This window comes from Vipera berus (genome assembly GCF_964194415.1).
Source record: "Vipera berus genome assembly, chromosome: 7".
Taxonomy (NCBI): domain Eukaryota; kingdom Metazoa; phylum Chordata; class Lepidosauria; order Squamata; family Viperidae; genus Vipera; species Vipera berus.
The window spans coordinates 6,420,768-6,492,514 of NC_138209.1; the positions used below are offsets into that span (position 1 = coordinate 6,420,768).

Genomic DNA, 71,747 nt, shown 5'->3' on the forward strand with positions numbered 1-71,747 from the left:
CCCAGAGAGTTTGCCAAATATCAAAATCTATGCCATGTCCCAAATTTTTAGCCCAAATCAGCATTGGTTCTTTAACTTGTTCCTCAAACATTTTCTACCCCAATAGCAAATTATACAATTTCCTTATTTGTTTCTCATCTGGCCCCAATAAAATATTATCCAATGCAGTTTCTTGAATATTTATCCCCCACTCTTTCTTATCTTTCCCATATCGTGTTTGTATCTGTAGGTAATCCCACCATTCCAATTTTATCCCTTGTTGTTCTAGTTCCTGTCTAGATTTCAATTCTCCCATTTCATTCGTAATATCCTTGTATGTAGTACTGTTTTCCAAATTAAACAAATTTGGGTAGACTATCGCTTCAAGGGTGGACAACCAGACTGGTACTTCAATGTAATTTTGTTTACTAATTTTATTCCAAATTTTAAGTAGCACTTGTCTAATCCGATGGTTTTGAAAATGTTGATATAGCCCTTGCTTCTCATTCCATAGGAATGCATGCCAGCCTAATTGTAGATCATGGCCTTCTAGAGTTAAAAATCTTTTATTCTTTAAAATTATCGATTCTCTAATCCAGGTTAATGCCGCTGCATGATAATATGTTTCCAAGTCTTGAGAGCACACAACAGAATTTCATTTATAATCTGTGCCACGTGTGCTGTCGGCCCAATCATAGGCCTTTAGCTGGGTTTTATAAAACCTTTTCGCTTTAGGCCTCCGCCGCTGTGTGTAAAAAAAAAAAAGTTCAATCAATCAATTTCAACTTCTCGCAGGAAAAAAAAGATCTTGCAAAGATGGAATTGATTGATTGAACTTTTTAGTCCCACCCAGTCTGCCGTTACCGCCGCAGCCACGCCGACCCAATGGGCCACACCCACCCAATGGGCCACGCCCACCCAGCACCCAACGATACATAAGTGGGTTTTTGGGTTGCATTTTGGGCACTCGGTCTCTAAAAGGTTCGCCATCACTGGCCTGGACCATTTCAAACAAACAGGAGAGAAAAGATAAAGGCAGAGAGGGTGGCATTTCTGGCTGTGATGAAAAACGGAATCTAATGATATTTAAACAAAACCACTAAGCTTCCTCCACCGTTTTGTATTATTATTACTATTCTCCCAGCGAGCGTCTAAAATCAAAACTTTACGAACAAAGGAAAATTGGGACCTGAGTCACACATAAAATAAAACCTGCTGATCAAATCCACCCTCGGCTAATGCTTTAAAGGGCAATAGACAGGGATTAAAGCACATTATAACTGTAAAGAAAGACTCTGTCCTTAAGCTCTGGAAGTTAAAAAAGAGAGAGAGACTGTCTGAAGAGGCATTACAAACCATTTGTGCCCTTTCAAGGGAGGGTCACAAAGAACGTTTTTCCTATCATTATCCTGGTTAGATGTGTTGCCCTTTTGCAATAAAGAAATGAAGTTTCAAGAAGGCTTTAAAACTGGGGATGGGCAATGTTTTGAGGACTGGGTAGCACTCGTAACACTGTGGGGGTGTAGAGAACCGAAATAAGCTTTTATTAAGTTTTGATTATGCCTTCCTGTAATTTCTTTCTGCATACTTTTATGCCTACGTTCCCACGGATGCCTCAGATTAACAAAGTTTGGTCCAGTTGCCATGATTCAACCTTTAGACACGTTTACCTGGGAAATTTTAGCTTTCGCATCATCTCGTGCTATCAAATGGTTCGATGACTGAATTGCTTTCAGAATTTATGCCTTTGGCAAAACAGCAGATTCAAGGTTACCTGGGGTTAAGTCTCTCTTATCTCTGTCCACCGCCAAGTACAGAGTCAGCTTGTTAGAATAACAATTAGAGGCTTGACATTTCTCCGACATCAAAGCTTCCATCTTACCTTCAAAGAACGTACCCGAAGCCCCTCCATCCTTTGAAAAAAAAATGTCCCCTCCCCTTTTTTGTTAGCCTGCATCCTTGCCAGTTGTACAGTAATTCTTTGACATTTGGGGATTTCTGCTAATATTTCTGCAGGTTCGCATAAGGAGGGGAAAAAAACCAAATGCACAGGCACAGAGTAGGTAGTACCTGACTCAACAGGAACAACAACAACTGCAAGAGGGATCTCAGAGTCCTAGTGCAGAGATCCCCAACCTTTTAGGCAGCAGGGACCGGTGCCACAGAGAAAGGTTTTTTCCGCGGACCGGAGGGGATGTGGTTTTGAATACTGCCAGCATCCAGAGGATGGAGCTTTGCTTGTTTGTGTGGCCTGCTTGCTGGCATGCTGCGGACCGGTGCTGGTCCACGGACCCCTGTGCTAGTGGACCACCCCTTAAATGCAAGCCAGCCCTGTGCTGCAGCTGCCAAAAAAGCCAACGCAATCCTAGATGTTTATGGAGAATCTCAGTCATCCACGTCATGGTTATATGAGGATGATACCCAGCTGTTCATCTCCACCCCTAGCCAACCCAGTGATGCCCTTGACGTGATGTCCCGGTGCCTGGAGGCAGTGCGGGTTTGGATGGGAAGGAACAAGCTCAGGATCAACCCCTCCAAGACTGAGTGGCTGTGGATACCGGCATCTCGTATGGTTCAACAAGTTCCATCTCCTTTGATGGGGGGAGGCACTGCCCCCCTCAGAAAGGGCTCGCAACTTGGGTGTCCTCCTGGATTCACTGCTTAATTTGGAAGATCATCTAATGGCCGTGACCAGGAGGGCCTTCGCACAGGTTCGCCTAGTGTGCCAGTTGCACCCCTTTCTGGACCGAGATGCCCTATGCACGGTTACCCACGCCCTCGTCACTTCTCGCCTGGATTACTGCAATGCTCTTTACATGGGCCTCCCAGAATTCCTGAGCCAGCCATTCTGAGGGAAAAGGGAGAGGTTTCCAAGCTGAGCCACGCTGGCTCAGGAATTCTGAGAGTTGAAGTCAACGAGTCATAAAGCGGCCTAGGCCTAGGCCAGGGGTAGGCAACCTTGGCTTTTTTATGACTGGTGGACTTCAACTCCCAGAATTCCTGAGCCAGCATGGCTTAGTTGGAAACCTCTCTCTTTCCCCTCAGCATGGCTGGCTCAGGAATTCTGGGAGTTGAAGTCCACCAGTCATAAAAGAGCCAAGGTTGCCTACCCCTGCAATAGACCAAGCTGGCTCTACAATTTGAAATTGCAAAATGAAATTGTGGAGTCCCCCTCGGCTTTGATCGGTTGTTAATTACGGGGTTTGTAATTTGTTCTTCTTTCGATGCTTGTTGATCTCTCTGGAAACCTCTCAGGTGAATTAAATAAATCCTGTACACCGATTCATGTAAATTAAATGCCACATTGGCTACTTAAGCAGGCATGTTAAATTCACGATAACACCTCCCTTAAAACCTTCACGAAACTAATGCCACGGTGTACCTGCCTATAGTTATTATAAGAGAGAGACATTTAGGAACACCTGGGATATGGGGAGAGAACACAACTTCTGGTATTTAAATAAATGAGAAGACATCCAATTACTCCTTGCCTCCTCAGTGAAAAGCAAAACAAAGCATCTTGTGTTCATTCAGCTAAAAATATGCTGGATAAACATGGTTCTCTGATCCTGTGCTTAATTTTAGTGTCAAAATACAGCATTATCGCTCTAAGGGACAAACACGTCAATATCTACACCCACTCAGTTGGAAGAAACATTCAAATACATCTGCAAACTCTGAAATTACTGATTTGCAGATGCTAATTTTGAAGAGCCCAATTTGGTGTGGTTCACCAAACATCTTGTTTGATTAGTGTTTTATTTTAGATGATTGATATTTTTTTTTCTTTTTACAAATTTTAGGGAAGGTGGACAGCTGGTAAACTGAATAACGAAGGCACCAGACTTTCATTTATTTACAAGAACAGGCTTTGAGCTACCTAACAAAAGAGAACTTTTTCAGAAGTGTGCCTCCCTAATCTGTCCTTTTTTAAAAAAAAAAAAAAGAAAGAAAGAAAGAAAAAAGAAAAAGAAGAAGACAATACAGGTAGTCCTTGACTTACAACCACAATGGAGCCCGAATTTTATGTTGTTAAGCGAGAAAGCTGTTCGGTGAATTTTGTCCCATTTGACGACCTTTCGTGCCACGGTTGTTAAGTGAATCACTGCAGTTAGTAACACGGTTGTTAAGTGGATCTGGCTTCCCCATCGACTTTGCTCATCAGAAGGTTGCAAAAGGGGATCCCGTGACCCCGGGACACTGTGACCGTCATAAGTATGAACCACTTGCCAAACATCAGAATTTTGGTCATGTGACCGCGGGGAATGCTGCGATAGTTATAAGTGTGGAAAAACAGTTATAATAAGTCACTTTTTCCAGTGCTGTTGAAACTACCAACGGTCACTATACAAACAGTTATAAGTCAGGGACCACCTTTAATACTGTATATTGGCAAGTAGGGACATTGAATATCCAGAGGAGATACTGAATGGGGTGGCTGCAAGGGCAATTCTGAAATAAATCTCCTGAGCAGGGGGTTGGACTAGATGACCTCCAAGGTCCCTTCCAACATTATTATTATAAAAAACTTTTATTCATAAAACATGAAACTCAGTCAACTGAACACTCAAATTGACTGGCACTAATGGCTGACACGGGCTGCTGCCAGCATCCTAGGTATCAACCAGGTATCTCCTTAAAATGTAAGATGTTCCGAGCAGCACAGGTTTTTTTTTTGTAGCTTTGCTGGAGTTATTGCAGGAAGCTGCAATTTCTTGATGTATTTTGCAAAGTTTTTGGACATAGTTCCCAGCGCCCCGGTGACAATGGGTATCACTGTTACACGTTTCATCCATAATCGCGCGGTTTCGATGGCCAGGTCGCGGTATTTCGTAATTTTTCCCCAGTTCTTTTTCTTCGACTCTGGCATCTCCTGGTACAGCGATATCAATCAACTGTACGCTTCGGTTCTCTATGACTGCGATATCTGGCGTGTTGTATTCCAAATGGCGATCTGTCTATATTATTATTATTACTGTTGTTGTTGTTATTGTTGTAGTTGTAGTAGTAGTAATAGTAGTAATAGTAGTAGTAGTAGTAGTTGTTGTTGTTGTTGTTGTTGTTAGCTGCGAAGTCGTGTCCGACCCATCGCGACCCTATGGACAACATTCCTCCAGGCCTTCCTGTCCTCTACCATCTTCTGGAGTCCATTTAAACTCACGCCTACTGCTTCAGTGACTCCATCCAGCCACCTCATTCTCTGTCGTCCCCTTCTTCTCTTGCCCTCAATCTTTCCCAGCATTAGGCTCTTCTCCAGTGAGTCCTTCCTTCTCATTAGGTGGCCAAAGTATTTGAGTTTCAACTTCAGGATCTGGCCTTCTAAAGAGCAGTCAGGGTGGATCTCCTCTAGGACTGACCGGTTTGATCGCCTTGCAGTCCAAGGGACTCGCAGGAGTCTTCTCCAGCACCATAGTTCAAAGTAGTAGTAGTAGTAGTAGTTATTTAGGTGGCATTTTGTGATGGTCTATGTCTGTCACAAGAGTGATTTTCAGATTTGATGGATAAAGAACCTGAAAGAAAATTTGGAACTCTGTTATTATATTGGTTGTCAAAAAGTGAGAATTTTATTTGCACAAAGGTGGCAAGGTACAATGATTCCCACCACGGGAGAATAGATGGTGGAGGTGATGGAAGTTAATAGAGATGGTGAAACTAACTATTTTAATCAAAGGGAAGAATATATCCACTCTAGTTTCTGAATGGAAACCACTTCTGGACTTGGTGCTCTAAAGTGAAGTAAAATCAAACTTTGATTTTAGGCATTGATGATTAGAATGAATTTGTTCTATGCATGGCTTGAATTGTTGTGGAAGGTTAACCAAAAGATTGAGATTATATTATTTTATTTATTTATTTGCATTTTACTGCACTGGAAAAAGTTGGAAGTCACTACTTTTTCCCTCTCTCTTTTTTCACTTCTTTCTTTCTTTCTTTCTTTTTTCTTTCTTTCTTTCTTTCTTTTTCTTTCTTTCTTTCTTTTAGTTTTTTAAATTTTGTTTCGTTCTGTGTTTTTATCTTAGAATGAAACTTAATAAAATCTGTTAAAAAAAACACACAGCCATTTTGAAAAAAGGACAATTTCTAATCACAGCCAGCTGTTGGGATTGTACTGTCTGTCTGTCTGTCGTCTGTCTGTCTGTCTGTCTGTCTGTCTGTCTGTCTGTCTGTCTGTCTGTCTATCTATCTATCTATCTATCTATCTATCTATCTATCTATCTATCTATCTATCTATCTATCTATTTTTATTTATTTTTATGCCATATTTTCAAAACACCAAGTATTCTGGACTGTATAAAATCATGATGTCTCTGACATCGTGGTTATCTCTTCTAAAATGCATTCAACTGAAGAGAGAGAACAAAAAAAAATCAGGTTGAAAGGATGGGAAAGATTAAAAATATAGGACTTGTCTGAAACAGCATAGGGTCTCCTGCTTGAGCAGCGGTGGGGGGTTGGACTGGAGGACCTCTGAAGTCCCTTCCAGCTCTATTCTGACTGCAATGTATTGATTGCATAAATCATAGCAAGATGGATGGAAATCCCATTGATCTGTTTAGAGCCTTAGAGTCTGGTTTAGCAGGGGCGTTGAGTAATCGCCTCCGATCTATCACTCAGCTCAAGGATATCCTGTTGTGATTCAGGGTCAGCCTGTGGGTTCGGCAGTTGGGTCGGACGATTCAGAGGAGGAGGAGGAGGAGGAGGAGGAGGAGGGTTTTGGAGAGCCTGCAGAGGCCAGTTCTGAGGCTTCGCAGAGCTCTCAGCCAGGCCCCTCCCACTTGGTCACCACGGAGACCCAGCTGTGTGAGCCTGACAGCGTGGATGAAGATGACCCACAGCTGGCCCTGTTCAAGGACGCCCGACGCAGGAGGCAGTCAGTCAGGAGTAAACAGAGGAAGGCAATGGGGCACCTCGGAAGGAGGCAGAGAGAAGCCACGCCTTGAACTGTTTAAAAGGGGAATGTGTGGGAGGGCTGGTTTGCTGAATTGTTGTGGAAGGTTAACCAAAAGATTGAGATTATATTATTTTATAATAATATAATAGTTTGAATAGCTCCTGTTTTAGTGGTTCGTGTTTTGTTTTGCTCAGTTTGCTCTGTTTTGGATCTGTTTTGTGTAAATAAATTTGGTGGGCTTACTCCCAGCCTTTTGCCTTTTGTAAAGGGGTTGTCCCTGCCTTTTCTGCAGGGCCGGTAGTAGGCTGGAACAGAACACATCCATTAAGCAGCCTTGACAAACCCCTCATTTGCCTTTGCCTGAACACATTCAGACGTTTGGCACCATCACCTTCTCAGTAATGGTTCCTTATCCCGAGATAGTTCCATCTTAACATTCAACTGACATTCACTTATAAAGAACGGTGGCTGGAGTTGGGGATGTCTAGTTTAATGAAAAGAAGGACCAGGGGTGACAGGATAGCAGCCTTCCAATATCTCAGGGGCTGCCCCAAAGAAGAGGGAGTCAAGCTATTCTCCAAAGCACCTGAAGGCAGAACAATTTTTAATCAGTTCTAACTTTGGGTGGCTTGTTTCTACACAGCTGCATGAATTCCTGGCTAATGTGGCGTTTAAAACATCCCTGGAGATCTTTTCTTAGCCATGGGATTCCTTTCCTATAGAGGTGATCACGCTGGCTGTTGCTTTCTCTAGGATTTGAAGGGGATTTTCCCTGTTTGAAGGATTCCCCTAGTTTATATTCTTCATCCCTTTAAATTCTTAAGCTATAGTATCATCAAGCTAAAACATATGAAAGAACCATTGCAAGAATGGGGTATGTCTAGTTTACTGAAGAGAAGGACTAGGGGCAGTGGTGGGATTCAGCCAGTTCACACCAGTTCAGCAAAACCAGTAGCTAATTTTTTGTTGCCCAGGCCCAGGATGGACTTCTGGAAGTGGCATCCACACAGAAAACCGGTTGTTCACATATTTGAATCCTACCATTGACCAGGGGCGACAGGATAGCAGTCTTCTAATATCTCAGCGGTTGCCACAAAGAAGAGGGAGTCAAGCTATTCTCCAAAGCACCAGAAGCCAGGAGAAGAAACAACAGACTATTGGATCATTCTTATCTGGAAGGAAGGAAGGAAGGAAGGAAGGAAGGAAGGAAGGAAGGAAGGAAGGAAGGAAGGAAGGAAGGAAGGAAGGAAGGAAGGAAGGGATACACACACACACACACACACACACGTAAAGGTAAAGGTTTCCCCCGCACATGCATGCTAGTAATTTCCGACTCTAGGGGCTGGTGCTCATCTCTGTTTCAAAGCCAAAGAGCCAGCGCTTGTCCGAGGACGTCTCCTTGATCATGTGGCCGGCATGACTAGACGCCAAAGGCGCACGGAACGCTGTTACCTTCCCACCGTAGTGGTCCCTATTTTTCTACTTGCATTTTTTACGTGCTTTCGAACTGCTAGGTTGGCAGAAGCTGGGACGATTAACAGGCGCTCACTCTGGTACGCAGCACTCGGGATTCGACCCGCCAAACTGCCGATCTTTTGACCGACAAGCTCAGCATCCTAACCCACTGAGCCACCGCGTCCCTATAGATAGATAGATAGATAGATAGATAGATAGATAGATAGATAGATAGATAGATAGATAGAAGAAAAGAAGGAAAGGATATATACAGTATACATATACATATACATATAGAGAGAGAAAGGAAGGAAGGAAGGAAGGAAGGAAGGAAGGAAGGAAGGAAGGAAGGAAGGAAGGAAGGAAGGAAGGAAGGAAGGAAGGAAGGAAGGGATACACACACACACACACACACACACACACACACACACACAAGTAAAGGTAAAGGTTCCCCTGCACATGCGTGCTAGTTTCCAACTCTAGGGGCCGGTGCTCATCTCCGTTTCAAAGCTGAAGAGCCAGCGCTTGTCCGAGGACGTCTCCTTGGTCATGTGGCCGGCATGACTAGACGCCAAAGGCACACAGAATGCTGTTACCTTCCCACCGTAGTGGTCCCTATTTTTCTACTTGCATTTTTTACGTGCTTTCGAACTGCTAGGTTGGCAGAAGCTGGGACGAGTAACAGGCGCTCACTCTGGTACGCAGCACTCGGGATTCGACCCGCCAAACTGCCGATCTTTTGACCGACAAGCTCAGCATCCTAACCCACTGAGCCACCGTGTCCCTATAGATAGATAGATAGATAGATAGATAGATAGATAGATAGATAGATAGATAGATAGATAGATAGATAGATAGAAGAAAAGAAGGAAAGGATATATACAGTATACATATACATATACATATACATATAGAGAGAGAAAGGAAGGAAGGAAGGAAGGAAGGAAGGAAGGAAGGAAGGAAGGAAGGAAGGAAGGAAGGAAGGAAGGAAGGGATACACACACACACACACACACACACACACACACAAGTAAAGGTAAAGGTTCCCCTGCACATGCGTGCTAGTTTCCAACTCTAGGGGCCGGTGCTCATCTCCGTTTCAAAGCCGAAGAGCCAGCGCTTGTCCGAGGACGTCTCCGTGGTCATGTGGCCGGCATGACTAGACGCCAAAGGCGCATGGAACGCTGTTACCTTCCCACCGGAGTGGTCCCTATTTTTCTACTTGCATTTTTACGTGCTTTCGAACTGCTAGGTTGGCAGAAGCTGGGACGAGTAACAGGCGCTCACTCTGGTACGCAGCACTCGGGATTCGACCCGCCAAACTGCCGATCTTTTGACCGACAAGCTCAGCATCCTAACCCACTGAGCCACCGCTTCCCTATAGATAGATAGATAGATAGATAGATAGATGATAGATAGATAGATAGATAGATAGATAGATAGATAGATAGATAGATAGAAGAAAAGAAGGAAAGGATATATACAGTATACATATACATATACATATACATATAGAGAAAGGAAGGAAGGAAGGAAGGAAGGAAGGAAGGAAGGAAGGAAGGAAGGAAGGAAGGAAGGAAGGGATACACACACACACACACACACACACACACACACAAGTAAAGGTAAAGGTTCCCCTGCACATGCGTGCTAGTTTCCAACTCTAGGGGCCGGTGCTCATCTCTGTTTCAAAGCCGAAGAGCCAGCGCTTGTCCGAGGACGTCTCCTTGATCATGTGGCCGGCATGACTAGACGCCAAAGGCACACAGAATGCTGTTACCTTCCCACCGTAGGGGTCCCTATTTTTCTACTTGCATTTTTTACGTGCTTTCGAACTGCTAGGTTGGCAGAAGCTGGGACGAGTAACAGGCGCTCACTCTGGTACGCAGCACTCGGGATTCGACCCGCCAAACTGCCGATCTTTTGACCGACAAGCTCAGCATCCTAACCCACTGAGCCACCGCGTCCCTATAGATAGATAGATAGATAGATAGATAGATAGATAGATAGATAGATAGATAGATAGATAGATGAAAAGAAGGAAAGGATATATACAGTATACATATACATATAGAGAGAGAAAAGAAGGAAGGAAGGAAGGAAAGAAGGAAGGAAGGAAGGAAGGAAGGAAGGAAGGAAGGAAGGAAGGAAGGAAGGAAGGAAGGAAGGAAGGAAGGAAGGAAGGTTGGTTGAAAAAAATAATAAACAACCCCAGCCATTTGCATGTGTGCTACATTGTTGCATGCCGAAAAGCAGAAGGAATCAGTCTTCCCAAGAATAAATGACTCTGTGTGCATTTCTAACATCATTATCGTACGAGTTGGTACAAAAGACCACCCAGGAAAGGAATAGGAAGGTGTCCCAAAAGAAGCCTTAAAAGAAGATTTAATTGACTTCATCCATCTAAAGAAAGAGAAACGGGTCTCAGTCTTGGGACCACCCAGAAAAATTAAATTAAACGTCTTTCAGGGCTGAGATTAATTACTCACATGTCAACATCTCCCTGGCTGGATCAAGTAAGCTGGGCTATAAATCACCTTAATTGCAGGAGCCGGCTCTAAAAAGATTGCAACATCACTTTTTTTCTTTTTTTTCTTTTTTTGCTTTTTCCATCATCAGTGGATGGCTGGAACTACATGCCATGGCTCAAGAGCATCAAAGTGCTGTGATTAAAATGGATCAAAAGCCTCTAACATTTCCGGAGCCGTAAAGACGAGATCAAAACCACAAACCAATGGAGGAATTAGTTTCCCTCGCTCTTTTAAATACATGCACACCAGCTAAGTATTTGCAACGCCAAAGTTCAAAGTCTTTGAACAGAGCCAAAGACTCCTGGATCACTTTACGGCATGATTCCTCTCCCGTTCATTTTTACTCGTGTTTTTTTTTTAACTGAAAGTAAACGTGCAGGCAGACCATTTGCTTCGTACCTGACCGAACAAACACTACACCTGTCTGTATATCAAAAGGCTTCAGGGAAAAAAAAAACTAAGGCTCTACATTTAGACAAAAAATAACCTGAAATGCACAGGTACAGAAGAGAAAAAATCTTCAGGGTCCAGCCCAAGCCGGGAATAAAAAAAATGGAGACTGCTTTAGGAAAAAAAAGGTTTATTAAAAAGCAGAGCCAAACAGAAAGATGGCTCTGGGGAAAACTGACCACATGTAGTAGGGCAGGGGTGTCAAACTCAATTTCATTGAGGGCCGCATCAGCATTGCGGTTGCCCTCAGGGGGCCGGGTGGGTGTGGCCTGGGTGGGCGTGGGCTACTGGGTGGGCGTGGCTAGAGTGCGTATGGCCTACTAGGTGGGCATGGCCAGCTCTGCATCGTTCGCATCAAGGGTGCCTATGGGGGCCTGGGCAGGAGTGGGACAGATCTGAGGGTCTCTGTCAGAAGGAGGGTCTCTGGGCCAGGGCCAAGGCAGTGGGGGCCGTTCCCTCACTGTTTCCAGGATGGTTTTGTGGGCCACATGAAACCACTTCGCGGGCCGGATCTGGCCCCCGTGCCTTGTGTTTGACATGTCTGTAGTAGGGGGTGGGTTTTTATACCTCCTTGGGCTTTTGTTTGGAGTTGTTCCTGTGGCATGAACTTTGACCTGAGTCTGCCATTCTGGTATTCTGAGGTGGTGGGTTAATCCTATTACACCCCAAAGGTCATATCCTGCTTCCATGGGGCTGTGGCTGATGGTTGTTGGATTTTTTGGTGCGAGGGATTATTGATTCTAGGGATCTTTCTTCCTAATCCCAGTTTCCTGACTCCAATCTTTCTGACAAGATTATCACATCTGCATTTCTGCAGACCTGGTTTCTGTTTGGGGCAGAGAGACTGGGGCGGGGGGGTTGGTTTCTGCCTTTAAAATCCTTTGAGGAAATATAATATTCTGCCTTTTAATATTCCCAAAAATATTTCTTTCTTGGGGGGGGGAGCTGACTTCCCACAACAGCTTGGCTGGCAACTCAAACAAAGGAGGGGAGGAGGAGCAAGGCCGGCACAGATTCTGGCATGGGGGGGGGCTGGGGAAGGCTTGGCAGGGGAAAAGCAGGGCTGGCGGCTTGTGTGATAGTGCGGGGGGGGGCTGGGGGGGTGCGCAGTCGAATGGCAGCAATAGCACTTATAAGCCGCTTCCTGCTGCTTTACAATCCACAAAAAGCACTTTGGGAACAGCCATGACCTGGATGACTGAGAATCTTCATAGACCTTTTTGTTGTTTGTTGTTGTTTTTCAGCCTGGTGGGAGCTTGAGGTTGCTTCAAGCTGCCAATTTTTACTCCGTTAGGATCTTGCAAGGATCATTATTCAGCGTGACTTCTTTCCGGTAGGATGTGATTTGGCAAAACTACTCAAGGCCTCCAGGGATGTATTTGATGGAAATCCAAGGTCAGCTAAGGTAAGAAAAGCTGGAACCAGATCCGTATCTTAATGCAGAAAATTCTTCAAGGTAAATATAGGCATGAAATCAGAAGTTTTCCTTCTAGGTTTGACCGGCAAACCGATTGAAAGAAAATATGGGACTTGGGTGTCACGTGTGGCAAAAGCCACAAGGCTCTGATACGCAGAGATGTAAGGATTGCATTTCCTACAGGGGAGAAGAGATGGTGAAATGAATGGAACTGCTGAGAGAGTTGAACTGTCACTAAGTTGTGTCCAACACTTACTAACCCCATGGGCCACATCACCCCAAGTCCCCCTGTCCCCCACTGTCTCCCAGAGTTTGCCCAAATTCATGTTCATCACATCAATGACATCTCTGTGGTGGTGCAGCGGTGTTGTGATTCCACACCAGCCAGTAGATCCGGCAGCTGAGTCTGAGGAATCAGATGAGGAGGAGGAGGAGAGGGCTGGAGTGACATCAGAGTCAGAGGAAGGCTCTGAGGAGCTCCAAGACTTACAGTCAGATGAGGAGCCTGGCCCCTCTACTCGCGCTCAGGCTGAGACACAGCTGTGCTGGGAGCCTGAGTTGGACAGTGATGAAGAACAGTTGGGACAAATCCAGGATGCACGAAAGTGCCAGCAAGAGAAGCAAGTAAGACAGAGGGATGAAATGGGGTGGCTCCAAGGCAAAGGAGAAGGCATTAGGAAGCCACACCTTGGCTGAATTATAAAAGGGGAGGTGTGGGAGGTGCTGGCTGCCAAAGGCAACCGTTCGTGTTGAGGATCAAGTTTCTGTGGACTGTGTTTGTTTGCCTTGGACATTGACTCAGGTCTATGGATAATAAAAGGGGTTGTTTTTTTTCTTGCAGTTCCTGCCTTTTTCTTGGAAGAGGGGTTTCTCCTTGTGAGCATAACCAGGACTCACGTAGGCTGGGACAGAACAAGCAGTTAGAATGCAGTATTCAAGGAAAAACAAAGTCCAGTTGCCTTTTGGGAGAAAAAAGCACCTTTGGGAATACCTTACAACTCCACAAATGATTTCATACAGGTAGTCTTCGGCATACAACCTGTTCATTTAGTGAGGGTTCAATGTTACAGCAGCACAGAAAATGTGACTTATGACTTTTCCTCAGTCTAATGACTGTCACAGCATCCCCATGATCATGTGATCAAAATTCAGGTGCTTGGTATTTATAACAGAAAAGCAGACTTGGGAGGGACCTTGGAGGTCCAGCCCCTTGCTCAGGGAGGAGACTCTATACAATTTCAGACAGGTGGCTCAAGCAATGCTTCTGTGCTATGTCCTGGATGGTAGGAAGGGAACTGCCCATGATCTTTTCTGCTGTCCTCACCACTCTCTGCACCGCCTTCCTGTCTGAAGCAGGGATGCTTCCAAACCAGACTGTGATGCTGTATGACAGGATGCTCTCGATCGTCCCCTGGTAGAAAGTGGTCAGGACAGGGGAAGGAAGATGAGCTTTTCTCATGTGACACAGAAAATGCAGACCCTGCTGTGCCCACTTCACCAGTGTCTCACTGTTGAGCGACCAAGCCAGCCTACTCCTTAGCTGCACACTCAGGAATTTGATGCTGGTAACCATCTTCACAGGTTTTTACTTACTGTCATTTCTTCTGCTACAGTTTTATTATATATAAGTATTGGCCCCCAGGGACGCGGTGGCTCAGTGGGTTAGGACACTGGGCTTCTCGATCAGAAGGTCGGCAGTTTGGCGGGTCGAATCCCGAATGCCGCGTAACAGAGTGAGTGCCTGTTACTCATCCCAGCTTCTGCCAACCTAGCAGTTTGAAAGCATGTAAAAAATGCAAGTAGAAAAATAGGGACCACTAGGGTGGGAAGGTAACAGCGTTCCGTGCGCCTTTGGCGTCTAGTCATGCCGGCTACATGACCATGGAGACATCCTCGGACAAGCGCTGGCTCTTCGGCTTTGAAACGGAGATGAGCACCGGCCCCTAGAGTCGGAAACGACTAGCACGCATGTGTGGAGGAAACTTTACCTTTACCTATTGGCCCCCAATACTTATATATAATAAACAACCATGCTTTTTGGCATGGTCACAAGCCATTTGTTTGGCAACATCAAACCCAGGAAATAATGCCATCAAAACAAAAACAAAAAGAAGCCACAATATAATTATACAGTAACAGCTAAAAGCAGAATTCTAACCAGGCACAACAATGTCTCCTGGCCAGAGATGAAAGCTCAGCAGCAAATGCAGGAAAGGAAGAAAAAAAAAGAGAACACAAAAGGCTGATAGGACACAAGAACAAAAAAAAACTAATGTTAAGAGAAAGGAAGATATAGTTAGTTAGGCCAGAAGATTGGGGAAATGTGGATTTTATTATTATTTCAGCCTGCAATAATCTGGTTGGAGGTTCTGTGTTGTGCTATCCCTTCTCAAAATCTCAAAAACAGTTTGACACAAGATGGTTTAGCTCTCAGTCCAGAATCAGCCTGAATAATGTCTGCCTCAGTGGCTAAACCAGTGTTTCTCAACCTTGGCAACTTTAAGATTGGTGGACTTCAACTCCCAGAATTCTTGCTGGCTGGGGAATTCTGGGAGTTGAAGTCCACCCATCTTAATGTGGCTAAGGTTGAAAAACGCTGGGCTAGATACCTCAACCTATTCTGAGCTCTTATTTTAAAGCACATTTTCCTCCCATTTCTGATTTTAAAAATAAGAAATAGTTATGAAAAATCTGTTACATGTGTTGGTGCTGGTTGTTCCCCGCATGTATAATTTTGTTCCCCATTTTGCTGAAGCCCACACATGTGTCAAGTGCCTGTTTCATTTAAAGGTTCTTTGTGTAGGTTATTTTCAGAAATCCTTGCCTTTTCATAGCCGATGAAGGTCTTTTTCTTATGCATTTTTTTAAAGGTGGACCATTGCATCACAAACATTCATTGGAGTGGGATTTCATAGAAATTCTACCCCATTCCATACCGCATCAAGGGTACCCAGCCTCTCTCAGCTGGATTTCTGCCCAATTCTTGGGTTCCACCAGATGCTCTTATTGAAAAATAATAAACACTTGTTGAAAGCAAAATCGGGTCCAGTTCCAAGCCGGGAGTAAGATGCTGGAAATAAAATGGAGGCTGCTTAGGAAAGAAGGTTCTTGTTTATTAAAGAGCAGAACCAGCAACAGCATGTGGTTCTGGGACAGCTGAAAAAATGGCTGAGAGAGTGTATGTCTATGGAGATTCTCAGTCATCCAGGCCATAGTTATCCCAAAGATGCTTTTTCATGAGGCAACTGGACTTTCTTGTTTTTCTTTGAACACTTTTCGCTTCTCATCCAAGAAGCTTCTTCAGCTCTGACTGGATGGTGGGGAATGGAAGGATTTATACTCCTTGCAGATGGCTGGTCATTTGCCTTCTTTTAGAGAGTCGTTGAGGCCACTTGGAGGTTTACCTGTGTCTTCAGGGTCACCTGAGTAGTGCAAAGGGGTGTGGGGCCTTCTTGGAACTGCTGAAAGGACTGTGTTGTAGACTGGAGATAGATGATGTCAGATCAACAGAGGGGGAGGGATTTGACATCACCTATCTCCAGTCTACAACACAGTCCTTTCCACAGTTCTAAGAAGGCCCCATGCCCATTTGCACCACTCAGGCGACCCTGAGGACAGAGAAAAGCCTCCAAGTGGCCTCAACGACTCTCTAAAAGTATGCAAACGACCAGCTGCCTGCAAGGAGTATAAATCCTTCCATTCACCATCATCCGGTCAGAGCTGAGGAAGCTTCTTAGATGAGAAGTGAAATGTCTTCAAAAAAAAAACAAGAAAGTCCAGTTGCCTCATGAAAAAGCATCTTTTGGAGTGAGTGGATGGATCTTTATAGGGTTCTGAATGAGATACTCCAGGGATTTGTGCAACGTAGTGACCCTTGCATCAATGGCAGTGGGTTAATCCTATTATGTCCTGTCCTTAGAATTTGGGGGGGGGGTGATGTAAATTCTTAATCCCATCAGCTGTGGGGGCTGAAGGAGTTTTGTTTATGGATAGATTGGCCCAGTCTTTCTAAATATCCATTCAAAATCTCCCAATGACTGGCCTTTTTGCTTAAGGATTTTTTTTCCCTACAGCAGGGAGACTGGGGTTGCTTTCTGCCTTTTTTAAGATTTTTTTTTCCTCCATCTTTCCTTTAGGGGAAATATTCTAGCCTGCCTTTTTCAATATTCCCCAAAATATTTCATTCAGTGAAGGGGGCCGCAGTGCTAACCTCCTATACACTTTTTAAAACTTTGTGCACTGTGCAAATGCTGACCTTCACACAGAAGTCCTACACATCGCAACTCAGTGGCTGGTCTGACACTTTGCAGTTATTAGAAAGGCCCTCAAACTTTTGTGTACGCTCGAGTGGAATTCCATTGTGAAAATTTTTTTCGTATTTTCCTGCAGAGCTGAACCTTATTCTCAAGAATTCCTTCTGGGCAAAAGGGTTGAGAATGGCTGCCCTAGAGAGGTAATTATACAATTAAAACAACAAAACACACACACACAGGCCTGTGTCTCCTCGGCTGTGCACTGAATTCTTTGCATTGTATATATTACCTGCCAGCACGCGCACACACACACACACACACACACACACACAGAGTGTCTGAAGAAATCCATTGAACCCTTGCTTATTTGGTCCTCATATTCATCAGGATGTTACATTTGCCCCTTTCTGTCACAAAAGGTTGCACTTTCTTGATCCAGAATATTAGTGTTTTTATTGAAATATAAACCATTTTATGCAAGCGTCCCTCTGCTTTTTTTCCCCATAGTATATGCTGCCCTCTAGTGCTGGAAAAGGCTCATTGCAGCCTTTGTATCAAAAAGATCAGATTTTGAAATTCTGGATCACTAGCAGTGTGATCACCCTACCTGATCACCCCTCAGTGTGACTTCAGGGTCCAATATCAAACTGTAGATCCGACTGTAACCTGAGGGCATATACTGGTCCAATATCTGACATTTGTGGGGTCATGAAACGTCTGCCAGAAAACAACCCAGCTCAGAGAGCATCCTCCTCCTCCTCCTCCTCCTCCCTGCAAGCCCCATTCCCTTCCAGCACGTATGATATTAGCTAGTTTGGTAACGAAGTCTGCAAGAAAACCACCAAGCTCAGAGAGCACCAAGGACCCCACAGTCCTCCTCCTCCTCTTCCTCACAACCCCCCCCCCTTCTAGCACTGACTATGTTACTGAGGGAAGTCAGCCCCCAAGAGAAGGAAATATTAAAAGGGCAGGAAAATATATTTCCTCAAAGGATCTTAAAGAGGCAGAAAAGCATGCCGTTTTTTTCTTTTTTATATATATACAAGTTTTATTGATTTTTTAACATTTACATATACATGTATTTGTGAAACAATATGGTGGTTGGGTAGTTAAAATAAGAAACGACCAGTTGTAAATAGTTCAGGTTCCATCAACAGAGATGCCCTCTCTAATTCCCTTAGTTATTACATAGTCAAAGTAAGCAAGTTAGTACACTTCTAGTCGTAACCTAGTCAATTAATAAAATTCAAAATATATTTTCACTAATGCATATCAATATCCTGTTTTTAAATTTTATCTAATTGCAATAGGATATTCTAGAATATTTTTTTTTATTTTAATCCCATTTATATCCCGCCCTTCTCCGAAGACTCAAGGCGGCTTACATACAATTTAAAGCACAAATCAATGTGCTTAGCAATAGCCTTCATTCTATGTATATGCCCGCTTATTAGGGCTTTCGCCCCCCCCCAGCGGCATTATTACAAAGTCAGCTTATTGCCCCCAACAATCTGGGTCCTCATTTTACCTACCTCGGAAGGATGGAAGGCTGAGTCAACCTTGAGCCTGGTGGGATGCGAACCTGCACTAATTGCAGGCAGCTGGTATTACTTAAGGAGGCATTAGCCCACTGCTCCACCAAGGCTCAATAGCCTATAGTATACAGGAAAAAGCTTGTTCATTACAAAACATTCTTATGTTTTACCATTAAAGTCTAGTTTTCATCTTAACAAATCACCAGTTATTAGAATTATATTTTTGTCTTAACAGTTCAACAATTATTAAAATACTATCTTTTATATATAAAATTCTAGATTCTCTACTATAGTTCAAAAGTAACCACTGAATATTCTATAAGTCATTTTGACCGTACATCAATTATTACAATGCTATTCCAAGTTCTATAATATAGTTCAGTTATATTTTAAAAGCTTACTTTTGTTTTCCTTTACAGATCTAAAAGCTAAATGTAAAATCAGTTATATTTTTTAGAGATTCCCCTTCATACATAGAAAGATATTTTTATAGTCTATCTTTAGGAACCCCAAAAGAGAAAAAAGTTCAGTTTTTTTTAAATCTAACTCTTGCCTTCCTTTTGTGCCAATCATGTTTCCCTCTTGGGATCTTTAAATTCTCCAGTGTATCTTCCTTTCTTCCTATACCCCTTATTTGAATCCAGGGAGCGTATCCAAATGTCAGTTTTGCAAGGAAGATGTCCCCTTTCTAACCATTGTGTTTTTGCTTTGATAATTCAGTTTTTGATGGTTGATATAATATAGTTGTCATTAAGTCAGTCAAATTTTTTTGTTTTTCCAATTCTATCTGGGTTAGGTAGAAAGCAGTAGCTGGTATTATGGTTGTCATTTGATTAATTGAATTTTCAATATAGTGTATTTGAAGGCCTTTATTGTCTTCACTCTTGGTGTTGCTTTCTTCAGGTGCTTTTGCTTTTTGGGTTGCAAGTTTTGTAGTTGTCATTAAAGTTTGGACTTTAAGGTTTTCTGTAGGTTGCTTTTGTTGTTCTTTGAAATCTCCTATTTTTGTGTTAGTTTCCACTTCTTCTATTTGATTTTGGATTATCTTTTCCTCATTTAAAGTCAAAATTTGATTTGGTGGCTTTACATTGTCAGATTTTTCTTGCAGTTTGGCTTTAATTTGCTCTGTCATTGTCAAAATCGTGTCCAGTATCAGTTTATAATCAAGTGGTGGGATGTATTCATCCATTTTGTTGTTGTTTGCAGTTAAATCTTCCATGGAGGCTATTTTAATAATAGTCAAAGATTTTCCACCTCCTGAAGAGTTGTATTCCATGCCAGGTGTTCCCACACTTATATTTAAGCTTAGTGTCAAGGACAGCTCTGTTATTCAGTCAGCTCTCACAACAGAAAAAGGAAATTTACTTGCTGTACCACGTTTTACCACAAGATGTCATCAGTAACATATAACATGCAATGTAAGAATTTTCTTTTCTTTTTTGTTTTCCAAATTAATATAGAACTTTTGCAGGATTAGTCCATTTTTTCCCTTAATTCACAGCTTAGAGAGAAGATAGGATAGTGAATCCCCAGCAACAAATAGAAGCTTTTTAGTAAATACAGATGAAATTGCTTAATTTCTTTGCTGAATTAATTGAGTTTCTTTTGTAGCTTTGAAGCTTTAAGATTTGTTCCCAAAGTAGATATTCACCGTTTTCTCAAAAAGTGGGGAAGGAGATTTTCAGGAAAGTCCCACAGGAAAATGGTTGAGAGTATAGGAAAGGTAAAAGCTCACCAAGGTCCTCCAGATTGCTTCTTAGTGCTAGGTAGTGCTTTTGGTTTTTGGCAGGGAGCGGCTTAGTGATCGGCCATCTTTATGGCCGGTCTCTTCTTCTTCGAGCCAAAGGAGATGATCCCGGATTCCAGCAGAGGGCTGCCGCCCTTCCGTGATTGCAGGGAAGTCCTCCTCTCGGTGATTGCCCCTCCAGAGTGATTTTTGACCCTTTTCAGGGTCTTCCAAAAAAGAAAGAAATGGACAGCAGGAAGCAGACTGTTCCTGCACATCCAGAAGCGCCGCACACGCGAACTGGAAGCCCCCAGTTTTTTCTTAACAGCCCTAAGTCTCCCTCCCCCAAGCAGAAACCAGCTCTATAGAAATGCAGATGTAATAATCCATTCAGGAAGGTTGGAGCCCTCCAGCTAGAAGCTTAGGAAGACCATTAAAATCTACATACCCCAACCAAACTTTGAGACAGGACATAATAGGATTAACCCATGGATGCCAAAGGGTACACCCACACTCAGGTCAGAATACATGACACAGGAAATACAAAGCCTGAAACAGGAACAGGCAACAACTCCAAACAAAGGCCCCAGAGGGTATAAAAACCCACTCCCTACATGTGCTCTCTCTCTCTTTTCTTTCAGAGGCATTTTCTGTCTGGCTTTCCTCTTCAATAAACTGCAACCTTCTTTCTAAAGTAGTCACCATGTTGTTTATTCCCGGCTTGGACTGATCCATGATGAAGACGTTTCCTCCAACATTACCTACCATAGTGGAAATGTCTGCCAGAAACACACATATACAAATACAAATACAAATACAAATACAAATACAAATACAAATACAAATACAAATACAAATACAAATATAAATAATATAAATATAAATAATATAAATATCAATATAAGGGACGCGGTGGCTCAGTGGGTTAGGATGCTGAGCTTGTTGATCAGATGGTCGGCAGTTTGGCGGGTCGAATCCCGAGTGCCGCGTAACAGAGTGAGCGCCTGTTACTCGTCCCAGCTTCTGCCAACCTAGCAGTTCGAAAGCACGTAAAAATGCAAGTAGAAAAATAGGGACCACTATGGTGGGAAGGTAACAGCGTTCCGTGCGCCTTTGGCATCTAATCATGCCGGCCACATGACCACAGAGACGTCCTCAGACAAGCGCTGGCTATTCGGCTTTGAAACAGAGATGAGCACCGACCTACATATATATATGTAGACAACAGACTAAAATCTTGTGGTCTCTCATCCCAATGTTAATTAAGTCCCTTCTTGCTTAGTATCCAAGCCCACAGAAGGTTGGCAAAAATGTGATAGGTTTTTGTTGTTGTTGTTATCCTCTGCTATTCACCAAGTCACTTTGATCTGATGCAGATCTAAAACACTTTTAAATATAGCAATGGGTTACAACTATCCATAATTTCATTTTCTAAGAATATCATTCTATAAGGTATCCTGTAAGATATTGGTCTAGTGGTTAAGACACCAGACTAGAAAATGGGAGATCATGAGTTCAAGTCCTGCCTTAGCCTGGAAAGCCAGTTTTTTTTTGACTTTGGGCCAATCAGCAGGAGACAGCGAGTTCTAGTCCTGCCTTAGATAGGAAAGCCAGTTAGATGACTTTGGGCCAATCACAGTGCGTTCTAGTCCTGCTTTAGTCATGAAAGTTGGCTGCGTGAATCAATCACTAGGAGACAGTGAGTTCTAGTCCCACTTTAGGCATGAAAGCCAACTGAGCGACTTTGGGCCAGCCCCTCTCTCTTTCTCAGCCCAACCCACCTCTCAAGTTTGTTATTGTGGGGAAAATAGGAGGATGGTGTGATGGACACAAAGATGTTGATTAAAGTCAAGAAATCCACCACTCCTCACAGAGCTTAAACTGCTGGCCGAACATCAGAGCACTATACAAAAGTGGATGGAAGCATGGAGTAGCTATACCTCCCAAGATATTTCTGAGCATATTAATCCTAATAGTATACCTCCAGGATTTAATCTACCCCGACACATATGGGTGACATACAATAGAATTAGAACGACTCATGGGGTGTGTGCCGATTCTCTGTATAAATGGGGAAAGACACCTTCAGCACAATGTGATTGCAGGGCTCCCCGACAGACTATCTGTTGTGATTCAGGGTCAGCCTGTGGGTTCGGCAGTTGGGTCGGATGACTCGGATGACTCAGATGAGGGGGAGGAGGGGGGTGTTGAAGAAGAACTTGCTGATGATGGCTTGGAGGCTCCGCAGAGCCCTCAGCCAGGCCCCTCTTACTTGGTGGAAACCCAGCTGCGTGAGCTTGACAGTGTGGATGAAGATGACCCACAGCTGGCCCTGTTCAAGGACGCCCGACGCAGGAGGCAGTCAAGTAGGAGCAAGCAGAGAAAGGCTGTGGGACTTCTCGGAAGGAGGCAAAGAGAGGCCACGCCCTGAACTCTTATAAAGGGAGTGTTTGGGGGAGGGCTGGTTTGCTGAAAGCAACCGCTCCGATAGAGGATCAAAGCTCCGGTATCTTGTTTCATGTTTTGTTTGTTTGTGTAATAAATTTGGCAGACGTTTTCCAGCCTCTGCCGTTTGTACAGGGGTTGCCTTTCTGCAAGGCCGGTAGCAGGCTGGTACAGAACACTATCCAACATATAGTGAGGGAATGCACTAATAGAAGATACCCAGGAGATTTTAAGGACTTCCTCTGCGTAACAACGGCAGCTACTGACTGGATCTCCAAACTCGACATTAAACTCTGAAAGGTTATTTCTGTTTTCCTCTTAGGTTTTATAATTGCTCTTTTTTTAAAAAAATGTTTTAACTGTTCTAACTTGTAAATATGAAGTGCTTTTAATTCTGTGTGTGACCAGCCATACGCTAAATAAATAATGTGGTCACCTGACCATGGGGGGGTTGGGGGGGCACTGGAACTGTCAGATCTGGGTTGTAAGTCGGCTTTTAGGGTCTGGCCGTGGGCGCCTACATGAGTATCCAATTCTGTGACCTGAAATAGTTTCTCAAAAGTAAATTACAGTTCTGCACAATTGTGGAGCTGTGTATGCACAAAAGGATGGAGAAATCAATCAGAAAGGATTTTCCCAGCAACAGAGCATGGGACGTGTGTTCTTGAGAAGATTTTGCTTCGGCCAAAATTGTCGCAAGTCAAAAAGTCTCCGTGTCTGGAGTGCCACAACTAAGCACAGCTGAGTCAATACGCTGCTGGTTTTTTTTTTCCTCCCCGCTCTTTACCCCCCCCCCTCAAATTCAGCATTTGGAAGTAATGAACGTCACGCAACATTACCAGCGGGTTTCATTTTGTCGATTTTATTTCCAGGCCTAATGGAGACCAAAACCGAAAACTTCATCAAATTTCATTATTGCTCGTTAAGGATCGCAAGCACCGCATTTTATTTAAAAACAGCAAAACTTGATACTGGGGTCATTATCTACGGAAAGTATTTCCCAGACAAACCTCCTCTCTCTCTCTCTCCAGCTACATAACAGCCTCGTCCAAGCAGTATTTCAGCATTAGAGGAAGGACATAATTTCTCCGGAAACCACGGTTAGGATCCAGAGTCCTACATTGAAATGTGAATAAAGGCAGTCCTCACTTTTTGAACCAATCAGCTGGTTTCCTACCAAAGGCAGCTTTGTCAAAAGAATGTATCTTCCCTTCCTTTATAGGTAACCCCGTGACACCCCACCCACCCACATTAAAAATATCAACACAGGGAGTCCTCAACTTACAACTGGTGGGTTGGCGAGCATTGGAAGTTACGACAAACCAACCTTTGGGGAGGTATTTATTTATTTATCGGTCATGAAATTTACCTGCCAACGTCTCTGGGCAGCTTACAACATAAAAGCATTAAAAAAGGTTAAAATAACCTATTCTATGCAGGACATGGCATGTTAAAAGCGATGCTTGACCAGGATCCGTAGGATTGTCCGGGATGCTATACACATCCTCTTCACAACCTCTTTTCTTTGTTATCTTCTGGAAGGACGGGGGTGGGGGGGTGGGCTTCGTGGTATCCAAAAAAGAACATCCTGATCCAGTCAGTTTTGTTCTATACAGTAATAACCTTGTCAACTCTCAAGCTTCCTCTTTCTGCTATGTGTTCAAAACGGACAGGGATTAATGTGTATATGTGTATATGCAGTTTGGCGGGTCGAATCCCGAGTGCCGCATAACAGTGAGCGCCTGTTACTCGTCCCAGCTTCTGCCAACCTAGTTCGAAAGCACGTAAAAAATGCAAGTAGAAAAATAGGGACCACTACGGTGGGAAGGTAACAGTGTTCCGTGCACCTTTGGCATCTAGTCATGCCGGCCACATGACCACGGAGACGCCCTCGGACAAGCGCTGGCTCTTTGGTTTTGAAACGGAGATGAGCACCAGCCCCTAGAGTTGGAAACGACTAGCACGCATGTGCAGGGGAACCTTTACCTTATATGTGGGTGTAGGTATAGGGGTGTGTTTTGTATTTGTATACACACACATCTATACATACACACACACACATATACACATTAATCAGTGTGTGTGTGTGTGTGTGTGTAAGTTCGTTCTCTGAGCTTGTGGGTTGGTTTCTGAACGTCTCATGACCAGGCTAGGTAACATCTTCAGTGGCGTTTAGGGGATATTTGTGTCAATGCTCTTCTGTTTATAAGGGAATAATGATGTTACCTAGGCTGGTAACAAAACATTCAGAAACCAACCCATTACACACACACACACACACACACATCATGCGTATAAGTGTCTTCTGTATGTGCATGGGTAGATATACACTTACCTTTGAGAGCAGGCAACAGAATTTCATTTTTAATGTGTGCCAGTGTGCCCGCAGTAAAAAAAAATGACAATAAAGGTTACCTTACCTTATAAAATAACATAGCTGATAAAATCGTCAAACCCAAGATAGCAAAGGAAGGAAGTGGAACATCAGGAGAGGGGGATTAGTCAACCTCCTCCAGGGTGGGGCTCTCCCATGGGGTCCTCAAGACATTTGGCAGAGCCAGGACTTAAGGGTCTTATGAAAAGTCAGGAGGGTGGAACCAACCTCACCTTGGGAGGTGAGTGGGGGGCAAGATGTCCCAGGGGGTAGGAGCTACAAGAAGTCTCTTCTGGATTCCACCAGCTGAGATTCCTTGAGTAGTTATAGCAATAGCACTTAAGACAGGGGTCTTCAAACTTGGCCCTTTTAGGACTTGTGGACTTCAACTCCCAGAATTCCTCAGCCAGGTACGCTGGCTGAGGAATTCTGGGAGTTGAAGTCCACAAGTCCCAAAAGAGCCAAGTTTGAAGACCCCTGACTTAAGACTTATGTACCCCCGTCACAGCGCTTTACAGCCCTCTCTAAGTGGTTTACAGGACCCCCCAACTGTCTGGGTCCTCATTTTGCAATACTGCAATATTAACCAGTGTGCCACCACAGCTCTTATGATCTGTATTCAAAGTTCAGTCAGTCACACGACCAAGGCCACATTTTGAGCTGTTTGCGGTGTCCCGTGGTCTCATGGATACATTTCACGACAGCTTTGGTCGTAAACTGGTATTGCCTTCCCGTCTTTGGCAAAACCAGCTTACAGCAAACCACGAGTTGGCTTAACGACCGCAGTGTTTGCTTAACAATTTACAATTTACAAACCTTTTGAGGCTTTGACGATGGGCAAGACATACGATTGCAATATGAAGGCTCTGTGACGGTCGTAACTTAAGGACTCTACCTGTACAGCATTTGGTAAAGGCAGCGTTCAGTCATTTTTAACCCTGAACGTGATGTAAAATCGTTTTGCTTTTTTGGCCTGGCTATCGGCAAAGATTCTAATGTAGAAACAAAGCAGGAAGATGGAGTTCAAAGAACTGGATGGGAAAATGTTTTATTATGGAAGAAGATATGAGTAAAAGAATGATATACATACGTGGAGTTTGGTCTCCACGCTGAAATTAACACTGGGATTCTACATGCAAAATTTTAATAAACTGTTACATAATATTTAAGGACATGTAACACCCAACAGAAGCATGGCTGCCTTGGCTCAACTAAAGCATCACATTTCTTTTATTTAAACTCTTCAAGATACCTCGTCCACGGATATATATATATAAAATAGCCTTTTCTATTTCTTTTCCCCATTCGTTTAGGAAAATTTCACGAGTTAAGAACTTTACACCTACCTGCCTAAGAACCACCCAAATCAACTGTGCTGGTGTTAAAAATTTATTTTGAAAAAAAACTAAGCACTGCTGTTATCTGGATTAAAATAAAAAAGGTGCTTTTGCAAAATTTCGACCTTGAATATAACACAGCAGTACAAAATACGAATGGCACACGCAGGCGCCTGCAGTTTCACCTCGAGCACAACTAAGTCCTCAATCTTCACACTGTCCCAGAATTTTAATACCACCTTGAAAGAAAGAAAAAAAAATAGCTGAGGGAAAAAAAAGTATATTTAAAAAAAAATCTGTTTGGAGGACTTAATAGGTGAATCAAACCACAAGAAGCACAGCTTTCTGCGTTAGGCACATCCGCCAGCCAGATACAAGGCATAAAATCCCCAAACTCAAAGAGAAAAGCAATATTAAAGTATAAATTTTAGCCCGTCGGTAAAACTTCTCTAAACAGTTTCGATACCGTTTTGTTTTTTCCTAAAAAAAAAAAAGAAAATCCCGTTTACGTAATGCAAGCATTGCAAGGAAAAAGGTGCACCCATGCTTCAAAAAAGAATCAAATTTAGTAGTAATAGTAGTAGTAGATTGATTTATTGACTATCACGTACAATCATGTGTGAAATCAAGAACCCACCGAAATCAAAACCTGGTGGTGTTAAAATTTGACTTTGTAAGACGGGAGCGCTGCTGTATTCCGACAAACAAACAGGAGTACAGGGCGTGGAGGGAAGCGAAGAGTGTGTGATTTTTGAAGAGGCATCCCGACCGTTCTTAAGATTCTTTTCTCATAGCATTTTCCTCTTCTCAAACTCCTGGAGGATTAAGAAAAAGGGGGGAAAAAACAGAAAAAGGAGGTTTTTAACCAAAGCTGCATGGTGGCTCACGTGATTAGGTTGCTGAGTTGAGGTTAGCAAGCTTGCGTTTGAGACCCGGGCGTTGCCACTGGATGGGGTGAGCTCCTGTCATTTGCTGATGTCACCGGCTAATCCTTCCAACCCAGAAGTGCCTCAGTGCTTCTGACACGAGCATAACAACAAGCAAAGTGGCAAGAAATTCTTCCCAATCGTCTTCCTTTCCCATTTCTCTTCTCTGTCTCAGACTGCCTCTGCCTGGCCTGGCCTGCAAACAGCACCTTGTTAAAAATGCTCCGAACTCACAAGAAGGCAAGCGAGTGGAACTGCAGGGGACTGAGGCTGGCAAACGTGAATTCGTAGCTGATCCGGAAGGCTACAGCCATTATCGATAAGCTGCACAGCGTGTTTAATGTAACTCTGCATAATGACCCTTTATTTTCTGAGTGCTAAGGGCAGCTAAGAATAAAAGAACAGAAAAGGGTAACACGTTTGTCTGTCTATCCTACCTAATCCATCACCTACCCATTTACTATCTATCTATCTATCTATCTATCTATCTATCTATCTATCTATCTATCTATCTATCTATCTATCTATCTATCTATCTACCAACCTAATCTATCATCTACCTATTTATTATCTATATCTATCTACCAATCATCCATTTATCACCTGTCATTTACCTATTATCTACCTACCAACCTAATCTATCATCTACCTATTTATCACCTGTCATCTACCTATTTATTATCTATCTAATCTACCTACCTACCTAATCTATCATCTACCTATTTATTATGTCAACTACCTATTATCTATCTAATCTATCTACCTACCACTATCATCTATTATCTGTCATCTATTTATTATCCATCTACCTACCTACCACTATCTATTTACCACCTGTCATCTACCTATTGTCATCTATCTATCATCTATCTATCTATCTATCTATCTATCTATCTATCTATCTATCTATCTATCTATCTATCTATCTATCTCCCTACCTACCAACCTATCATCTACCTATTTATTATGTCATCTACCTATTTATTATCCATCTAATCTACCTACCTAGCACTACCTATTTATCACCTGTCATCTACCTATTTATTGTCATCTACCTATTTATTATCTATCTATCTATCTATCTATCTATCTATCTATCTATCTATCTATCATCTATCTATCTATCTATCTATCTATCTATCTATCTATCTATCTATCTATCTATCTATCATCATCATCATCTATCCATCCATCCACCTCAGCCTGGCAGGTAACAATGGCCTCATTTTAACCTCGCAAGAAACATGAAACGGGAGCTAGGCCAGGAAAGCCACAAGGCACGATCGCCTAAGGGCAGGCACACACATTTCCACATCTGTCCATTTTTTTACCCCACCTAAGAAAGAAACAAGAGCAGCCTTCACAACGGCCGAGATTTGGGTTCTGCCTGGACTCCTCAAGTAAGCAGCCTCGTGTGCCCAGGTTTTCAAGAACTGCTCGACTGACCTTGTAGATCGTGGATCCCAGCTGGGCTGGAGACATACTGACAATGACCCCGGCCTTCTGCAAGGCTGCAATCTTCTCTTTGGCTCCACCTTTTCCACCGGCAATGATGGCTCCTGCGTGACCCATTCTCCTGCCTGGAGGAGCAGTGACTCCAGCTATAAACGAGACCACGGGTTTGGAGTTCGGACCCTGGAGGAAAAAAAAACAGAGGTGCATTTCAGAAAGCAGAAGCAGAAATACAATTGGTCCAAGGAGCGTAATCAACGGCCCGGCCAGAGAGTCAAGGATGCTTCTAAGTTCTCAGAAAGGAATGCCAGAACAGCAGCTTGGAGATTCTCAGCACGATGGGGGGGGGGGGGCGGGGGGGCAGAAACTGGAGCAAAACTGCTTTGCTGAGCACAAGCAGGCCATGAAAACCCCATAAAGTTAAACTGCGGAGACAGAAAACAGCTTTTGCAGAGGATATTCCAGGGCAGAAACAGGCACCGGGTGGCCCCCTGAACGGTGCTGAGTTCCAACTGAGCCCAAGTGAGTGCTACTGATGGAACGGCGGCTTCCCAAATGTATGTGCACACCTGCAGAATTTTGAATTATTTTAGCTAGCTATTTCACACTTTTGTTTTGAAGGTAAAGCAGATGACAAGAAAGGTGGAGCAATGAAGGCCGTGAAAATTTGCAGGAGGCCATAGTTGGAAGGGAGGGACGCGGTGGCTCAGTGGGTTAGGGCGCCGAGCTTGTCGATCAGAAGGTCGGCAGTTTGGCGGATCAAATCCCGAGTGCCGCGTAACAGAGTGAGCGCCTGTTACTTGTCCCAGCTTCTGCCAACCTAGCAGTTCGAAAGCACGTAAAAATGCAAGTAGACAAATAGGGGCCACTACGGTGGGAAGGTAACAGCGTTCCGTGCGCCTTTGGCATCTAGTCATGCCGGCCACATGACCACGGAGACGTCCTCGGACAAGCGCTGGCTCTTCGGCTTTGAAATGGAGATGAGCACCGGCCCCTAGAGTTGGAAACGACTAGCACGCATGTGCGGGGGAACCGTTACCTTTACCTTTATAGTTGGAAGAACGTTCAAATAAGCTGGTCTCAGCTCGGGCACGGTTTGGGACCAGGTTATTTGAAGGACCGTCTTTTCCCAGTCATATCTGCCTGAGGAGGGAGACAAAGGATGTTAGCGGTCCCCTTTCTTAAGGAGGTCCGTCTGGGCCTTCTCGGTGGTGGCTCCCTTCTTATGGAACATCATCTCTGCAGATTGTCTATGGAGTTTCTCAGTCATCCAGGTCATGGTTGTCCCAAAGGTGCTTTTCCAGGAGGCCTTTTCAGGACTTTCTGGTTTTTCTTAGAAGACATTTAACTTCTCATCCAAGACTCTTCTTTTAGAGAGTCTTTGGAGGTTTCTCTATCGTCTACCTCCAGTCTACAACGCAGTCCTTTCAGCAGCTCCAAGAAGGCTCCACACCCATTTGCACCACTCAGGTGACCCTGAGGACACAGACGAACTTCCAGGTGGCCTCATCGGTTCTCTAAAAGGATGCAAATGACCAGCTGTCTGCAAAAAGTATAAATCTTTCCATTCCCCATCCCCCCATCCACTCAGAGCTGAAGAAGCTCCTTGGGTGAGAAGCGAAAGGTCTTCAAAAGAAAAAAACCAGAAAGTCAATTTGCCTCCTGAAAAAGCACCTTTGGGACAACTCTGCAGAGAACAGGCAGCCCCCCCAACTTGGACACTCTTTCACAACATCCTGAAGACGGGGTTTTGCCAAGGGGTCTAGGAATCCCAGAGTGACTCAGAGCGCCTCAAATGGTTGGTCTGATTGTTGTTGCCAAAAGAGCCGGGTGTGTGTGTTGTTGTTGTTGTTACTGGGGTTTTATCTTTGTAAGCTGCCCGGAATCACCATGAGTTGGGCAGCCCTATCGGTTTTCTTAATAAATAAACAAACAGCCAAGCTGTCAAAACGCAAACGGAAGAAATCAAAAAGGCCAGTTTGCTGGCTGACGGTGTGACCAACCCTAATCACAATCACAATACATTTAACTTTATATGCCACCTGATTCGCAGCAGCTCTGGGCAGCTTAACAACTTGTTAGGACTTTTAAAGACACGAAACAAAAGAGCAGAAGTAGCAGGGAAAACAAAGAAGCAGGGAGGGAGGGAGGGAGGGAGGGAGGGAGGGAAGGAAGGAAGGAAGGAAGGAAGGAAGGAAGGAAGGAAGGAAGGAAGGAAGGAAAGGAAAGGGGAATCAACCTCACCAAGGACGGAGAAAAGACGGTTCTTTTATTCTCCAGAAAATTGTGTGCAAGAAAGGATGGAAGGAAGAAGGGAGGGAGGGAGGGAGGGAGGAAGGAAGAAAGGAAGGAAGGAAGGAAAGAAGGAAGGAAGGAAGGAAGGAAGGAAGGAAGGAAGGGAGGGAGGAAGGAAGGAAGGAAGGAAGGAAGGGAGGGAGGGAGGGAGGGAGGGAGGGAGGGAAGGAAGGAAGGAAGGAAGGAAGGAAGGAAGGAAGGAAGGAAAGGAAAGGGGAATCAACCTCACCAAGGACGGAGAAAAGACGGTTCTTTTATTCTCCAGAAAATTGTGTGCAAGAAAGGATGGAAGGAAGAAGGGAGGGAGGGAGGGAGGAAGGAAGAAAGGAAGGAAGGAAGGAAAGAAGGAAGGAAGGAAGGAAGGGAGGAAAGGAAAGGGGAATCAACCTCACCAAGGACGGAGAAAAGACGGTTCTTTTATTCTCCAGAAAATTGTGTGCAAGAAAGGATGGAAGGAAGAAGGGAGGGAGGGAGGGAGGGAGGGAGGAAGGAAGAAAGGAAGGAAGGAAGGAAGGAAAGAAGGAAGGAAGGAAGGGAGGGAGGGAGGGAGGGAGGGAGGGAGGGAGGGAGGAAGAGGGGAATCAACCTCACCAAGGACGGAGAAAAGACGGTTCTTTTATTCTCCAGAAAATTGTGTGCAAGAAAGGATGGAAGGAAGAAGGGAGGGAGGGAGGGAGGGAGGAAGGAAGGAAGGAAGGAAGGAAGGAAGGGAGGGAGGGAGGGAGGGAGGGAGGGAGGGAGGGAGGGAGGGAGGGAGGGAGGGAGAGGGGAATCAACCTCACCAAGGACGGAGAAAAGACGGTTCTTTTATTCTCCAGAAAATTGTGTGCAAGAAAGGATGGAAGGAAGAAGGGAGGGAGGGAGGGAGGGAGGGAGGAAGGAAGAAAGGAAGGAAGGAAGGAAGGAAAGAAGGAAGGAAGGAAGGGAGGGAGGGAGGGAGGGAGGGAGGGAGGAAGAGGGGAATCAACCTCACCAAGGACGGAGAAAAGACGGTTCTTTTATTCTCCAGAAAATTGTGTGCAAGAAAGGATGGAAGGAAGAAGGGAGGGAGGGAGGGAGGGAGGGAGGGAGGGAGGAAGGAAGGAAGGAAGGAAGGAAGGAAGGAAGGAAGGAAGGAAGGAAGGGAGGGAGGGAGGGAGGGAGGGAGGGAGGGAGGGAGGGAGGGAGGGAGGGAGGGAGGAAGGAAGGAAGGAAAGAAGGAAGGAAGGAAGGAAGGAAGGAAGGAAGGAAGGAAGGAAGGAAGGGAGGGAGGGAGGGAGGGAGGGAGAGGGGAATCAACCTCACCAAGGACGGAGAAAAGACGGTCCTTTTATTCTCCAGAAAACTGTGTGCAAGAACGCATATTTTCAGACTGAATTACACTTTTTCCAGGCATCCTTCTATACAGGGGTATAAAAATACTCCCCGAATGGAAAAACGTATTTGGATGCAATTCCAATGGCTTTTAAACGAGCAACTTTCTTCCACCTCCTTTTCGAAACCAGAACATTTCCACCTCGGGGTCAGAACATTATTATTTTTTTTTACAACATTCCAGCTTACAGAATTATTTTGGCTCAGGAAGTCCGCAGCATCTTCTTCGGCATTCCCGCCAATTTCCCCTATCAATATTATCCCGCTAGTGTGGGGATCCTTCAGGAAGACATCCAGGCAGTCAATAAAATTTGTCCCATTAAACGGGTCTCCTCCAATCCCTAAAAAAAAAAGAAGAAAAATTCCATTAAAAAGCCAGGAAGAGGCAAGCTTGTGCATTCAGAAGCCACTGAAGAGTTGGCTTTCTCTGAAAGATCAACTCTTGTAAAGGCGCCAACAGTCATTTAGCATTAAATGACCAGTGTGATTTTTTTCAACTGCTTTTTTGCAAAAAAAAAATTACCGATCCTTCACGTTTTGGCAAAATATAAGCACAGCTGGTCCTCGCCTTACAACAGTTTGTTTAGGGACCATTTGAAGTCACAAACGGCATTGGGGGAAAGAAAAGCGACTTCTGACTGTTTTCACGCTTACGACCGTCGCCATGTCCCGGTGGGTCTTGTGATCAAAATTGGGCTGTTTGGCAACTGGCTTGCATTTATGACGGTCGCAGTGTCCCGCGGTCCTGTGATCCCCTTTTGCGACCTTCTGACAAGCAAAGTCAATCGGGGGGGAGGGCAGATTCAGTGAACAACTGAGTGACTAACTTAACAACTGCAGCAATTCACTGTGGCAAGGAAGGTCGTAAAATGGGGCACAACTCAGTTAACAAATGCCTCGCTTAGCCACATAAATATTAAGATTCCATTGTGGTCGTAAGTCAAGGACTACATGTATGCAATACACACATTCCCAATCACACAGATGGGAAAACTTCCAAGCCCTTTTCCCTTGCTGTTCCCCAGCTGTTTTATACATATATACATATATACATATACATATACATATACACATATACATACACACACACACACACACACACACACACACACACAGGGGATGCGGTGGCTCAGTGGGTTAGGACACTGAGCTTGTCGATCAGAAGGTCGGCAGTTTGGCGGGTCGAATCCCGAGTGCCGCGTAACAGAGTGAGCGCCTGTTACTCGTCCCAGCTCCTGCCAACCTAGCAGTTCGAAAGCACGTAAAAATGCAAGTAGAAAAATAGGGACCACTACGGTGGGAAGGTAACAGCGTTCCGTGCACCTTTGGCGTCCAGTCATGCCGGCCACATGACCACGGAGACGTCCTCGGACAAGCACTGGCTCTTCGGCTTTGAAACGGAGATGAGCACCGGCCCCTAGAGTCGGAAACGACTAGCACGCATGTGCGGGGGAACCTTTACCTTATATATATATATATATATATATATATATATATATATATATATATATATATATATATATATATATATATATATATATATATATAAATATTATAATAACAAGTGCTTGATATTTTGTCAGCAACATATTGTCTGGATTTCAATACCTAGCTTGCTAATACATATTAAGTTCCTTTTCTCTCTACCTTATTTTTCTAGCTAATAATAAAAGGTATCCCATGTTCTAAAATAGTGTTTTTTCTCTTTCATTTTCAATGTCAATCTATCCATTTCTGCACACTCTAATAAGATTTTCTTAATTAACACTTCCTCCGTTGGTAGATCTTGATTTTTCCGATATTGAGTTAATACGATTCTTGCCGCAGTTAATGTATGCAAAATTAAATATATACACTCTTTCTCATAATTTCCTACAATTGTGCCTAGCAAAAATAACACTGGCTTAAAACTCTGCATGTTTTTTTCGTCATTTTCTCTAACCATGTATGTATTCTTAACCAAAATATTTTGGCTTCAGAGCATGTCCACCGAAGATGGTATTAAGTGCCTGGTTTGTTGGAAATGTTCCCCAGCAGTTTTTAGCAAGTAGAAACGTATATTTTATTTGTAAAAGTTAAAGGTTCCCCCGCACATGCGTGCTAGTCGTTTCCAACTCTAGGGGCCGGTGCTCATCTCCGTTTCAAAGCCGAAGAGCCAGCGCTTGTCCGAGGACGTCTCCGGGGTCATGTGGCCGGCATGACTAGACGCCAAAGGCGCACGGAACGCTGTTACCTTCCCACCGTAGTGGTCCCTATTTTTCTACTTGCATTTTTACGTGCTTTCGAACTGCTAGGTTGGCAGAAGCTGGGACGAGTAACAGGCGCTCACTCTGTTACGCGGCACTCGGGATTCGACCCGCCAAACTGCCGACCTTCTGATCGACAAGCTCAGCGTCCTAACCCACTGAGCCACCGCGTCCCTGTACAACGAGGTTAATTTGGAAATATAGGGGGAAATGCCCAGGCAATTTAAAATCCAGCCAGAACACAAACAGAATGGAACTCAAAAGGAAAGCAGGAGAATTACAGAATAAAACAGAAATCATTGTTTTCACAGCCAGAATATTTCACTCTGACCTGCAAAAATGAACTACACAAGGGGTTCTCTGGCTGAACTGACAATTTATTCAGAGAACTTAATCACACATAGATTACGTTCACCTCGACAGAGGGGTGCCGGAAGCCTATGACCAGGAATTGCAAAATTCATTATAATATAAATTGACCCTTTGCTAAACTATTATATTATTCACTCAAGACCATTTTGCCTGGACTATTCGAGAGTCTGTCCTCGGTCTTATCACCACGCTGAGCAATGCAGGGAGCTGGTTTAATCATGGTAAAGGCCTGCCTTTCCTGCTCCTATAAATAGCAGTCAGTTATGTCATTTGATTCCCCCATGAGCAATTTTGCACGGTAGTAGGTTACATGCAGGAGAATTGCAAAGCAGTTCCAGAAGCCCAAAGTTTAGTGCTTCAGTTTCAGGACAAGAAGCAACGGGTGCAAACTAATCAAGGAGAGAAGCAAACTAGAACTAAAGAGGAATTTCCTGAGAGTGGGAATAATTAACCAGTGGAACAACTTGCCTCCAGAAGTTGTGAAGGCTCCAACACTGGAAGTTTTTAAGAAGAGACTGGGCAGCCATTTGTCTGAAAGGGTGTAGGCTTTTCTGACTGAGCAGACTAGAAGACCTCCGAGGTCCCTTCCAACCCTGAAGGTCTACAGACCTTCGCATACTTGAGGATTGTAATCAGAAACCTCTATTCAGAAACATAGGGACCAGGAGCAAACTCTATGTTGTTGTTGTTAGCTGCAAAGTTGTGTCCGACCCATCGCGACCCCATGGACAACGTTCCTCCAGGCCTTCCTGTCCTCTACCATCTTCTGGAGTCCATTTAGGCTCAAGCCTCCTGCTTCAGTCACTCCATCCAGCCACCTCATTCTCTGTCGTCCCCTTCTTCTCTTGCCCTCAATCTTTCCCAGCATGAGGCTCTTCTCCACTGAGTCCTTCCTTCTCACTAGGTGGCCAAAGGATTTGAGTTTTAGCTTCAGGATCTGGCCTTCGAAAGAGCAGTCAGGGTTGATCTCCTCTAGGACTGACCGGTTGGATCGCCTTGCAGTCCAAGGGACTCGCAGGAGTCTTCTCCAGCACCATAGCTCAATGAAACCCTACAATTTTAACATGGCTCTTCCTCAGAACTGGCTTCAAACACCACTTCATCACGAAGTCAAATCAGAAAGATACCCGTTCTTCCACTGTCACTATATAGAAATATAGTCAGAATATTTTGTGAATGCATCTATGGGCATCCCAAAAGGTGCTTTTCCAAAAGGCAACTGGACTTTTTTTAAAAAAAAAAAATCCCCTGAAAACGTTGCACTTCTCATTCAAGAAGCTTCTTCAGTTCGGTTCCTTAGAAGGTCCAGTTGCCTCCTGGAAAAGCACCTTTGGGACAACCGTGACCTGGATGACTAAGAATCTCCAAAGGCCGCTCTAGGGCAGGGGTAGGCCACCTTGGCTGTTTTATGACTCGTGGACTTTAACTCCCAGAATTCCTGAGCCAGCCATGCTGAGGGGAAAGGGAGAGGTTTCCAAGCTGAGTCATGCTGGCTCAGGAATTCTGGGAGTTGAAGTCCACAAATCATAAAAGACCCAAGGTTGCCTAACCCCTGGCCTAGGCCGCTTTATGACTCGTGGACTTCAATACCCAGAATTCCTGAGCCAGCCACGCTGAGGGGAAAGGAAAAGGTTTCCAAGCTGAGCCATGCTGGCTCAGGAATTCTGGGAGTTGAAGTCCACAAGTCATAAAAGAGCCAAGGTTGCCTACCCCTGGACTAGACCTATCCAGTTCCTTCTTTTCATTAGACTAGACCAGGGGTAGGCAACCTTGGCTCTTTTATGACTCGTGGACAATTCCCAGAATTCCTGAGCCAGCCATGCTGAGGGAAAACAGAGAGGTTTCCAAGCTGAGTCATGCTGGCTCAGGAATTCTGGGAGTTGAAGTCCACAAATCATAAAAGACCCAAGGTTGCCTAACCCCTGGCCTAGGCCGCTTTATGACTCGTGGACTTCAATACCCAGAATTCCTGAGCCAGCCATGCTGAGGGGAAAGGGAGAGGTTTCTAAGCTGAGCCATGGTGGCTCAGGAATTCTGGGAGCTGAAGTCCACGAGTCATAAAAGAGCCACGGTTGCCTACCCCTGCCCTAGGGACATTGCAGAGTTCACCCTCAATGACCAGAATTCTTCCCTGAGATTGCTATTTATTTATTTATTTTTGTCTTCATTCTCTTTGCAAAATACACTTTTAAGATGGAAGGGAAGAGGGGACGTGTCTCTATGTAGTTTCTACAATCATATTTGTGGTCTTACACATGAAGTGAGCCTCTTTCAAACCCACCAACACAGAAGGATTGTCCCAATCCGACTTGAGTTGTTTGATGAACAGCTTCATAGGTCAAAGTGCCAGATCTGGATACAATACCTGGAAAAAATAAATGAAATGGGGGGGAATGAAATATCGGGCTGATAGTTGGTTTATAGAGTTCCTACAACGCAACAGACGAATCAGCCTCTTTCAAAATTATTCTTACGGATTTTCATTGTGCCAGACTTTGAAATTTGACTTTCTGGTGGCAGAGAAGACTGCAAATGATGATCAGGTTGCCAGGCGCCTGAAATGCAATCATCTGACTGTGTGTTTGTATGTGTGTGTGTGTGACGGGGTGGTCGTAACTTTGAAGACAGGGTAGGTTATTTTTCCCGTGTCTATCGGAAGAAGTTCAGTAATCAGTTGTAAGTTGAGGACTTCCTGTACACGCAGCATAAGAATGCTGTACAGGTGGTCCTCAACTTACAACAATTCATTTAGTGACCACTCAAAGTTACGACATCACCGAAAAGAGTGGCTTATGACCATTTTTCACACTTATGACTATCGTAGCATCTCCATGGTCATGTGATTTACATTCGGACAATTCATACTTATGACGGTCGCAGTGTCCTGGGGTAACGTGACCGTCCTTTGCGACTTTCTGACGTGAAAAGCCAAGGGGGAAGCCAGATTCACTTAACAACGGTGTGGCTGACTTAACAACTGCAGCGATTCACTTAACAAATGTCGTAAAATGGAACAAAACTCACTTAGCAAACGTCTCATTTAGCAACATAAACCCTGGGCGCAATTGTGGTCGTACGTCGAGGACTACCTGGATTTAAGATTTGCAATGAATCTACAATAGCCCAGCAAACCCCATTGTGACAAACAGGCATGAGCGAAGATCTCCAGGTCAGTTGGGACTGGAAGCACCGTTTTTAAAAATAAATTGCCTATCGGTCTAAAAAAGAAAAAAAACACAGTCTAATTGCCTTTTGGAGATTAAAAAAAGGAGCACCTTTGAGACAGCTGTCCTGGATGACTGAGAATCTCCACAGACATATATATCAGTGGCAGGTTGTTGTTTTTTTAACTCAAATTCAACATACGCCTGGCAGATTCTTGAACAAATGGAGCTTTGCAAAAATGGTAAAAAAGCTCTGGAGGAAAGAAAAAAAAAACCTTAGCGAGACCCACACCTGGAATACTGCTAACCAATTTTGGTCACCATGTCACAAAAAAAGATGTTGAGAGTTTGGGAAAAATTCAGAGAAGAGCAACTAAGATGATCCAAGGCCTGGAGACTAAAACATATGAAGAACGACTACGGGACTTGGGTCTGGCTAGTCTAAAGAAAAGAAGAAACAGGGATAACATAATAGCAGTGTTCCAGTATTTTGAGGGGCTGCCAAAAAGAAGAGGAGGACGACTTAATTTCCAAGGCACCAGAGGTCCGGACAAGAAACAATGGTTGGAAACTGACCAAAGAGAGAAGCAACCTGGAATTAAGGAGAAACTTCCTAATAGTGATGTCAAATTAACCAGTGGAACAGCTTGCCTCCAGAAATCGTGGGCACTCCTTCACTGGAGGTTTTTAAGAAGAGACTAGACAGACACCTGTCTGAAATGGTATAGGTTCTCCTGCTTGAGCAGGGGGCTGGACTAGAAGACCTCCAAGGTCCCTTCCAGATTGTATTCTGTTCTATTCTATTCTATTCTATTCTATTCTATTCTATTCTATTCTATTCTATTCTATTCCTATTATTTCTATTCTATTAATTCTATTCTATTCCATTCTATTCTATTCTGCATTCTATTTCTATTGTATTTCTATTGTATTTCTATTGTATTTCTATTCTATTCTATTAATTCTATTCTATTCTATTCTATTCTATTCTATTCTATTCTATTAATTCTATTCTATTCTATTCTATTCTATTCTATTCTATTCTATTCTATTCTTTCTATTCTATTCTATTCTATTCTATTCTATTCTATTCTATTCTATTCTATTCTATTCTATTCTATTCTATTCTATTCTATTCTATTCTATTCTATTCTATTCTACTCTACTCTACTCTACTCTATTCTACTCTATAATTTAGTAAAATCTCTTGCATCCTCATTCTGCCCACTAAGAGGCAGCATAATTCACCCTACTGTATTTAATACAGAAAGTCCCCGACTTAGAACCAGGGGTAGGCCACCTTGGCTCTTTTATGACTCATGGACTTCAACTCCCAGAATTCCTGAGCCAGCCATGCTGAGGGAAAAGGGAGAGGTTTCCAAGCTGAGCCACGCTGGCTCAGGAATTCTGGGAGTTGAAGTCCACGAGTCATAAAAGAGCCAAGGTGGCCTACCCCTGACTTAGTGACCATTCAAAGTTACAACGGCACTGAAACAGGTGACTTATGACCGTTTTCCACCCTTACGATCGTTGCAGCATCCCCGTGGTCAAAATCCGGATGCTTGGCCACTGACTCATATTTACGACGGTTGCAGTGTTCCGGGGTCACGTGATCAACTTTTGCGACCTTCTGACAAGCAAAGTCGATGGGGAAGCCGGGTTCACTTTACGACCGTGTGACTTACTTAACAACTGCAGTTGATTCCCTTACAAATGTGGCAAGGAAGGTCGTAAAATGGGGGCCAAACTCACTGAACTACTGTCTCGCTTAGCAACGGAAATTTTGGGCTTAACGGTGGCCATTAAGTCAAGGACTACCCGTACTCAGTTCTAACCTTTTTACTTGTCCCTGTCTTAGGCTAGGTCAAGGGTAGGCAACCTCGGCTCTTTTATGACTCGTGGACTTCAACTCCCAGAATTCCTGAGCCAGCATGGCTCAGCTTGGAAACCTCTCCCTTTCCCTTCAGCGTGGCTGGCTCAGGAATTCTGGGAGTTGAAGTCCACCAGTCATGAAGGGGCCATAGTTCCCCTATGCTGGCTCAGGAATTCTGGGAGTTGAAGTCCATGAGTCATAAAAGAGCCGAGGTTGCCTACCCCTGGGCTAGGTAAATCAACTTAATCAACTGATGTCCAGTTTCATTTATGTATGTAGAATTTATCCCCCTGCATTTTTAAGATACGGGTGTTAATTCCAATGTACAACCCATGCAGCTTGTTATCTTTTTTTTCCAGAACTTACCGATTCTTCCTTTCTTGTGAATGTGGCCAGGCATGATACCAATTTTACATGCTCCAGGCTAAAAAAACAAAACAGAATAGAACCCGAAAACTTGATCAGATTTGATTTAGGTCTTTTTTTAAAAAAAACAAAAAAAGTCGCACAAGTTATCCAAAACGCACCGTGGTGTGCTTTCTAGAAATACAAAGCATCTCTTTGTTAAGACTTCAGGATTTCCCAGGCATTTGCTACAGAATCTCTGGCGTTTTGATTTTTTTTTCACTGACTGTCCACCCCTGTGTAAGTGGTGCTAATCAAGCTTTTTCCCCAAGAACATTTTATTATAATTAACGAACTGGCTTATGCAATGCAAAAAGTTCCAGAAAGCACAGCTTGGGAAATGCTGGTTTATAAAACACTCTCCATCTTCCGCGGTCTGAACAGTGCTGTCAACGTAGCCTGGGCGAACAAATGACACTCTGGTAGCTAATTGGACTTTTGAATTTCAGTTTCCCCAGGCCAAGCTGGGAAACGAGATTATAAGCTGAAGGTGAAAAGGACCGGAATCGAATCACAGCCACCCAGGAATCACAGCCACCCAGCCTGCAAAGGGCAGGCTGGCACAGTCATGATTTAAAAGATTCATATTATACTTTTTTCTTCATTTCAAGCCGCCCTTCACCTTATCCTCATAACAGAAGCCTTGAAGGGCTGAGAGAGTGATCTGAGCCAGCAAGATAGGGGAGCATGGAGGGAGGAGATGGGGGGGGGAGGGAAGGGGAGAAAAGAAGCCTGCGATGGAGGACACAGGGGCGGACTTATCTGAGCCACGGGGAGACACTGGATTGCAGCCAGGTGGGGGAGCATGGAGGGGAGGGGAGGGGAAAAGAGAGGAGGGAAAAGGAGAAGGGAGGGAGAGAAAAGAGGATAGGAGGGGAGGGGAGAGGGAAGGGGAGATGGAGGGGCAAGGGGAGTGGAAGAGGGATGAGAGGGAAAGGGAGAGGGGAAAGGGAGAGGGAAAAGGAAGAGGGAGGGAGGGGAGAAGGGAGAGAGAAGGGGAAGGGAAAGGGAGAGGGGAGGAGAGGGACAAGGAAGAGGGAGGGAGGGGAGAAGGGAGAGAGAAGGGGAAGGGAAAGGGAGAGGGGAGGAGAGGGACAAGGAAGAGGGAGGGAGGGGAGGAGAAGGGGAGGGGAAAGAGATGAAGGAGGAGAGGGACAAGGGACAAGGGAGAAGGAAGAGGGAGGGGGAAGGGAGAGAGAAGGGGAGGGGAAAGGGAGAGGGGAGGAGAGGGAGAAGTGACAAGGAAGATGGAGGGAAGGAGGGGAAAAAGGGAGGGGAAAGAGGGGAGGAGGAGAGGGAGAAGGGACAAGGAAGAGGGAGGGGGGAGAGAAGGGGAGGGGAAAGGGGAAGAGAAGAGGGACAAGGGAGGGAGGGGAGAAGGGGAGGGGAAAGAGAGAGGGGAGGAGGAGAGGGAGAAGGGACAAGGGACAAGGAAGAGGGAGGGAGGGGGAAGGGAGAAAGAAGGGGAGGGGAAAGGGACAAGGAAGAGGAGGGAGGGAGGGGAGGAGAGAAGGGGAGGGGAAAGAGAGAGGGGAGGAGGAGAGGGACAAGGGAGGAGGGAGGGAGGGAGAAGGGAGAAGGACAGGGAAAGGGGGAGGGGAGAGGGAGATGAAAGGGGAGGGGAGGGGAGAAGGAAGAGGGAAGGGGGAAAGGGAGGAGAAAAGGGACAAGGAACGGGGAGAGGGGAGAAGAGAGAGGGACAGGAAGAAGAAAGGAGAGCGGGGAGAGGGAGAAGCGGGAGGGAGGGAGAGAGAGGACGTCAACCTTCATGATTCCACGGCTGAGGGTGGGCCCTGAGTTCTACTCCGATGCCTTTACTACCTCACTTAAGCTGGCATCAGGCGACCAATCTCACGGCAGAAGCACCCGCCAGCTGCTACTGTATCCCAAGCACCCTTATTTAAGCTTCCTTGCCTCCCCCCCCCTTACATTGATGACTCCCGGGCAATTGGGGCCGACCAGCCGAGTCTTGTCCTGGCGAAGCAACCGGTGCTTGACGCGCACCATGTCTTGCTGGGGAATACCTTCTGTAATGCACACAACAAGGGAGATTTCCGCGTCAATGGCTTCGTGGATGGCGGCGGCAGCGAAGGGCGGCGGCACGTATATGGCTGAGGCGGTAGCACCCGTTTTTACTTTAGCCTACGATCCAAACACACTGTTTTAAAAAAAAAATCACTTGTTCCGGTCAGGCAGTCGGCATGCTGCAAGAACACATCTGGCATTAGACATTCACATTCTGGTTTAACACCTCCTTGAGATAATGCCGCACCAGGCCTGCCCCCCCGCCCTTCCCCTCCCACCGGCTTAAGTCCATTTGGCACGTTTGGGCCACCAACCCACTGGCAAAGAGCTGGTCAGTAAAGGACGTGGCCCACGTGCATTTTACGGCGTGTTTAAAACCCGAAAGCAATTCTCCAGCGTAGATTAAGTGCTCTAAGGCAGGGGTCCCCAACCCCCGGTTTGCGGACCGGTACCGGGCTGCGGCATGCCAGCAACCGGTCCGCACAAACAAGCAAAGCCCCATCTGCAGGATGCAGGCAGGACACAAAACCACGCACTCTCCGGTCCGCGGAAAAACCTCTCTCCACGGAACCGGTCCCTGGTGCCCCAAAGGGTTGGGGACCGCTGCTCTAAGGCAGGGGTCCACAACCGCCGAGCTGCGGTCCTGTACCAAGCCACGGACCGTCAGAACCGGGCTGCGGAAGCATCCTCTCTCCCCTCCCTTCCCCCCCCCCAGCTTGCAAAGCTGGAAAGGTCGGGGACCACTGTTTTAAGGGACAATGGAGTCTTTTTTTTTAAAAAAAGGGACTTAAGAGAAGAAAGGATTCTGAAATACTTCCAAACTTAAAAAGAAAATGGAAGTGCTGGAATATCAGAAGTATTTCAGTCCCTTAGTGATTGGCCCGAGGCCAGCTAGCCAGCTTTCGTGGCTAAGTCAGGACTACAACTCACCATCTCCTGATGACTGGCCCAAAGTCATTCAGCTGGTTTTCATGTATAAGGGAGGACTAGAACTCACCGTCTGCTGGTGATTGGCCCAAAGTCACCCACAGCCAGCTTTCGTGGCTAAGTCGGGACTAGAACTCGCCGTCTCCTGGTGATTGGCCCAAAGTCACCTAGCCAGTTTCCGTGCCTAAGGTGGCCAGCACCTTAACCACTCCACCAAGCTGGCCCTCACTTTATATCTATCAAACCTCTATACTGCCCATCACACTTGCATGACTCTTTTAAGATCAACAATTGTCTTTATCTGCTGTGGGATGCCAATGAGAGCATTTATTAGTTTACTGCCTGTGTCGAGGGCCTTTAAAACTGCTGAAATGTCCAACGCTGGAAACTTGAAGACTTCTGGACTTCCAACTATCAAATTTTCCTAGCCAGCCATTTTTCCTGGGCAATTCTGGGAGTTGAGGTCCACAAGTGTTAAAAGCTAGAAGGTTGGACACGCAACCTTCCTCTAAAGATATCAGTGTTTTTAATTTTCAGATAGTTTAGCTACGTGGCCATGCTCAAAACATGCTTGCAAGATGCCGTGGGGAAGGAAGCTGACCCAGATAGTGGCGGGCATAAAACAGGTGGGTACATTATGGAAGGCAACCTTACTTTCAAAACTTGTCTATCCCAGAGTAGGAAAGAATAGGGACAAAAACATACAAGTGGAAGATCTTCTTGTAATGATATAGATGAGATGATCGCTTGTCTTGTTTAGAGATCCCAATGACTAGATCAGGGGTAGGCAACCTTGGCTCTTTTATGACTCGTGGACTTCAACTCCCAGAATTCCTGAGCCAGCCATGCTGAGGGGAAAGGGAGAGATTTCCAAGCTGAGCCATGCTGGCTCAGGAATTCTGGGAGTTTTTTTATTTTATTTTATTTTTATTTTAATTCCATTTATATCCCGCCCTTCTCCGAAGACTCAGGGCGGCTTACAAGCTTAGCAGTAGCCTTCATTCTATGTATATGCCTGCTTGTTAGGGTTTTCACACACACCCCAAGCGGCATTATTACAAAGTCAGCTTAATTGCCCCCAACAATCTGAGTTGACGTCCATCAGTAATAAAGGGGCCATAGTTCCAAAATGCTGGCTCAAGAATTCTGGGAATTGAAGTCCACCAGTCATAAAAGAGCCAAGGTTGCCTACCTCTGGCCTAGGCCTAGGCCACTTTATGACTCGTGGACTTCAACTTCCAGAATTCCTGAGGCAGCCATGCTGAGGGGAAAGGGAGAGGTTTCCAAGCTGAGCCATGCTGACTCAGGAATTCTGGGAGTTGAAGTCCACAAGTCATAAAGGAGCCAAGGTGGCCTACCCCTGGCCTAGATTCACCAGCTGGCATATGGCGTGACATGATTGATCCAGGTCAGTCTTTTGGTTATAGCAATAGCAATTAAACCTATACAGTATACAGCCCCATAGTGCTTTACAGCCCTCTCTGGGTGGTTTACGTCAGCATATTGTCTCCAAAAATCTGGGTCCTCGTTTTTATTGACCTCGGAAGGATGGAAGTTTGAGCCTGTCAGATCGAACTGCAGACTATGGACAGAGTTAGCCTGCAGTACTGCAATCTAACCACTGCACCACCAGGTAGTGGCCAAAACTGTGGAAACGTTTTGGGGAAAGTGTGTTTTGGAGGTGTGATGGCTAATAACACCACCCTTGTTTTTGGAGTAGTGCCGTAAAATTATTTATCAATGAAAAGATAACTTAATCAAGAACGTAATGCAACAAAGTTTGTTCGATTACCTGTGCTGTATTCTAGGAAAAGTTATAGCCAACTAACCAGAAAAAGGAAGCACAACTTGCTTAGGTTGATATCGGGTAGCTTTCCTTCCTCTGATTCTAGCCAATGAGCACGAGTGTTGAGAGAGCCAATCGGGTGTCATCTTGTTCTGGCAATGAGCCAATCAGATCACAGCAGGATGCGGTTATCGATGTGATGTATTGAAGCCGAGAGGAGGACATTTGTCAGTGTGTGATGTGATCACTATCAAGTTGGTTGGGGGTTTTTTTGCATTCTTTCATTTAGTGAGCTTATAAAACGTAATAAAATTAAAGTAATGGTGCAAAGAGTTGACTGGTCGCCCAGAAAGCAACGTAAAATAGTATTATTGAGTGAACAAGGCTACAGTTATGAAGAAATTAGAAGAAAAATTGGTGGAAACTTAACCAAAGGTGACATTTCTACTGTACAATTTTCCCAAAAGGTTTCCACAATTTTGGCCACTACTGTATATTAACTGCCCTTGTTCCATCGTGTTAGGAAATGACAAATCTCCCAAGGTTCAGATCAAGAAGCACTGCGCGAATACTTCTTGATCTGAAACGCAGCGTTGGTGATCGTGCTATCTTTTGCCTCTAAATCCTGTGCAATAGGTACCCTCTTGCATATACAGCATACGCCACCCTCAGAAAGCATCACAGACATCACGGAATTAGGAGTGTTAAAAGCAACAGAGAACATTATATTGGGGGGAAAAAATTGATCTACCAACTTTTTTAGGACCAAACAGAACGTAATGTGAAGGCTTCCTGCAAATCTAGGGGTCTGGAAAGTGTTTGAAGGAAACGGCTCGTAATGTCTTGCAAGCAAAATACCTCTTTTTTGTATCATTAAAGTAGCTGCATCTTTGAAATTCACATAGCTGCTTTAAAAGCCATCTCTGGCTCTCAGCATCCACCTCTGCACGCAAGGGACAAGTGGCTGTGTTGGCGCACACATGGGCAAAGAAAGCTGCAGGGGTGGGGTCAAACCAGCCCAAGAGCTTTGCAAAAGATGTGGCTGCTTGAACAATTTGATTCATGTTAACCTTATCTTGCAAAGCACTCTTCTGAATGTTTCACACGGCCCTGTTAAAATCTGAGCCACTAATTCCAAGTTAGGAGGGTGTAATTATAGAATTAGACGCTCTGCCCACTTTTTATTCTTGGGACTGGTTCTGCAACAACCCGAGGAACTAAGAACTTCCGAGTGAACAACACACTCCTCACTCTGTTGGGAAATGTTCTTGGTACACACCTTGACAACCTTACATTTCAGTTTAATCGCCTCCCACCCCCTCTTCCCCATTTTATTCCTACCCTGATGGTTAAAAAAGAAAAACCAAGTAAAATGCAGGTTATTGTTGTTAACAGGCGTATGAAACAAGCAACTGTCTTTTAAAAAAGGTCCACGAACCAATTAACAAAGGAATCGGCTGTAATGAAAGCAAGACAAAGAAGAATGGATATTTTTGTTTATGAAATCTGCTCGAAGATTACAAATGACAGGGAAATCTAAAGATGATAAGTCATGCTGAAAAGGTGCTACTGTCCTTCTTTCTGAGGCTTTGTGGGGGGGCCAGAGAAAGGAGAGAGAGAGAGAGAAGAAAGAGGGAGAAAGAGAGAGGAGAGAGAGAAGAGAGAGGGAGAAAGAGAGAAGAGAGACAGGAGAGAGAGAGAGAGAGAGAGAGAGAGAAAGGGAGGGAGGGAGAGGGACAGAGAGCGTGCACAAAAACTCAGAAATTTAAGTTAGGGACTAGGCAGGTGAAAACTATCTTTCCAAGCATCTGATTTCAAAAAATTCAGGACCTTAAAGGTAAAAACAGCATGTTAACTTCAGCCAGCAAATGCACAGGCATTTGCATTAAGGCGTTTTCTTGCAGACGTTTCATTACCAATCTTAGGTAACCTCCATCAGTGACGGAAGGCTGTCTTTATACACTAGTGGCCTGCCCTGTCAGTTTGGGTGAGAAGCTTCTGGGTGCTTCCTTGATTAGGCTGTTGTTTACTACTAGCTTGCTCGCCTGAGTTGGTAGTTCCTTGATTGGGGTCTTGTTTACTCTTTTATTGTTGGTCTAGTATTAATCTTAAGTGTTGATCTCTGCTTATCCGGCTGCTGATGGCTGACGAGGAGGTCTTTTCGCTTTATAACCGGCTCTTTTGAATGGCATGTAGACGTTGTTTATCTCGATGTGCCTGCTGATGGCTGATCAACTCAGACAAACAAGATAACCACCCCTTCTAGCACTGATGATGTTACCTAGGTAGATAATGAGGGATCTGCAAGAAAACCACCAAGCTCAGAGAACACCAAGGACCCCACAGTCCTCTTCCTCCTCTCCTCTTCTCCATTCCGCAAACCCCCACCCTCTTCTAGCACAGATGATGTTACCCAATTTGGTAATAAAATGTCTGCATGCAAGAAAAGCACCAGGTTTCCAGAGAGCACCCAGGACCCCCACAGTTCAGCCCTGAGCTACAAATATTCTCTTCCATCGCAACCAATCGTAGCTGAACAGAGTTTGCATGATGGGGTTCAAACACCTGATAATTCTGTCTTGACAAAGTTTGCCACTGCTTTTAAAAGCTGCCTCGTAGAGACACCGCGGCAAGGACAGGAAAGGCGAGACAGTGCTTGGCGTAAGGTTCAGCGATCTTACCTCCTCGACGGAATTAAAAACCGGAAGTCCCAAGTGAGTTTTGCCCCCTTTGCCCGGCGAAATCCCTCCTACTAAATTGGTGCCGTACTCCAAGGCCTGTTGACTGTGGAAAGTGCCCTGCGAGGGAGGTACAAACATAAAAGCACAGTCGATTTCAACGGAGGGAGGGAGGAGGTGGGGAGAATGAGTTAGGCAAGTAGTAAGAACATTGGTCCTGCACAGCCAGTTTTCATTCCTAATTCAGGACTAGAACTCCCAGTCTCCTGGTGACTGGCCGAAAATCACCCAGCTGTCTTTCATGCCTAAGACGGGACTAGAACTTACCGTCTCCTGGTGATTGGCCCAAAGTCACCCAGCTGGCTTTCATGCCTAAGGCGGGACTAGAACTCACCATCTCCTGGTGATTGGCCCAAAATCACCCAGCTGTCTTTCATGCCTAAGGCGGGACTAGAACTCATCGTCTCCTGGTGATTGGCCCAGTCACCCAGCTATCTTTCATGCCTAAGGCGGGACTAGAACTTACCATCTCCTGGTGATTGGCCCAAAATCACCCAGCTGTCTTTCATGCCTAAGGCGGGACTAGAACTCATTGTCTCCTGGTGATTGGTCGAAAGTCACCCAGCTGGCTTTCATGCCTAAGGCGGGACTAGAACTCACCGTCTCCTGTTGACTGGTTCCCAAGCCACCCAGCCAGTTTTCATTCCTAATTCAGGACTAGAACTCCCAGTCTCCTAGTGATTGGCCAGGAGCCCTGACAAAGCCAGGCTGTTCTAAGTGAAGGGGGGGGAGAACCCTGCTGTAATTGCACAATGAAAGCCAAGATATGAACCCACATACAGGTAGTCTGAGATTTACGACCATAATGGAGCTTTCCCATTATGGCTGTAAGTCATAATGGTCGCAAAATGGGTCACCCATGTGATTTGATCCAATTTTATGATCTTTTACTTTTTAGCAGGGGTCCTAAAGCGAAGGGCATGACTGTAAAACAAACTTGTGGTTTTTTTATGGGCCAGTTTTGCTGAAAACTGGATGCCAGTGCTGATTTTCGGCAAAACCCTCATAAAAAAACAGTCAAGGAAATGCAGCCATTTGCAGCAGCCTGCCCACTATGACTGTAAATGGCAACGGTCGCAAAATGAGTCCCTTGGGGAACTGACCCAACTGTACAATTTGGCGAAGGTTGTGGTGTGAATCCCTGAAGTCGTTAAGCAAATACTGCAGTCATTAAGCAAACAGTTGTAAAACAGTTGTGAAATGTAGCCAGGTGACTGTGGGGGACACTGCAAAGAACTGTAAATGCAGTTCTGTTGCTGAGTCCCTGAAGTGCAGTCTTGTGATTGTGTGTGTGAGAGAGAAAAAGAAAGAGAAAAAGAGAGAAAGAGAAGAGAGACAGAAAGAGAAAGTGAGAAAGAGAGAGAGAGAGAGAGAAAGAGAGAGAGAGAAAGAGAGAGAGAGAGAGACCATCAGTACTTCAGATTTGGGTCATAAATCCCTTTTGGGGTTCTTTGTAAACTTCAAACAGTCGCTAAGCAACCGATAGTAAGGACTTCTGATCTCTGCAACAAGGAAGTCCTGATAAGGAATTCTAAGCTTCTCACAAACGTAGGGCAAAAGCTACTGATACACAACATGAGCAAAGGTACAAGAAATTGCCCATTTGAGCACTTACCTGTTTGCCGGTGAAACCTTGACAAATAACCTTCGTATCTTTAGTGATGTACATATTTTTCCTTGTGGCTGAATACGAACATTGCCGTACTCCATTCTTCTGCACTAAAAATTTTTAAAAGGGGGGGGAGGGGAGGAATGAAGAATTACAATAAATTATTCACTTCCAGAATATCTGCAAAATTTCGAGCAGCTTAAGCTGCATCATATTTCCTCCTTGAAAATTATAGGAAAAGTGCCGTGCTTTTTTTCCCCTTCTTTTTAAGTGTGTTGGAATAAATGAGTAGAAAAAGTTGGAAGCTGACTTGACCGGAGTTAATAGGGGGAACTTCATATTAGAAAATGCAGTGAAGGGAGTCTCCAAGCTACATCCGTGCTCTAAAACTCATATTAAAAAAAAAAAAAAAAGAAATAGAAACAGAAAATCAAAACTGAATTTTCTGAAATTTTAATGTGTTAAAGGGGTAGGCAACCTTGGCTCTTTTGTGACTTGTGGACTTCAACTCCCAGAATTCCTGCCATGCTGAGGGAAAAAGGAGTTTCCAAGCTGAGCCATGCCGGCTCTGGAATTCTGGGAGTTGAAGTCCACGAGTCATAAAAGAGCCAAGGTTGCCTAACCCTGGCCTAGGCCTAGGCCGCTTTATGACTCGTGGACTTCCAACTCCCAGAATTCCTGAGCCAGCCATGCTGAGGGGAAAAGGTGTGATTTCCAAGCTGAGCCATGCTGGCTCAGGAATTCTGGGAGTTGAAGTCCACGAGTCATGAAGGGGCTATAATTCCCCATGCCGGCTCAGGAATTCTGGGAGTTGAAGTCCACGAGTCATAAAAGAGCCAAGGTTGCCTAACCCTGGCCTAACCCTAGGCCGCTTTATGACTCGTGGACTTCAACTCCCAGAATTCCTGAGCCAGCCATGCTGAGGGGAAAAGGAGAGATTTCCAAGCTGAGCCGTGCTAGCTCAGGAATTCTGGGAGTTGAAGTCCACGAGTCATCAAAGAGCCAAGGTTGCCTACCCCTGTGTTAAACAGTAGTCCATAGTTTCACCAGTCTGGGCAGGAGGTCTAAAACTCAATAATTCTGAAGTGCTTGGAGGACCTGAAATACTTCTGATCAAACTCTTAACCTTAAGCATGGAGTTATGGAAGAAGGCACGCACGTTTATGCATTTGTCTAGCAACTTGGGAATTTTTATGGTCTTTGAGACCACCACCACCCCGCCACTCTAGATGTTCTGAAAACTTCTAGAGTTGAATGTGCCTCTTCTGGTGACTGTATCCCCTTAAGTAGGTCTGTCAGCCCCTAAATCCTTCTCTTCCAGCCTCTCTTTCTCTTCTTTCCCATTCCAGCCTATCATTCCTTTTTCCCCCCTCCCTCCAAAGCCACTCTTCCTTCTCTTTTTTTTGATGAATCTCAAGTCTTTTCTCTTGATGCTGCCGTATTAATTTTGTGATGATGCTACCCCAAACATCTGGGCCTAAGCCCCGTTTTTGGCTAATTTAACTTTTTCCTTTGGCTTTACCACAGGTCTAGGGGTGGGCACCTGTCTCCACCAAGGTAGTAAGACTCTTCTAAGAGAGAATCTGTCCCTTTTGCTTTTTCCACGCCGGTGTGTTTTGCGTAGTCTGGTAAGAGGGCCTGAAGTCAGGATGCTGGCTAATCCTGCAAAGTCTGAACAACGTGAGGCACACAAACACCTTTCCTTCCGCAGCCCCATGTTTTAGCAGTAGCTTATTTCCTTCTAGCAATAGCAATAGCACTTAGACTTATTTTTTTTTAATAAATCTTTATTTACATTTCGTGTTAAAAACACACCATACATTAACAAAGACAAAATAAAACATTTACAATATACAGAAAACGAAGAAATCAAAAAATTGAAAACCATTTCAAAAATTTCAAATTATATCTACTTCTCAACTATTATATTCCACTCATTAAGTCTCTTATAACCATCCAACTCCAAAGCTTATTCATTAACAAAGACTATATCACTTCATTTTTGACCAACCTCCAAGCCACCCTCATTTCTTTAATCTTTTATCCATCCAAATATACCATTTATTCCATGATACAAATGCTGGTGTCTCTTCTTTACCCTTCAACTTCTTGGTCAATGTGTCTGCTTCTGCACAATCAAGTATTCTCCTAATTATAACTTCATCCGGCGGGGTATGATTTGCCTTCCAAGATTGAGCATACCCCATCCTCGCCGCCGTTAAGATATGTAAAACCCAATACCATATTTCCTTCTTAATAGCACTTAGACTTATATGCCAGGGCTTTACAGCCCTCTTAAGAGGTTTACGGAGTCAGCATATTGACCCCCCCAACAATCTGGGTCCTCATTTTACCGACCTCAGAAGGATGGAAGGCTGAGTCAGCCTTGAGCCGGTCAGGATCGAACTGCTGGCACCGGGCAGAATGAGCCTGCAAAACTGCATTCTAAGCATTGTGCCCACCACAGCTCCTTTTCACGGATTGTGTTCTGAGTTGTTTAAGCTTAAGCCTGTGGTGGCGAATCTATGGCACACGTGCCACAGGTGGCACGCAGAGCCCTCTCTGTGGGCACGTGCGCCGTCGCCCCAGTCCTAGGCCTTCAGCTGGGTTTTATAAAACCTTTTCGTTTTAGGCCTCCGCTGCTGTGTGCAAAAAAAAAAAGGTTCAATCAATCAATCAATTTCAACTTCTCGTGGGGGAAAAAAAGGTTCTCGCAAAGTTAGAATTGATTGAACTTTTTAGTCCCATCCAGTCTGCTGTTACCACCACAGCCATGCCCACCCGGCACCCGACGATACATAAGTGGGTTTGGGGTTGCAGCTTGGTCACTCGGTCTCTAAAAGGTTCGCCATCACTGGCTTAAGCCATCTCCACTTGTGCGGCTGCCCCCTTGTGATGCGTAACCCACCTAACCTCATTGAAGTACACAACTGCAATGCCTTCCTCCAAGTTCCTTATCGTTCTGATCGCCCCAGCACGCTGCAATATAAAAACCTATTTTAATTTCGACCCATTAAAAAAAGAGCCGACGCTTGCAATTGCAACCTGATTTTAAGAACGACCTACAAATCGTGTAGATGGGGAAAGGAGCCAGGCTCTCCAATGTCGGGCAACAGTATAAGATCAGGAACTCGATTCCACCGTGTTTCACCGTACAAAGTTTGCCATCTTGTATTCATAAGCAGAGGTGGGAGGGAGAAGAGTAGACTGGAGAATGCAGCCCCGGGTCAGTTGCTGGACACAAGGTGGACACTTGTGTCTGCACAATTAATGGCATTTCTTAAAACTCCAGAAAAAAAGGGGGGGAAAGCAACATTTTGAAGATCTGGCTCTGTACATATAGGAGAGTAAAAGGTAAAGGCAAAGGTTCCCCCGCACATGCGTGCTAGTCGTTTCCGACTCTAGGGGCCGGTGCTCATCTCCGTTTCAAAGCCGAAGAGCCAGCGCTTGTCCGAGGACGTCTCCGTGGTCTTGTGGCCGGCATGACTAGACGCCAAAGGCGCACGGAACGCTGTTACCTTCCCACCGTAGTGGTCCCTATTTTTCTACTTGCATTTTTACCTGCTTTCGAACTGCTAGGTTGGCAGAAGCTGGGACGAGTAACAGGCGCTCACTCTGTTATATAGGAGAACTCAGGTTTAAAAAAGGCTGGTCAAAAGTCTTCACTAATTCTCCAGCCAAATGTGAATTACATCAAAGAGACTGAAACAGGCTAAGAATGTTAAGGTGTGAAGCTCTGCTAGCTGTGGAATTCTGGGAGTTGAAGTCCATGAGTCTTAGAAATTGCCAAGGCTGGAGACCTCTGCTCTCACCCAACGCTTACTTATTATTCTTCCAGTGTCAGTAGCATGTTAATAAATGATAGAACAATTAAGACTCGTACCTTTGCCCCACATACTACTTAGCCAGGAACTGAACTTTCATACTGCCAATTCATTTTTATTTTGTTGTTTAAGAAAGAGAGGGAATGCAGGTCAACAGCTTTAAGAGTTAAATAAGCAAATGTGATTTGGAGATTCTCAGACACAGACTGACAATTGTATTTGCATTTTATAAGTACAAATAAGCCCAATAGGAGTTGAATGTTTTGGGAAGAAGAACTAGTTTGCACGCATATACCCAGGCTAAACTTTCCAACCAGAATTGCCATACAACAGCTTGTTACTTTTACCAAGCGTCCAGCCCCATCTGCAAGCAAAATAATCTCTTTTTTTAATGGTATCCCACACACTGTTTGCCTAGTTGACCACAGTGGGGGTACCAACTTAGCACAATTCTAGAAATGAATGTAACCAGTTCCAGTTCTCTGCAGATACTCTGGATGCAGTAGTTCTGTCGGGATTCAAACGAAAATCCTATTATTATTTTTTGCTTTTCTTTCAAACAAACCATAACTTTGTGGACTTTCTAAGGATGCACGATACAGAAGCCAAAAGATCACTTCAGAACACTGTGAAGGGTTTAGGTCAGGGGTAGGCAACCTTGGCTCTTTTATGACTCGTGGACTTCAACTCCCAGAATTCCTGAGCCTGCATGGCTCAGCTTGGAAACCTCTGCCTTTCCCCTCAGCACGGCTGGCTCAGGAATTCTGGGAGTTGAAGTCCACGAGTCATAAAAGAGCCAAGGTTGCCTACCCCTGGTTTAGGTTAAAGACACCAAATGCACCCTAAGCCTAGAAGAAGAAAAAACACAGCGGCTCTAGGAACATGCGTAAGAATCAATCCCAAGTAAGAGAAGCAATAATTAAAAGAATGACAATTCTACTTTCCAGCAATGTAGTTCAGGCCACTCTTTTGCAACCAGGGGGTGACTTTTAATTATTAAATAGGTCCCAACCACTCCGCCCTCCAAGTCAACCACAACAAACCATATATTTATCCCCACCCTACTCGAGAGTTCTTTTAAGGATCTCAGTGGAGGAGGACACATGTGGTCTGCAGTCCGAGACTACATCACCTCTGCAGTAATTACAGGCTTGCTTGTTGATTACCGTATTTTCCAGCGTATAAGACAACTGGGCGTATAAGACGACCCCCTACATTTCCTGTTAAATTATAGGGTTTGGGCTATACTCGCCGTATAAGACTACCCCTCTTCCAACGCACACCAAATAAAAATTACCGTATATACTTGAGTATAAGCCGACTCGAGTATAAGCCGAGACCCCCAATTTCACCCCCAAAAACTGGAAAAAGTTATTGACTCGAGTATAAGCCGATCCGCCGTTCTGCAAGCCTCTGCCGCCAGCAGAAGCTCGATCCGCCATTTTGCAAGCCTGAATACACAGGAATACCCTGTGTGGCCGCAGCTCTCGGGGAAGCCCTGGCTGTCCGCTTCCTCGCTCCACGCTGCCATTCGGGGCCCGCGCGTTCCCCGGGCAAATCGCGGCGCCCAGCAGGCGAGGAAACACGCCCGCTCCAGTCGCCCCCCCTTCCCTCAGGAGACGCGAAGCAAGTGACCGCCCGGAGCTTACCGAGGACTTGCGCGCGGCCGAGGCTTCGGTGCTTCCAGGATCGCGCGCACCTCTCCCAAGCCGCCGCCGTCCGGAGACCTGCCGAAGTTTGGGGAGGTGCGCGCGCACCTCCCCAAACCTCCCCAAACGTCGGCAGGTCTCCGTTCCTCCGCGCCCTGCCTGCCTGCTTCTTTCCGCTGCGGAAAGAAGCAGGCAGGCAAGGCGCGGAGGTCCGGAGACCTGCCGACGTTTGGGGAGGTTTGGGGAGGTGCGCGCGCACCTCCCCAAACCTCCCCAAACTTCGGCAGGTCTCCGGATGGCGGTGGCTTGGGAGAGGTGCGCGCGATCCCGGAAGCACCAAAGCCTCGGCCGCGCACAAGTCCTCGGTAAGTTTTTTTGTTGACTGGAGTATAAGCCGAAGTGGAATTTTTCAGCCCAAAAAGTGGGCTGAAAAATTCGGCTTATACTCAAGTATATACGGTAAAAAAACATCAGATTTGATTTTAATATGGTAATTTTAATTCAAATGCTTATGACATGCAGGTACTTAGTAGGAAAACTGTCACTTATAAACATAAGGCTGTTTGTCATCAAACATGTAAATATAAAACAGTGCAAGTGGATTAAACTTTTCCTAATTCACTCTAAAGCTTTCCCTGCGCAGACCAAATGGGAGATCCGCTCCAGCTTTTCCAGCCAGCCCGCCCAGTTCCTGAGTCAAATGTGTCCTTAGAGCTAAGCAGCTGCTGTGGCTGCTGCATTCCCCACCTGCCTTTCAAGTTGAGATAGACTGCAGCTGCTCTTCAACTTTAGAAGGAAAGATGCCCAGACCCCAGCCTGTAAAAAATCACAGACTGCAGCTTCTTCTCCAATTGGTCCCGCTTTCCCTGCGCAGACCAAATGGGAGATCTGCTCCAGGTTTTCCAGCCAGCCCTGTCCCTAAAGTTTCAGCACCCGGTGTATAAGACAACCCCTGACTTTTGAGAAGATTTTCATGGGTTAAAAAGTCATCTTATACGCCAGAAAATACAGTAGATTTTATCCTGATTTTTAATTACTTGTAAGTAATTCAAGTCTGCAAGCATACCTAATATGCCTTCCTCCTCCTATTTACCTCACAGCAGCAATTCTATATGGTGAATTGAGCTAGAGAGTGAATGGCCCAAAGTCACCCAGCCGGCTTTCATGCCTAAGGCGGGACTAGAACTCACTTTCTCCTGCTGATTGGCCCAAAGTTACCCAGTCGGCGTTTGTATCTAAGGCGGGACTAGAACTCACCATCTCCTGGTGATTGGCCGAAACTCACCCAGTCAAGTTTTCATAGCCAAGGCAGGACTAGAACTCACCATCACTTGTTTTTTAACTGGGTGCTTTAACCACTTAACAAAACTGGCTCTCTGAATAGATTCCATCTACAGGTAAGTCCTTGACTTACAACACTTCGTTTAGTGACCATTCAAAGTTACAGCACTGAAAAAAGGGACTTATGACCATTGTTCACACTTATTGACCATTAAAGCATCCCCATGGTCACATGATCAAAATCCGGCCGCTTGGCAACTGATTATGACGGTCGCGGTGCCCCAAGGTCAAGTGATCCCGTTTTGCAACCTTCTGACAATCCAAGTCAATGGGGAAGGCCGACTCACTTAACAACCGTGTTACCAACTTCACGACTGCAGTGATTCAGTTAACCACTGTGGCAAGGAAGGTCGTGAAATAAATTATAAATGGAATTAAATTAAAATGGGCAAAGCTCACTGAACAACTGTCCATGGAGATTCTCAGCCATCCAGGGAACGGTTTTCCCAAAGATGCTTTTTTCAGGAGGCCACTGGACTTCCTTGTTTTTCTTGGAAGACGTTTCGCTTCTCATCCCAGAAGCTTCTTCAGCTCTGATTGGATGATGCGGAATGGAAGGATTTATATTCCTTGCAGACAGCCGGTCGTTTGCATTCTTGTAGAGAATTGTTGGGGTTTACAGAGACAAAACCCCCAGGTGGCCTCAACAACTCCCTAAAAGAAGGCAAATGACCAGCTATCCGCAAGGGGTATAAATCCTTCCATTCCTCACCATCCAGTCAGAACTGAAGAAGCTTCTGGGATGAGAAGTGAAACGTCTTCAAACCCCCCCCCCCAAGAAAGTCCAGTTGCCTCCTGAAAAGGCACCTTTGGGATCACTGAACAACCGTTTCACTTAGCAACAGAAATGTTGAGCTCAGTTGTGGTTGTAAATTGAGGGCTAAAGGTAAGGTAAAGGTAAAGGTTCCCCCGTGTGCTAGTGGTTTCCAACTCTAGGGGCCGGTGCTCATCTCCGTTTCAAAGCCGAAGAGCCAGCGCGTGTCCGAGGACGTCTCCGTGGTCATGTCGCCGGCATGACTAGACGCCAAAGGCGCACGGAACGCTGTTACCTTCCCACCGGAGTGGTCCCTATTTTTCTACTTGCATTTTTTACGTGCTTTCGAACTGCTAGGTTGGCAGAAGCTGGGACGAGTAACAGGCGCTCACTCTGTTACGCGGCACTCGGGATTCGACCTGCCAAACTGCCGACCTTCTGATCGACAAGCTCAGCGTCCTAACCCACTGAACCACCGCGTCCCTCGATTGAGGGCTACCTGTATCCAAATAGATGAGTCTATTCCTTTCCACAAGAATAATCATGTAATAATAAGGCAAAGAGGACACACTGCCTTTGCAGCTTGAAAGCCTAACAAAACTCACAAATGCACCTCAGCGAGTTCAGTGCAGATTTTTAATTCATTCATTCATTTCATTTTATTCTGGGTTTTAGGTTCCTCCAGGTGAAGACTACGGTTCACATCCCACCAGGCTCAAGGTTGACTCAGCCTTCCATCCTTCCGAGGTAGGTAAAATGAGGACCCAGATTGTTGGGGGCAATAAGCTGACTTTGTAATAATGCCACTTGGAGGGTGGGGGGCGAAAGCCCTAATAAGCAGGCATATACATAGAATGAAGGCTATTGCTGAGCACATTGATTTGTGCTTTAGATTGTAAGCCGCCCTGAGTCTTCGGAGAAGGGCGGGATATAAATGGGATTAAAATAAAATAAATTTAAAAAAAAACGACCCTCTTCCCACACCCTCCTCTTCGCTCCCGCCCAACTCCCAGGCACAGGGAATGATAGAATTTTTTTTTATTTTTTTTTAAAGGAGGGTCACAGAAGGAGGGGAGAAGCAGCCATGGCAGCTGGAGATCATGGGAGTTGTAGTTCAGGGTGCCTGAAGTGGGGGGGAAAAGGCCCCAGGCTGGCGGGGAAAAGATGCTCCAATGTGGGCAGGAAGAAAAAGGCCGGGCCTATACTAGGAAGAATTTGGGGGGGGGGGGAGAATATGTCGCCCCAACGTAACAGGTAAGATGAGGTTGGCTGGGGATGATGGGAACTGCAGTTCGGGACGCCTGAAGGGGAAAAAAAGGCCCCAGGCTGGCGGGGGGAAAAGATGCTCCAATGTGGGCAGGAGGGAAAAGGCCGGGCCTGCTGGGGAAGATTGGGGGAGGGGGAGGGAATAGGTCACCCCAACGTAACAGGTAAGTTGAGGCTGGCTGGGGATGATGGGAGTTGTAGTTCAGGAAGCCTGAAGGGGGTAAAAGATGCTCCAATGTGGGCAGGAGGGAAAAGGCCGGGCCTGCTGGGGAAGATTGGGGGAGGGGGAGGGAATAGGTCGCCCCAACGTAACAGGTAAGTTGAGGCTGGCTGGGGATGATGGGAGTTATAGTTCAGGAAGCCTGAAGGGGGGGGGAAGATGCTCCCATGTGGGCAGGAGGGAAAAGGCCGGGCCTGCTGGGGAAGATTGGGGGAGGGGGAGGGAATATGTCGCCCCAACGTAACAGTTGAGGCTGGCTGGGGACGATGGGAATTGTAGTCCAAAGCTCGGGAAAGGGTGGGCCACGCTGGCAGACTGGGGCGGGTGGGGGGAAGGGGAGAGAGAGAGAGACACACCACGGGTGGGGATTATGGAGCCTGCAGTCCCTCACCCCAAACAGCCACCCATCCACCCTGTCGGGAGAGCGGCCCCCCCCAACCTCCCTCGCGGTCACGTGAGCGCGGCCGGAAGAGGAAGCCTCCCCCCCCCTTCGGCCCGGCACCCGCCCGCCCCCCCCCAACCCCCACTTACGGAGGAAAAGGAGGCGGCCGAGGCCTCCGGCGCCGCTTCCGCAGCAAGACATCGCCGCCGTCCCTGCGGTGCCTCCAGCGGGGCCGCCAATGACAAGGGGGTGCGGGGCGGGATGGCGCTAAGCCCGCCTCTTCCGGTCCTCAGGCCCCTTCCCGGCCGGCCGCGGCGCGCATGCGTTCTCAGAGCGCGGAGGGTGCCCTTGGCGCCTGATTGTGAGCGGCCCCGTCAATCCTTTTTTTTTCCCCGCGCCATCCAGAACAACAGGGATACTTAACGCGTTCCCTCCCCCCTCAACAAAAAGCCGCTGCTTTTTCTCCCTGGGCGCTTGAGGAGGCAAATCAATCAGGCACTTAGGTGTCTAATCCCAGGAAAGAGCCCCCCATTGCCGCGAGGGGTTGTGGGGGAGGTAGTTTCAGGCGTGGAATTACCTGGGTCCCTATGCCAGGAGGCTTCAAACTTGGCCCTTTGATGACTTGTGGACTTCAACTCCCAGAATTCCTCAGCCAGGCACGCTGGGTAAGGAATTCTGGGAGTTGAAGTCCACAAGTCATAAAAGGGCCAAGTTTGAAGACTCCCCTGCCTTATGCAATGGAGCTTAGTGGCAAATCGAGGCTGCCCCAATATTTCGTATAACAGCATTAAGCTTAGATCAGGGTAAAACCATGATTGACACAGTGGTAATGCCGCCCCTCCCGTGCTTTTTAAACCACGATTTAGGGTTTGGCATGTTGCACAAAGGCAAACCGTGGCTGAGCATAAGAGCTGGACTTTTAAGTCAAGAAAGTTCTACAAAACTCCATAGAACGGTATTTCCCAACCTTAACAGCTCTAAGATATGTGGACATCAAAACATTGCCATTGATCGCCTGTCTCAAAATGGCAAAACCAGCCTATAGTGAACCATGGCTTTGCTTAGTGACTGCTGCATTCACTTAACGACTATCCCCCAAAAGACATATAATCGGGTCAGTCACGTGACCCACCCCTCATGACTTAGGGCTGTAAAGTGCAGGCTCCATTATGGTCATAATTCAAGGATTAGACTAAACTAGACTAGATGAATGGAATGGAATGGAATGGAATGGAATGGAATGGAATGGAATGGAGAATAGGAAAGAATAAGAAAAGAATAGAATAGAATAGAATAGAATAGAATAGAATAGAATAGAATAGAATAGAATAGAATAGAATAGAATAGAATAGAACATATGGAACGGAACGGAACAGAACAGAACGGAACGGAATGGAATGCAATAGAATAGAATAGAATAGAATAGAATAGAATAGAATAGAATAGAATAGAATAGAATAGAATAGAATAGAATAGAATAGAATGGAATGGAATGGAATGGAATGGAATGGAATGGAATGGAATGGAATGGAATGGAATGGAATAACAGAGTTGGAAGGGACCTTGTAGGTCATCTAGTCCAGCCCTCCACCTAAGCAGGAGACCCTACACCACTTCTGACAGATGGCTGTCCAGTCTCTTCTTGAAAGCTTCCAGTGATGAAGCTCCCCCAACATCTGAAGGCAAACTGTTCCATTGGTTGACTGTTCTCATTTCTCAGAAAATCTCATTTCTCCTTGATCAGTTTCACTACCTATAATGCAAGTTCCCAGGCAATTTGACACCATTGAAATAAAAAGCTGAGATTGGCTCTTGGCCGTCAATTCTTGTTTAGAAGAAATAAAGGAAACATCTCAGCTTGTGCATCCCAACAGACAATAGAGGAGTCCATGGGGCACTGTTGTCCCAGCTGAGAAAAACAAGATAAAAATAACCTGAATGGTTATCTTGCTAATTTCCATCTGATAAGCGTGTCTTTGTGATTGCAGCTCTTTTGCACCTCACTCCCAACATTCTCCGACAATTCCAAAAGATGGATTATATCAGAGTGTTTATCAGGTCAGAGAAAACTGACTTTTACAAATTGAGGTTCATTTCACCACCCCAAGAACGGACACCTGGGAGATAATTTGGGTCAGAAATGTTAAATTTACTCAGGCTCAAAACTTAAGAGAAAATTTTTATAAAATGTTTTATAGATGGCATCTGGATCCCAAGAAGTTGTCCAACATGTATCCTAATTTACAGTCTAAATGTTGGAGATGTGGTAGTTTAGAAGCTACCTATTTTCACATGTGGTGGACTTGTAGAAATATAAAAGCTTTTTGGATCAAAATTTGGTGGAACATTCAAAAGATTTTTAAGAGAAAGATAAAGTTTTCTCCGCAATTGTTTTTATTGGGTATTGTTGTAGATTGTGATGTTAAAGAAACTAACTTGATGTTGAATATGATAACAGCAGCACGGTTACTGGTGGGACAATATTGGAAGAAGGATAGTTTGCCCACTATAGAAGAATGGGTGTTTAAAGTTTCGAATCTTGCAGAAATGTCTAAGATTTCTGCTTATTTGAAAGATCATTCACAGGAAAGATATATTTCAGTTTGGAGGAGATGGATAAATTATATTCAGAACAAATATGGGACTAAAAAGTTCCATTTAGCTTATGAGTAGATTTTAGTGGGATATTGTTATTGGTACTTTGTTTGTAGTTATGTTAAAGGGGAGTTAAAGCACATTATGAATTTGGTTAATTGTATATTATGCATAATTTTTATTTAGAATATGATTATTGTAACTATAATCCTGTATTTAGCTCTGGGAAGTGGGGGGGGGGGGAAGTGGGCGGGTTTGGGGTGGGAGGGATTTGGGGATATATTGTAAAATTTTGTTTTTGTAAAACTCTTTAATAAAAAAAAAAGAACGGATTCCTTAGTTCTCTCCGATTGTTTTGTACGACTGTGGGCTTGTTTCAATCCTTTAGCTGTCATGTTTCCTTGTTGTCACTGACTTTTCTCTCTGTTGACCGTCTTATCAACGTCTCCCTTTGAGATGGCTGCTTTTATGGCCTGTCGGGACTTTTCAAAGCGGCTTTCTTTGTTTATTTGGTATGTATTCTGTTGGGATCACCCAGTGGCCCTTCCCCACTGTGTCTGCTAAAGGTTAACTTGACTTGACATTTGAGTAGCAGCTGAGTGGCCCAGAGAAAGATAAAAGAAATAATACAAACACACACACACACACACACACACACACACACACACACCCTTGATAGTCTCTCCTCCTCTGTTCAGGGTGATATTATTTACTTATTTTTTAAAAAAACAGAAAGACTACATTGCTAGAAGATCAGGATGCTCTCCCAAAATGTGAATTAGGGAGTATTTGCAGAAATTTAAACAGCTGAATTTCTTGATTGTTTGATTGTTAAGAGAGCAATTATAGAGAGAGAGGCAGTTTGGACTAGTAGTTAAGGCACTGGGCTAGAAAGCAAGAGACTGTGAGTTCAACATCTTCCTTAGCCATGAAAGCCAGTTGAGTAACACTGGGCCAATTACCAGGAGACTATGAGTTCTAGTCCCACTTTAGGCATGAAAGCCAGCTGATTATTATTATTTTTTTCTATTTCCAAATACTCATGAAATGTCCACCAGATGTCACTATTACTGCAGGGTTTAAAGATTTGACTCTGGAGTCGTTATCAGAAGAAGAGTGGATAAAATAAATTATTCAATTTGCCCTTGGCGGTATCAGGAGACGAAAGGAGAGAAAATTCCTCTAACAAAGAGTTACACAGCAACCTCATCACAAAAGCAGACTTGGCATTTCGGCTGGAATTATGACTGGAGTTCTACACCATGTTTGCAAAAATACAGCAATCTAAAGATAAGGACTTAACACGCTTGTGTGCGGGCACACACACACACACACACACAGGAGTAGGGGGAGGACACAGAGAAAGTTTGTGTCTAAATTACCTGGATGATTGTTGCTACAGGGCTTTTCAAGTAATTACACTGTACTACAATGTTTCTAATATATTAGCTTCACAGAAACAGAATCAGAATAAGAGTCGGAAGGGACCTTGGAGGTCATCTAGTCCAACCCCCTGCTCAAGCAGGTGAGCCTATACCATTTCAGACAAATGGCTGTCCAGTCTCTTCTTAAAAACCTCCAGTTTTGGAGCCCCCACAACTTCAGAAGGCATGTTGTTCTACTGGTTAATTGTTCTCACTGTCAGGAAATTTGTTCTCACTGTCAGGAAATTTCTTCTTAGTTCTAAGTTGCTTCTCTCCTTGATTAGTTTCCATCTGTTCCTTCTTGTCCTGCCTTCAGGAGCTTTGGAGAATAGGTTGACCACCCCACCCCCCCACCCTCTTATTTGTGGCAAACCCTGAGATATAGGAACACTGCTATCATGTCCTCCTTAGTCCTTCTTTTCATTAAACCAGACATACCCATTTCCTGCAACCGTTCCTGAGGTGGATTATGCATATGTTGTTAAGCAGAGCCGTTTACAGTTTTTCAACCGTCTCCCTCCCTCCCTGATCCAAGCAAGTGCTCCTTATCAAACTCCTACAAAGTTGAGACAACTTCAATATTTTCACTTCTCCGGACTTGCTTTTAATTTAGAGAGGAGGGTGACTAAAAATAGCTCTTTCGTAAGCTTTTTGGATCTCCAGGACCTTTATCAAGCTTTCCTTGTTGACATCTGGTGTGTCCTTTCGAAAGGACAATCTTGAAGGGTTTCCACCCTCAAAACGCCAACCTAGAGATCTGTCTTTCTCATCTGGCTGTGTGTCCTTGGTTGTAGATTCCTCCTCACATTTTGAGTCACGCTGTACCTCCAGCCCACACAGCCCAAATATAACAAACACTGGCAGCATCTGGCCACCTTCCACAGCTTCCTCCATTAACTAAGAGAGGGTCCCTTTTTATATTTTCACCCAAAGGGAAATGTACCTGCTCTCAGATGTCTTAAGAATCTTCTAGGGACTTCTAGAAACTTTGCTGGCAAAGACACAAATCCTGGAGGCTAAAACATATGAAGAACAGTTGCAGGAATTGGGTATGTCCAGTTTAATGAAAAGAAGGACCAGGAGTGACATGATAGCAGTCTTCCAATATTTGAGGGGTTGCCACAAAAAAGAGGGAGTCAAGCTATTCTCCAAAGCGCCTGAAGGCAGGACAAGAAGCAACGGGTGGAAACCAGTCAAAGAGAGAAGCAATCTAGAACTTTCCTGACAGTGAGAACAACTCACCAGTGGAACAACCTGCCTCCAGAGGTTGTGGATGCTCCATCACTGGAGATTTCTAAAAAGAGATTGGAGGTCCATTTATCCAGAATGGTATAGGGTCTCCTGCCTGAGCAGGGGGTTGGACTAGAAGACCTCCAAGGTCCCTTCCAAGTCTGTTATTCTGTTAAGAGGTCAGGAATCACAATTCTCAGCCTCTTCTCTCCAGATTTTTTTTTTAATCCATGTTTTCCTGAGAAATCAATCCTTCTTTCACCTTTAATTTGTAGGAATGACAAAAAAAAACCCAACCCCTACTTCCACTGAAAATATGCCTGTGTCTTAATTCTTGGGATTGGAAGGAAAGGGAAGAAATGGATGAACTTCCTTACAAATGGGTGGAATTTATTACTGTGGTGACGGGCCCTTCCAACTCCATTATATATTCTGTATGAAGGGTTAGGAGAAATTTCCTGAGAACAATTGATCGGTGGAAAGGCTTGCTTTCAAGAAGTTGTGGGTGCTTCATCCCTGGAGGCTTTCAAGAAGAGTCTGGACCGCCAGTTGTCAGAAATGGTATCGGATCTCCTGCTTGAGCAGGGGGTTGGACTAGATGACCCCCATGGTCCCTTCCAGCTCTGTTTTTCTGTATTCTGTATTTGGTGTGTATTCAAAGTTACACAGTACCGAAAAAGGGGTCTTTCATCTGGTCCGCGCGCTCGTGACCATTGCAGCATCCTCATGGTCACGTGATCAAAATTCAGGCACTTGGCAACTGGCATGTCCTTACGACGGTTGCAGAATCCTGAGGTCACATGATCAACATTTGGGTCCTTCCCAGCTGGCTTCCGACAAACAAAATCTATGGGGGTGGGGGGTGGGGGAAGCTAGATTCGCTTAAAACAGGGGTCTTCAAACTTAGCCCTTTTATGACTTGTGGACTTCAGCTCCCAGAATTCCTCAGCCAGCATGCCTGACTGAGGAATTCTGGGCGTTCAAGTCCACAAGTCATCAAAGGGCCAAGTTTGAAGACCCCTGCTTTAACAACTGCATGGTTCCCTTATCAGCTGCGTTGTTTCACTTAACAGCCAATGCAAAAAAAAGGTTGTAAAGTTGTGCCCGACTCACTTAACAATGGTCGTACTTAGCGACAGAAACTCTGGTCACAATTGTCGTACGTTGAGGACTATGTGTAAAATTAGGTTGGTCATGTGATTTATGACCATCACAACTTACAGTCATGATGGCCAGGTGGCATTAAAGTAGCAAGTCAAGGACTAACTATACACAACAAAAGGATGTTGTTGATGATAATAATAATAATAGTAATAGTAATAATGATAATGATAAAGTTGGAAGGGACCTTGGAGGTTATCTAGTCCAACCCCTTGCTCAGGCAGGAAACCTTATACCATTTCAGACAAATGGCTGTCCAGTCTCTTCTTAAAAACGTCCATTGTTTGAGCATTCACAACTTCTGGAGGCAGGTGGTTCCACTGGTTAATTGTTCTCACTGTCAGGAAATTCCTCCTCAGTTCTAGGTTGCTTCTCTCCTTGGTTAGTTTCCATCCGTTGCTTCTTCTTCAGCCTTCATGGGCTTTGGAGAATAGACTGAACCCCCTCTTCTTTGTGGCAGCCCCTGAGATATTGAAATACTACTATCATGTCCCCTCTTGTCCTCTTCATTAAACTAGACATACCCAATTCCAGCAACCGTTCCTTATATGTTTTAGCCTCCAGTCCCCTAATCATCTTTCTTGCTCTTCTCTGTTGAGACTTCCAGAGTCTCAACATCTTTTTTACATCGTAGTGACCAAAACTGGATGGCATATTCCAAGTGTGGCCTTACCAAGGCCTTGTAAAGTGGTATTAACACTTCAGGTGATCTTGATTCTATCCCTATTAGTCTATGAAACGTAAATGTTGCTGGATTCCCAGCAAGTCTCATGGTTAATAGCCTTGGTGGAGCCTTGGTGGAGCATTTGGTGGAGCAGTGGGCCTCCTTAAGTAACACCAGCTGCCTGCAATCAATTTAATTTAATTTAATTTATTAATATTTCTATACCGCCCTTCTCCCGGAGGACTCAGGGCGGTGTACAGGGCAAGAATAAAACACAGAAATTTACAAAAACTAAAAGATAATTAAATGCATGCCCGATTAAAATACAATTGATACATAGTAAAAACCCCAATAAAAATGATAAAAAACCCCACCAATCCCCCCTCAGGCCAGGCCGGCTTGCTCGAACAAGTATGTTTTCAGATCGCGGCGAAAGGAGCGCAGATCGGGCGCCGTCCGGAGCTCAACCGGTAACTGGTTCCATAGCTCCGGGGCGCCCACAGAGAAGGATCTCCCCCTGGGGGCCACCAGTCGGCATTCTCTGACCGGTGGCACCCTGAGGAGGCCCTCTCTGTGGGAACGCACAGGGCGCAGGGAGCTTGATGCCGGCAGCAGATGTTCCCTGAGGTACTCCGGCCCCATGCCATGGAGGGCTTTGAACACCATTACTAGCACCTTGAATCTCACCCGGAAGACAACTGGCAACCAATGCAGCTCACGCAGCAGAGGTGTCACATGGGAGTATCGGGAGACTCCCAACACAACCCTCGCGGCTGCATTCTGTACCAGTTGGAGCCTCCGGGTGGTCCTCAAGGGAAGCCCCATGTAGAGAGCGTTGCAGTAGTCTAGACGAGAGGTCACGAGCGCGTGAGTGACCGTGCATAAATCATCCCGGCTTAGATAAGGCCGCAACTGGCGCACCAGGCGAACCTGGGCGAAAGCCCCCCTAGTCACAGCCACCATGTGATCTTCCAAGGTAAGCCGCGAATCTAGGAGGACTCCCAAGTTGCGAGCCCTATCTACGGGGGGTAATAATTCACCCCCCATAGAAAGAGATGGAATATCCGAATAGACCCGGGATGAAGGTATGCAAAGCCACTCGGTCTTGTCGGGGTTGAGTTGAAGTCTGTTCCTCCCCATCCAGACCCGAACCGCCTCCAGGCAACGGGACATCACGTTGAGGGCATCACTGGGGTGGTTTGGGGTAGAAAGAAAAAGCTGGGTATCATCAGCGTACTGGTGATACCCAACTCCAAAGCCACGAATGATCTCACCCAGCGGTTTCATATAGATGTTGAACAGGAGAGGCGAGAGGACCGACCCCTGAGGAACTCCACAAACGAGAGACCTCGCGGTCGACCTCTGCCCTCCTGTCAACACCGACTGCGAGCGTCCCTGGAGATAGGAGGAGAACCACTGTAAAACCGTGCCTCCCACTCCCAATCCCCTGAGACGCCGCAGCAGGATACCATGGTCGATGGTATCGAAAGCTGCTGAGAGGTCTAATAGGACTAGAACAGAGGAATGACCCCTGTCCCGAGCCCTCCAGAGATCATTCACCAGCGCGACCAATGCCGTCTCCGTGCTGTGCCCGGGCCTGAAACCCGATTGGTATGGGTCTAGATAATCCGCTTCATCCAGGACCAAAGGGAGCTGATGCGCCACCACACTCTCAACAACCTTCGCAAGAAAGCGAAGGTTGGAGACCGGACGAAAGTTGTTCAATACAGCTGGGTCCAAGGCAGGCTTCTTGAGGAGGGGCCTCACCACCGCCTCTTTCAAGACGGCAGGGAAGCTGCCCTCACTCAAAGAAGCTGATATAACTGCCTGGAACCAGCTGCGTGTCCTCTCCCGGGCTGCATAAACCAGCCAGGAAGGGCACGGGTCCAATAAACATGTGGTGGAGCTCAGTCTCCCCATAATCCTGTCCACTTCCTCCGGAGTTACAGAATCAAACTCCTCCCAAGTGATATCGACAAGACCACCCGCGTCCTGATCGCCAGACTCTGCCCAGTCAGAGTCCAGACCGGTCCGAATCCGAGTGATTTTGTCCGACAGATAATTGTTAAACTCCTCGGCACGACCCTGCAAGGGTTCCTCCCTCACCTCCTGATTAAGGAGGGAGCGAGTCACCCTAAACAGAGCGGCCGGGCGATTATCTGCGGACGCGATAAGGGTAGCGAAGTGATTAGACCTCGCCACCCTTATCGCAGCGAGATAAGACCTAATATGGGTTCTTAGTCGCAATCGGTCGGATTCGGATCGGCTGGACCTCCAACCGCTCTCTAGGCCCCGTCTCCGGCGCTTCATCTCCCGGAGCTCCGCGGAGAACCATGGAGCTCGACGGGATCTGCATCGGGTCAGGGGCCGCAGGGGTACAACTCGGTCAAGAGCCTCAGTGGCTGCCCTTTCCCAAGCTTCCACTAAGGCATCTGCCGAGCTGTGAGTGGGGGAGGCAGGTGGGGACCCCAGCGCTGCCTGGAATCTCGCGGAATCCATTAAGCGTCTGGGGCGGTACCATCTAACTGGTTCCACACACCCACGGCGGGGGGTGGCAAAACGGAAGACCAGCCGCAGGAGATGATGATCGGTCCATGACAGGGGCATAATAATTGGAGAGCCCCCACCAAGGTCATCTAACCACCGACCAGATAAGAAAACTAGGTCAAGGGTGTGGCCTCCCTCATGAGTCGGTCCTGAAATTACTTGCGTCAGGTCCATGGCCGTCATGGAAGCCATGAACTCCCGAGCCAACTCAGATGATCCTCCCAGAGATGGTAGATTGAAGTCCCCCAAAACTATAAGTTTCGGGAACTCAACCACCAACCCAGAGAGGACATCGAGAAGCTCAGGCAGGGCTGCTGCTGCGTGACTAGGCGAAAGGTACACCAGCAGCAAGCCCAACTGCGCACCAGGGCCGCATCTCAAGAAGAGAGACTCACACCCGACTATCTGCGGAACGGTGGCCTCCCGCGGAGCTAAGGTCTCCCTCATTACAACAGCCACTCCCCCACCCCTACCCTGAGCCCGAGGCCGGTGTAGCACCCGGAAACCTGGTGGGCAAAGATCAGCCAGAGGAATACCGCCCTCTGGGCCCAACCAAGTCTCCGTGATGCAAGCCAGGTCCGCCTGCTCACCCTCAACCAAGTCACGGATGAGAGGAGCTTTATTAACGACAGACCTGGCATTCAAGTACACCAGCCGGAGCTCAGGCAGCTGCACATCCTCACTCCCGGGACCTTGGGGTAGAACAAGAGGGTCGGAACGCCTCACCGCTTGCAAGTAGCGGAGAGGCCTTCCCTGAGATCGATACGGCCCTCTGTTCCTGCACCTGCTGCCATTCCCTAACGACGTGGGAATAGGCATTCCCACGACTTGCCCTGGAGCCCCGGGGGCGACCGACCCCCGCTCCTCCCCTCCGCGATCAATCTCGGCCCTGGCCTGAACAGTGGTTGCTGGACTGCCCCCCATATCCGAACAACCAAAAGAAGTTCCCACCCCCCTCCCTAACCTCCTAAAAAATTTAACCAAAAAACTAACCAGGGGCCTCCTATTTGGCTTATATCGGAGGCCCCTACCCATGCCCAGCCATCTCTCAGGGTCCCAACACTCGGGCCCTTCATCAAGAGGAGGTGTAAAAAGTAAGGCGGGTCGCTCCCAGGATGGGGGGGCCCCCCTGAGAGCGTATAAGGTCGTGCTAGAATAGGTCAGACGCATGATCTTAACAAGTCCGACAAAAAAACAGCAAGGCAGACCAGATCAACATGGGAGGGTCTCAAAATAAATAAATCGAAGGCAAGTGTCCAGGGAGCCAGCCCAGCTCCACTGCCACTGGAGCTGGGAAATCCCGGAACAGATCGAATCCCGCCCTCTCATGGCGGTCAAAGCCGGGGGGCAACCTGGTACATACAAACCGGGGGAGCAATACCCCCCAGAGCTCTCACCTCTGGGAGGCAGCAGATGTAAAAACTTAACCACTCTCCCACAGTGGTTGTACCCCGGACCTTCCAAAATTATAGGGGAGGGGAGGAGAGAAGAGGGAATTAGAGCAAGGGAGTCAGCGGAATACATCAGGGCTGATAAGCCTGTAGAGATACAGAATGGTAGGAGAACTCCGGTGCAGGTTCAGTGCAGGTTCGAGTCCCACCAGGCTCAAGGTTGACTCAGCCTTCCATCCTTCTGAGGTAGGTAAAATGAGGACCCAGATTGTTGGGGGGGCAATAAGCTGACTTTGTAATAATGCCGCTTGGGGGTGTGTGTGAAAGCCCTAATAAGCAGGCATATACATAGAATGAAGGCTACTGCTAAGCTTGTAAGCCGCCCTGAGTCTTCGGAGAAGGGCGGGATATAAATGGAATTAAAATAAATAAATAAATAAATAAATAAATAATATGACTAATAACCATATAAATAAAATGGACCACTGATGAAACCCTATACCACAGGTCTGCAACCCGCGGCTCCGGAGCCGCATGCGGCTCTTTCAGCCATCTCCTGCGGCTCCCAGTCCTCTGCCATGTGCAGTAAAAAAAAAGTGGGACTAAAAAAGTTCAACCAATCAATTCAAATATGCAGGGTAGGTGCATATCTCGCCTTGGCTCCACTCTTCAGTCAAACCCTGTTCTGCGCATGCGTGCACATGCGCACACATTTTTTGCGGCTCCCAGTTTTTCCTTTTGTGAGGGAACCTGTTCCGAGTGGCTCTTTCACTGTTTCAGGTTGCTGACCCCTGGTCTAGTAAATTAACTTTCTTTGCTTGAAGTACAAAATTTTGAGAAAATCTGTGCTGTCTGGGAGATTCGCAAAAAAAAAAAGTGCTGGTCAAGAAAACAAATTTGGCCCTATCTGCCCTCAACGTTGTTTTTAGGATTGAATCATATTTTGATGTGTTGAATTACATCTCTTGTCCAGCTCAGATATTTTTGGCCCATAATCGGACTGGATGAATATGCACAAAAGGAAAAAAAAAGATTTAAGCAATCGTTAAATATTCTACTTGCTGCAAGTCAAATGTATAATTTGTGTTTCACAAATGGGTCTCTCAAATTGTCTCCATATGCTGGTGGAATCTGACTTTGTTAGTTTCACTGGCTGTTTCTGCAAATTTATAGTTTAATCGTTTCAAGTAAAGCAGACATATCCTCCTCTGCAGTAAATTAAATAGAATTCAAAGTCTGTTGATCCCTAGATGGTATTCTAGAAATATTGAAGGAGCTCGATGTAATGAAGTGAGCCCCAAATTCCTGTTGCTAAGCAAGACAGCTGCTATGTGAATTTTGACCCATTTTACGACCTTCCTTGCCACAGTTGCTAACTGAATCAACACAATCTAGAAAGAGTGCAGAGAAGAGCAACAAAGATGATCAGGGGACTGGAGGCTAAAACATATAGGGAACAGTTGCTGGAATTGGAAATGTCTCGTTTAATGAAGAGAAGGACGAGGGGGGACAGGATAGCAGTGTTCCAATATCTCAGGGGCTGCCCCAAAGAAGAGGCAGTCAAGCTATTCTCCAAAGCACCTGAAAGCAAGACAAGAAGCAACGGATGGAAACTAGTCAAGGAGAGAAGCAACCTAGAACTAAGGAGAAACTTCCTGACAGTGAGAACAACTAACCAGTGGAACAACCTGCCTCCAGAAGCGGTGAATGTTTTTTTTTTCTTTTAGTGATGGA

General features: G+C 45.5%; 2 protein-coding genes across 2 annotated transcripts in view; one reads left to right on the forward strand and one right to left on the reverse strand.

Moving 5' to 3' along the window:
* Positions 1-26,089: 26,089 nt before the first annotated feature.
* SUCLG1 (succinate-CoA ligase GDP/ADP-forming subunit alpha) lies at positions 26,090-59,277 on the reverse strand. Its single transcript, XM_081332208.1, has 9 exons — positions 59,151-59,277; positions 49,572-49,675; positions 47,900-48,016; positions 42,410-42,622; positions 40,442-40,499; positions 37,320-37,403; positions 32,610-32,761; positions 28,767-28,955; positions 26,090-27,209 (listed from the first exon to the last, which is right to left on the reverse strand). The coding sequence occupies exons 1-9, from the start codon at positions 59,200-59,202 to the stop codon at positions 27,183-27,185; spliced, it is 996 nt and encodes a 331-aa protein (XP_081188334.1). The 5' UTR covers positions 59,203-59,277; the 3' UTR covers positions 26,090-27,182.
* Positions 59,278-71,742: 12,465 nt separating this feature from the next.
* ADAMTS3 (ADAM metallopeptidase with thrombospondin type 1 motif 3) overlaps positions 71,743-71,747 on the forward strand; it is a gene marked incomplete at both ends in the record, with an annotated part of 151,262 nt that continues 151,257 nt past the window's right edge. Inside the window, one exon of the mRNA XM_081333324.1 lies at positions 71,743-71,747. This exon is cut by the window's right edge and continues 1 nt beyond it. Within this exon, the coding sequence (XP_081189450.1) occupies positions 71,743-71,747 (5 nt within the window).

What these genes read in the sequence shown, in the direction of transcription:
- SUCLG1 (XM_081332208.1), bottom strand. Translation starts at nt 59,202, where the DNA reads ATGTCTTGCTGCGGAAGCGGCGCCGGAGGCCTCGGCCGCCTCCTTTTC. An exon ending in CGGCCGCCTCCTTTTCCTCC is followed by an intron (nt 49,676 to 59,150) that starts GTAAGTGGGGGT and finishes AAAAATTTTTAG; the next exon opens with TGCAGAAGAATGGAGTACGG. An exon ending in ATTGCCCGGGAGTCATCAAT is followed by an intron (nt 40,500 to 42,409) that starts GTAAGGGGGGGG and finishes TTGTTTTTTTAG; the next exon opens with CCTGGAGCATGTAAAATTGG.